The sequence below is a fragment of the Tetrao urogallus genome, assembly GCF_951394365.1.
Source record: "Tetrao urogallus genome assembly, chromosome: 1".
Taxonomy (NCBI): Eukaryota; Metazoa; Chordata; class Aves; order Galliformes; family Phasianidae; genus Tetrao; species Tetrao urogallus.
This window is the reverse complement of record NC_136813.1, coordinates 113,902,962-113,974,781: the sequence shown is the minus strand read 5'-3', so window position 1 is coordinate 113,974,781 and position 71,820 is coordinate 113,902,962. Positions and strand designations below refer to the sequence as shown.

The window sequence follows — 71,820 nt, the reverse complement described above, 5'->3', positions numbered from 1 at the left end:
GTTACACGGCAGACCAAATCCACCCCTGGTGAAACGTTACTAATTCCTGTGCACATACCTAATCTAACATTTCCAGGCAGATGGAGCAACTGCCTGATCACTCTCTCCTTCCACAGGCTGACTCTCTGACAGGAGACAGATTTAGAGAGGTCAGATCTACTCACACTTGCAATTCCAGGCTGAGTTTCTTTGAGGTAGAAACCCAGCAACATTTTTGAGAGCCTGATTTCCCAATGATATTCGGTGCATAGGCTGGAATCATTCTTCTGAATAGACAGTGATGCTTTTCCATTCTTACTGTAGGTTATGTGGAGAAGTCAAAAAAGAAATCTCAGTCTCTTTGTAACCCTCCTGTAACCCTCCAGAAGTGCTAGGTTGGGCTGCTGCTCACATCACCTGAATAAATTTGCTCTTTGCTACATTTTCTCCTAATAGAGGCAGCTCTGTCTGAGCATTCATTATTCATTTCCGAGCAGCAGAGCAGCTCCAGAAGACTCTCCTGGTTGCAGTCATAACTGGCCCCAATCAAATCTGAAGCTGAAACAGCTCAATTTCTTTAAACTTGGCCTCTTGGCAGACATCAAATTTAACAATCTGGACATCTTCTCTTGCTTCACTTTGGTCAAGTCCTTCCTGCTATTGCTTCATTAGCATGGTAAAAGCATGCATAATGACACAAGAGACCATAAGCAGAGAGATCAAAGCACGAATCTCAAAAGATGTTGCTTGTTTGGATGAACCATGACCTCTGAGCTGTTTTTCTCCCTTAACCAAACGCTGGTGCAGGACAGATGACTCCTAGCACCGAAGTGTACGGGCAGCACCCACGTGTGTTCTCTGCTGGCGGGCGGCTCTCCTCTCAGCCTGCTACGCCTGTGGAAGTGCCCCTTGGAGTTGCTAATGCAAACCCTGGGATTATACCAGGCCTTACCACTAGATGTCCAACTCCGTCCCAAATCCACCAATGCCTCCCGTGTCACTGAGGATGCCCCTGCGTGCTCTTCCAGCTGCAGCCATCTCAGCAAGTGCCAGGATGGATTTTTAGTTTACCTCAGAGGAAAGTGATTGATGTGCTTTAAGGGCGCTAGCTACTGCAGCTGCAGGGATTTCTAAGGGGGTACTTAGCCCAAAAGGAGGAGGCTCGAGGTTACTAACAGTTACTAACCATGATTTTGTTCAAAAATTAAATCTACCTACTCACACCATTAATGAAAAAAAGCAATTAATAGGTCCATGGAGAAAATGCTAACTTAACAGCAATAGAGGCCATGTTTCTTTGTTCTCCCTTGGCCAGCCTGAGCTGCTTGAAAACCCAAAGCAATAAAGAGAGAAAGCTGGGGAGCCTTTATCTTGGGACTGCAGCTCTCGCAAAGCCAAAAAATCCTGGTCAGTGTTTGGATCAAAGGTCGTTCTGCACGCAACAACACAAGAGCATCTGTTTGGCTTCTTTTGGACACGGTAGAAATGCTCCCCTTCAGATGAGCTGGGCAAATGAAGCACTGAATGAAGAGCGTTTATGAGAAGTCCTGTGTTTCCTTCTTCAGAAAAGGTCTACGGCACTGTCACTGTGGCCAGGTTCGAACTCACCACCTTTCGTGTGTTTAGTTTCTCAGATGTGTGCTTCTTTCCAACCTCGTTGTTAAGCAACAGCTCTGTTCCTGCCCAGATGGGGTTTCTTCTCAGCAGGAGATGAAGAAATTCCCTTCTAACTAAATACCTCTTCCATGAAAGCGTATTATGTAAAGGATGGGATCTTGCTTTTACCACATAGAGGAAAATATATGTTTTGTTAGGAACACGCTTCTGAAAGGATACGTCTCAGGCTCTTTTTAGCCTCACCAGCAACCTTCCTGTTTCTACCAAAAATAAACACAGCAAGGCTTTTCTCCTCCAGCACTTCAGCTGGCCCTGACTTTGTCACTAGTTCTGTGACAGGATGTCCCACATCACCACAAAGCCCCACACAAAACAGGCTGAGATCACTTCAGGCATCTCATGTGGGGGGAAGTGGCTGGGCCCTCTCTGGGCCCACAGTACCTCATCATCTCCTCCCCATGGATCAAGGGTGGCCAGGAAGGCTGGGAGGATTCTATCACATCCCTTTGGTCTTCTTGTTTAGAAATGATGCCTTACGCCTCTGAAAGTGCCAGAGCAAAATTTCTGAAACCTCCATAAGAGGACAATGTCACGGGGTCCCAGGGACTTCACTGCATCCAGGTCACTGGTCATTAGGGGGAGCAAACTATCATTCCTCTCATAAAAACACCGTAGGATTGGAAGTGCCCAGAGTGAATAAACATGTTCAGAGCCTCACTCATTTCCCTTTCTGTGTGCAGCCATAGCCATTTTGCTGTTATCCTCCACAATGCTTAGTTATGGCTCACAGCTCATCTACATTTGGTGCCTGCGCAGTCCCTCCTGTGCTCTGTCTCCAAGAGTAGCAAGCTGGTCAGAGACCCTGAGGCACAGATCTGTAAGGAGAGAGGGTCTATCAAGCATGGCATGGTGGTGGTCTGCTCCTGTACAGGGAATGGAGACTGAGGTTGCAGCTAACAGCCCAAGAGCTCAATAGGGATGAAAGGCTGTTGAAGCCCTTCATTCAGACCCATAATCTTATGTGAAAGACCAGAGCAGGTCCTCTTTGACAGTACTGTATTTGTGCACAGGGCAGGACACTCTGAGAGGAGGTTCTCCTTAGCCCAACAGGCTGTGGAATAAGCACGTTCAGAAATGCTGCTGGTTACCCATCCCTATAGCTGTCTTGTCAGTCAAAACATTTAATCTTGACATGAGCATGACCTTATTGCAAGTGTGATCCATGAAGACCAGGGAAGAAAGGTCCTTGTGCCAACCAAACCAGTCCAAAACTATGCAAGCAGAACGCCAGCATGTTTAAAAATATCTCTGGGTCCCTATACATCCCACTTCTCCTGGCTTTCTTTCTTGCCTGTTCCTCAGTGTGAAGAAGGACTCAGTTGCTAGCCTGGGCTTGGGATGTGGTGAGACGTTTCTGTGGTCAGAGGGTGGAGTTCTCTTTCTTTCTTTTTTTTTCCCCCCTGAAATGCTCTGGCTGTTGGTCAGTGCCTCTTCAAAGAAACTGACACCATTCCTCTGTGTAGCCCCTGCCTCTCTTTCCCTCACTAGAAAGGTATATTAAGGAGCTTAGGGATGACAGGAGCCTGCAGGAAACCTGTGCTTTGCACCAACCCTCTCATTATGGCAAGGTGGGGCCAGCACACAAGCCAGCCAAGCCAAACACATCCCTTCAAAGGGCTTCCTTCATACGTACAACTTTGGGACACCGATTTTGTGGTGCTTAGAGCAAGGATGGTTTTGTTTTTTCCTGTGCCACTACCTGTTCTATTTGCCTTTGGAGCTGCCTCCTGCTGCCCAATGACAAATTTGCAGGGACTGGGATGAAGATTTGGAAAACACCAGGATGTCCCAGAATAACAATGTAATGAAGTGGCTGTTGGCAGCTTGGCAGTATCATTTCTCAGTCATCATTTCTTTCTCTGAAACCAGCTGGGCTCTATTCTGTTCTGAACATAATGGAAAAATTATCTCCCTTCAATTATATGCACCCCTATACGTGAATGATTCTCCTTTCAGTGTACTCCTCACACATTCACTTTCTTTAAACTAAAAAATGCAGGTGTAAAAGTCAGTTGCAACTTAAAGTAATAATGATGACCATTTTGTAGTGTAGAATTGGCATTTGATCGTGCACTTGATTTTTCTCAGGCCATGAATTCTATTCACAACTGGTTAATGTGCCCCAAACCACAACTAGCCAGACATTCCCTTCAGTGTCCACAATCAATCCATAGATGAGAGGAAGAAACTGCAGAAGACTGGACAGATAGCATAACATAATAAAGAACCTAAGGAAATTGCAATCTTCTCTGGGACAGTCCACAAATTGAAAAAGAAGCTAGATTTGCAGAATAAGTAATTCATTGCCAAGTTATTCACTGAGCTATTGGAATCAAACAAAAGGAGGGAGAAGGGCCCAGAATATGCTAAGGTAATAGAAGTTATGATGCTATTGGCACGTGAGGAATACACTTCCTCGGAAGGATGACAAAGAGGATCTGGCTCTTTAATAGCATTTTTCAGAAGCAGAACAAGAAGGAAGAAGCTAAAAGAAAAATAGAAGCAGTTTTTATCCACAGCCCATAGATCCTGGGGCCCCAGAGCTGAGCTGTCACTTCTTATTTTTATATCCTACTCCCTATGTGTGTGTTTTACCAAGATGTTTTTTTTTTTTCTCCTATTTCATATTTTCAGCAATTGCTATTGTTCTGCAGCCTACATGCTGGCTCTGGGAACCCAAGGACGGTATGAAAAGCTGAAGTACAGGAAGCATTATGCCAGGAAAGGGCAGAGCAAGAGGGCTGATAGGGGTGACATAGACTCCAAGGTCTTCTGGAAATGCGGCGCCTAACCATGTCTGGTGCAAGTGCTGTGCTCAGATGCACTTCAAAGCTTAGGTAGCAAGTTTAAAAAAATTTTATAACCCTCAGATGTTGAGCGTCAGTTGCTTCAAAAGACTGTAATAAGTGGTGCTAGACTGTAGTGAAAAGAGTTGTTTTGTTTTTTCATTTTTTTTTTGACGGCTTCTGAGCACAAAGAGTTGACGGTTTCCACTGCTGTTCACTCCTACTCTGGCCATAAAGAGAGAGGGATATCAAGGCTGGAGCACCTCTCCTATGAAGAAAGGTTGAAGGAAATGGGATTGTTTAACTTAGAAAAGAGAAGGCTTCAGGGAGACCTCACTGTGGCCTTCCAGTATTTGAAGGAAGCTTATAAAGAGGAGGGGAAATGGCTATTTGCAATGGTGGATAGTAATAGGACGAGGGGGAATGGTTTTAAACTGAGACAGGGGAGGTTTAGGTTAGATATTAGGAGGAAGTTTTTCACACAGAGGTGGTGACGCACTGGAACCACTGGTTGCACAAGGAGGCTGTGGATGCCCCATCCCTGGAGGCATTCAAGGCCAGGCTGGATGTGGCTCTGGGCAGCCTGGTCTGCTGGTTGGCAACTCTGCACATAGCAGGGGGTTGAAACCAGATGATCATTGTGGTCCTTTTCAATCCAGGCCATTCTATGATTCTATGATCAGTAAACATAATCAACTGTGTTACCTATTGCAAAGGTTAACTGGAAAAGAGGAGATGATCAAGGTCACATTCATTTATGGATAACCCAGACAGTTTAAGAGGAAGACAACAATAACTTGGAATGAATTGGGATGTCTTGGAAAAGTGTCTGTAAAGTTTCCACAAGAATGACATGTGATAATGTCTGCTCAAGACGGTGTGATATAAAAATATCAGGTAGCAAAATAAGATGATTGGAGCAATCTATTTTAATTGTGTTTCAGATTTGCAGTTATTTCCAAAACCTGATAATAATTACCAGAAAACAAAACAAAACTAAACTAAAAAGGTTGCTTCCTGTCAGCTGGTAATTAAAGCATCCTGATTTGAAACTAAATATAACCTTTCCACTACATTTAGTAACTTTTTGCTAGTCGGAGCTCTCTGTACATGTAAATAGAACAATCTAATCACTCCCATTTATTCAGATCCATAATTTGCATTTAGTTATGTTAGAAAGTAGTGAATGGCTTTGCTTATTTATTTACATGATAATTATTTTTTTACTTTTGATTTGTGTCAGTCTATCTCTGGATGAGAATAGGAATTCAGTTAATGAGCAGAAAAGCAGCATTTAAATTCTGCTTTTCATTAGATAATGAAGCTGTACAGGAACTGTGCAGGATATGCAAGACAAGCTGATCAGAACATTAATTAATGAAAAGACATATTATTCATAGGTAGTGAATTCAGCTGTTTGTTTTTGGTCAGTAAGTTCCACAAGATTTTTGAGCTAGAATAATTTTAAGAAAGTCTTCCTTAGAACTTCCAGAAGAGTCTATCAATTATAGAGAAAGGAATCTTTTTTGACTTCAACAAACTTCTCCCAGACCCTGTACTAATGCCTCAATTCAGTGGTGAGGGATTAGGCCTTAAAAATACCAACATTTCACATTCCTTTTTCAAACAACTCCATGTTCTGAATGGAATATTCACTTTAAAGGCCACAAGCCACAACTAAAAGGAAAGTTAGGCAGCTATGGTTCGTCCCTAGCAGTCCTCCCATTGCTCCTCCTCCATTTCAGTTCCAAACTACGGCTCCTGCAAGAGGCTCCTCCTGGAACAGAGTCCACCATACAGCTTCTCAAGGCAGGGTTTTGCCAGTGGTCGCTCAGATAATTAATTTCATCTCAGCAGCCCTCTTCTTGCCACCCTTGAGCTTCTCAGAATGTCATTAATTCATCTTCTTCCCCGATCTTCCCAGCTGGTAAGTTTTTCTGCTTCCCATCCAGTTGGAGTTCAGGAGTTCCTTCACCTGGCCTTCCTGCCACAGATCACAAGAAGCAGTGTGTGATCTCCTTGATTTCAATCAATTCCTCTCTGGCTTGCTTGTAGGTAAGGGGCTGCAGCACTATCTTAGAGAAGTCAGAAGAGGGAAGTGGCTGCTGGCCAATCCCTCTCGCATCTCCTAAGCAACCACTAAAATAGATGAACGGTCTTTTCATAGTGGCATTGCGATAAAGTGATTTGGCAAAATGAGAATATAATTTCCTGTTGACTGTTGAGGCTCCACAAATGATCTTTAGTCACTGAGCACAGTGGACCTGTGTTCTGCAATAAATAGCAAGTATGAAATAAACTGCTTTATTACTGCAACATGAACTAAGAGGATCCCAGATTTCTCGACCAGACTGCGTGTACCAAATAAGGAGCTGCTATAGAGACAGGCCTTTGTTTTTTAGCTCGCTGTCCAAAATCTCCCAAGCTTTTCAAGTTTGTGTCTTCAAAATTTCCCTGTGCGCTAATTAAGGCTGTAGTTTTTTTTTTTATTTTATTATTATTCTGGTTTTAATAGGAAGTTGAAATTCTTGCAAGAAGTCCCAGGACTCCAAGAACTGGTACTTTAGCACAACTGCTATGGATGAAAATAAAATTGCCACCCAGAAAACCTGACATGTATAAAACTTCATTTCCCTCTCGAAAGGGCCATCCCCAAATGACTCCTTCAGTCTATTTTATTAGTGATGTTTGAGTTATTCAAGTGGTCTGCATTACTTTGAAGTGAAGCAGTGCCAGATCTTGTGTACTTTATCCCATAGATCCTGTCTGCTAAGGGTCAGTCTAAATGCAGCCTTTCATTGATGCACTAGTTTCTCCCTCTTACATGATTTGCCTGCTGTAATGCCTGAATTACTTTCTTTCCACTCTCAATGTCTGCCTAAAATTGCTGTCCTACAACACCTATCAACTTGTGCTGGGTGCCCATAGTGTTAAAATATTATTACCTACTTATTTTCTCCCCTAGCTTCATTTTTCCTGCCAGCATGCATTCTCCTAGGCAGTTCTTAGTGTTGGTTCCATTTTCAACTTGCAAATACTTGGCATGATTGCAAGAAAGATGCTACATGACTAGAACTCAAACCTTTGGATTTGTCCCAGTGTCTCTTAAATTTGCCAGAGAAAAGTACATACATGGTGACTGGTTGGAGTGAAAGCACAGCATTCTGGCATTGGGGACACGTGCTCCCTCTGTCCCTCTTCTCAGGCAGGAGAACCAAATGCTTGTGTGGTTTGGGCAGATACCTTTTCAGCTGATCACTCTTTTGCCCTAAATTGTGCTCCAATACTCAGCAACTTTCTTCCCCTTCTGGAAATGTTGATTCTTATTGGCATCTATTTTTTGCAAGCTTTGACCTCTCTGATGCTTTATGGGCCTAAAGGAAAACCCAAACCGCATCCAGCTGAAGGACGTTCCTGGAATTTCCCTCTGGGACACACATCCATTTCTGGTGAGAGAGGATTTGGCTTAGGAGGACAAAAGAAGCAACAAAATTGGAACCTAAGATAATGGAACAAAATCTACTTTGGATGGATATCTGCAATTTCCAAGCTCTCATCATTTAGGCTGCTGAGGATCAGGCAGACCCCTCCTCTTAAAGAAATCTCTGCTCATTCTCTTTTTTTCCTGTCTGGCGTTCTTTTTCTTTCCATTCTTCCTCACCCTCCTTTTTTTTTTTCTTTGGCTCCATTTGCTCAAAGCGAGCCGGAGGAATCTTAGCATGGCTCTTGCTCTGCTCACCAGTGGGGCTAGGGCTACTTTTTTCCTCACCACCCAGTGCTAAGGTTGCAGAAAATGGTAGCCAAGCCCCACGAAAGCACAGAAAAGAAAGACAGAGTGGTGAGTGAGAATGACATCTGACCGAACCTGTAACCCTATATGTACATGAGCAGCTTCTGCTACAATCAAGGCAGATAGCAAAGGCTTTCCAGGAACAACTTGATGCTAAACCATGCACTGGCAGGAGTACAGGATTAGGGGTGAGAGAGAACAGAGAGCAGATCTTCCATTGCCCCTCACCACCTGGCTTTGTTTTCTCTTTGCCTTCACCCTCCCAGGCCTTCTAACACCCCTCAGAGATACGCTTGGGGCTGGACCATACCACAGAGCTCATAAGCCCATGCTAGACCTTGGAGCTAGAGGGACAATCGCTTCCCATTTCCCAGTACAGTACGTTACAAAGGGCTGTTGCAAAGCTTGGCCGCCTGACAGTTTCGTTTGCAAGAGCGCTGGCCCCTTTCCAAGCAATTCTTTCAGGTCTCATTGTTTGGTAGGAAACAAACAAGGGGAACAGCACTGGGTGGGCACACTAGAAGAAGGGTCTAAAAATAGCAGGGCAGCATTATGGAGCCAGGCTTCTTAGCCAAAGCTTATTCTAGAGATAACAAAGCCCCTCTGCTCTTCTGCAGAAAAGACAGCGGTCCTGCCACAGCTGCCCCAGTTACATGGGAGATGGCTCCCCAGCTGTCCTGCCCATATTGGCCTGCTACTGTGATGTTCAACTAGCCATAAAAGTTGAAAGCAGTCAATTAAGCTGCGTAAGTAATTGCAAAGTACTCAAAGCACGCTATTGGTTCCAGCCTGAAGTCTTCTGAGCACTTTCTGCTGTAACTTACACCCAATGTAACTTCAGTGTGAGTCGGGAAATAATCTGAACCACAGATTTAGACAATGTGAGGTGTCAGAGCCACGGCAAGCCAAGTACGTTTGGCCTGTGATGGAAAGATGATAAGTGTGCCATCTTTTTCTGGAGGTGTTGAGATCCTGTAGGATTCAAGCAACACAACGCTGCTGACAGCATGGCAGCTCTGGTGACATTTCCAACAGCAGAGAAAAAGAAAAAAGGAAGTGGGCCAAAGAAGTTTAATAAAACCAGAACAGCCTGGCATGTCACCCCAGAAAAAAACACCTGCTACAGTGGCCAGGTGAAGAAATGTTATAGGAGAGGTATAGCTTCCCTAAGGGAGAATATGGGGAGCTTTAACAATGTGTACATCCTGAGAGGAGGGCACTCAAACATCAGGACTCTTCCCACATAGCTGATTTCCCTGCTCAGTAACATCAGCATCCGAGAGCAAAACAGAAGGGCAAGTTGTTTTTCCACTTAACTTAGGCACATGCCTGACCATACAGAGTGATGTGGTGCAGGAAGGGAAAGCCTGGAAGGGAGAGAGGATATGGTCAGCCTTGTGGAGAAGACAATAGGAGATGACTTGTGCAGACCCACCACTACGCTCCCTACAGGGACGTAGCCCAGCACACAGAAAGAAGAAACAATAAATGTACCAGAGCCACCACTTGCAGGAACACCTGGCCTTGCTGGCCACAGCTGCTAGCACTCTGCCCAACACAGCTGACATCCCTCTTGCAGAGTTGTTTGCAGAAGGTGCATGTGGCTTTTGCAAACTTGTATTTCCTCTCCTGCCACCAAACCCTATTTTGCCTTGCTAGAGACAGGGGGAGGGGGTGAAGTAACAGCCTGCCCTAGCTGCAGACCATCATCATAGGAGCTCTTCCCTGGTATGCTAGACATTCAAAGACAAAAGAGGAGTCATAGCTGAAAGCTTGTGCTAAAACAAGATGCAACTCTTTCATGGAAAAGAAGTTTCTTGTATGTGATCAAGAGAAGAACCCAAAATAAAAGAAATCAGATTTTAAGTGATTTCTTAAAAAAGCACATAACAGGCTAGCTTTTATCCCTGAAATAATGAGCATCTTTTGAGCAATTTTTTTTTTCCCAACAGATCATTACAAAATGGTTCTTCTCCTCTAGAGAAAGTGATCAGAACTGATTATTGCTTGAGTGAACACCTCTGTAAACCCATTCATTCCTTCCATCCTATCTCTTACAACAGGGACTATTTCTCCATCTTTAGCCTAGCATCATCATTAAAATAAAGGAACTGTAATGAATTGCTGTTTTTGTGGTTAATCCACAACTTCTTTCTCCCAGTGCAACAGGCAGACCTGTTAATAAGAGGGTGGGAATACAGGCAGTGGAGAGGATGCTGGTGCCAGTGTTCTCTGAGTGGCTGTAGCTGCGCTAACCAGAATTTCTAAGCATTGGGATCTCTGTTGTGTTGTAGCAATGCTGTTGATTGTCGGAACTGAATGTAGGAGAGACTAAATAGTTTCTCTTTCAAATGGTATAGACCTCTAGTTCTACAGATTTCTCATTTCTGCTAGAACAGAGCCTATACGTAAACACTGGTGAAATTCCTAGAACCAGCGAGATACAAATGTGAAGGAAAAGATACTGAAAGTCATCTGCTCTCTTTTAGGCTGTAGTATAGCAGTTGGACACAGTGATTAAGCAACGGATGTCTGAAGTGATAGACAGACAGGATTTTCTTTCCATGTTATGTTTTCTCAGCTCCTAGAGATGCTGGCTATGCTTGAGATCCTGGTTATCACCTGTACTCACAGGCTGGTAGCATATGAGGAGTGATGGGATTCCATTTAAAGTATTTTCCACATTCATAGATGCTGTCAATTGGCTTTTTGCTTTCCTGTAGACTCACACAGTAGCTTTAAGGAAGTTGTTCAATTAGTGTAGGCCTCTTTGCTTACTTAATTGGGGAAAATTGGTATTATACAAACTGGGGGATGATCTCCTTGAGACCAGCCCTTTGAAGAAGGACTTGGGGGTCCTGGTAGACGAGAAGCTGGACATGAGCCAGCAGTGTGCAATTGCTGCCTGGAAAGCCAACTGTGTTCTGGGCTGCATTAAAAAAGGGGTGGCCAGCAGGGAGAGGGAGGGGATTGTTCCCCTCTACTCAGCTCTTGTGAGGCCCCATCTGGAGCACTGCGTCCAGGCCTGGGGCCTCCAGTATAAGAAGGACGTGGAGCTCTTGGAGCGGGTCCAGAGGAGGGCTACTAAGATGACCAGAGGGCTGGAGCACCTCTCCTATGAGGGAACTGGGATTGTTTAGATTGGAAAAGAGATGGCTCCAGGAAGACCTCGCTGTGGCCTATTTGAAGGGAGCTTATAAACAGAAGGGGGAACGCCTGTTTACAGTGGTGGATAGTGATAGGACAGGGGGGAATGGCTTTAAACAGAGGCAGGGGACGTTTAGGTTAGAGATTAGGAAGAAGTTTTTCTCACAGAGGGTGGTGATGCAATGGAACAGGTTGCCCAAGGAGGCTGTGGATGTCCCATCCCTGGAGGCATTCAAGGCCAGGCTGGATGTGGCTCTGGGCAGCCTGGTCTGCTGGTTGGTGACCCTGCACACAGCAGGAGGGTTGAAACTAGATGATCAATGGTCCTTTTCAACCCAGGCCATTCTATGATTCTGTGATTCTATGATTCTATGAAAAAAGGCGGCCAAAAAATTCCCATGTTGGTGGGAATGCTCATTTGCATTGAGGCAATGTGTTGAGGAATCACCTCTCTCCGTGACGTGCTGCTTTGTTTGTACTCAGCACAGGGCTGCCTCTTCCATGTTATCCAAAAACTGCTGGCAAGATTCTTATGAGAGGGCATGTGTGTTTGGAATGGCTCCATGGAATGAAGTTTGTTGCCTTCCTGCCTCACTGAACTTATCTTTGGTAAGATGCTTGGAGAAGGCTCAGAGCACATTTCTGAGAAAGAAGCCTTTGCTAGCTGTGTGTCTGGCCTGGTAGAGTTTTTCTCTGAACGTTTTCTGTATAATACTATTGCATATTATTGCGCTATCAATGGAGTTTTGCACTGGGAAACATAAAGCTTTCTATAATGGTTTTCATATTGTTTAAGTAAAGAGCAATTAGAGTCCCCAGTCAAGAATTAGAGGTCCTCTGTGCTAGATGCTGTACAAACACAGAATGAAGCAACCATCACCATTCAGGCAAGTTTATGGTCTGAGCAAGGGAGTAAAAAATGCGAGTAGAACTGAGGGATTAGGAGGATTTAGGAATCAGAAGCGGTAGGTGCCCTGTGGCAAGGGGAGCCCCAGATCTGTGCTCTGATGGGCACCCAAAGAAACAAAAGCCTCCACACCAGCCTTTAGGCTTCACAATGTGATGGGAGTAGGCAGGAAACCCAGATGGAGAGGGGCAGGGGAGGAAAGAGTGTGCAGAGGGGAGGGGAGGGAGGTTGAACTGGCGTGTCAGGGTCTAACAATGACCCGTCTGTGTCAGGAAAACAGTCGTACTCAGCAAGGCTATTTTTAGGGGAATCCACCCCCTGGTCCTTCCATTCCCCCCCACCCCCAGCCGCCCTTTTGTGCCGCGCGGCGCCTGGAAGGTTGGTGAAGATTTCAAAGCCATGGGTAGGGAAGAGCTCCACACGACGGAGGAAACGCAGTGGGGAGGGGAGAGGTGGGTGACCAGAAATAGCATGCGTGAGGCCTCTGCAACAGGCTGGGCCTGGAGGAGGAGAAGCCTCATGGTCAAGGCTGCTCCCCAGGCTCTCTGGCTGCTTCTGGGATTACAAACACACCACCTGTATGGATGAGGCAGAGCACTGTCATTACCCATGCCATGTTAATCCGTACACACGTGTGGGCTTGCAGGCCAAAGGGTGAGCACACTGTTGGTAGGGAGGTGGCCCACCAACCCACCTTCATGCCATCATGCTGTCTGTAAATTCCTGTGAGAGCTCCTGCTTGGCTTGGTATTGTTTTTATTTGGCAGACTCACTTTTTTTTCCCCTTCCTTTTTTTTAAAGTGGGATAAAAATTCCCCCATTTTTTTGCCAGCTGTTTCAGCTTTGGAGTCCTTTTTATCTTTCCATGCATCTGGCCCAAGCTCTTTTCCTCTCTGGCTTTACCATGTTTTCATCTGAGAAAGCTTTTCCAGGAGGGACACTGAAATATATCTTAACCCCACTGATCACCCCAGCTATTGCAGACTTCCCTGCCTCCCAGACTGCACAAATCCAGGCATCTTATTTTTTCCTCTGTGGAGGAGAACATTGCCTCTTTCCCTCAGAAAAATCCCCTGGCTCGGCACTGATTTCAGGCTGTGATATGAAATGCTTAGTTTGTAAAGCCTCCCTTGTTTGGTTCTCACTTACCTTGCCTGACCTCCTCCTCCCAGCCTGGGCTCTCCGGGCAATCCCTTCTGTCCTCGTGCTGAACCTTGTCCTGCTGCAACACAAGCCACCCTCATGGCCCAGCCTCTTCTGATGCTCCTCACATCGTGGCATGACTCTGCTTTCACACTGCCTACCCCCACAGCATTTTGGACTTTGAAGAAGATGACATGGTGATTTCCAGTGGTGTAGCTGCTCTGGGTCTCAGCATCATGTGAGATGTCAGTGAGAGGATGTGCTTCCCACAAAAAGGGCAAGGAGATGGGTTTCTTTTCCTACAGAAGACGGCCAGGCGAGACACCCAGCTCGGAGTGTCCTGTTGTCTGTCTGACCCATTGGAAGCCTTGGCAGGCAGGCAGGATGTCCTGTGGCACGCAATGGGTTTGGCGGCATGTTGTTACAGGGAGAGATCCTGACGTGGGGTGCTGGGAGAATCCCAGGATAGATTCAAGGCATTTTGTGTGTGCTTGGGAGGGTTCCTGAGAACAGCCATCGGGCTTGTGGAAAGAACTCAGGAGCAGGAGGGTGGGAGCTGACAGGCAAGATACCTTCTCTCCGATACCCTTCTGCAAATCATCTTTCAGTCAGCCAGCTATAAAACAGGGATACTGGTGATAATTACAATGATAAGCTGCACAATAGGATTTATAATTGCTCAAGGTCCTTCACTAGGACTGGTGGAGTTTCTCCTCACATGCAATGTGATAACATTCAGCCTTTTTGAGGAATAATTTAAAAAAAAAAAAAAAGTCACCACATAAAGGGACAGAAACTGAAAGGATTTTGGCAGCAGAAGGATTGCAATGGAAATTGGTTTATCTGAGAAACATTGTCAAAAGCTTGTCAGAAGGGGTGTGGGCCTGTGGGAGGAGGCCGGATTTCTGTGCTGGTGGGAGTTGAGGCAGGAGGGATTTTGAAGGAGCCCATTGCACTGTTTCCTGGCCAAATTTCCTTAAAAAAGCAAACAAACAAAAACAAACAACAACAACCAAAACTTCTTGGACTGATTATAGCTGTTTTTTAGTGAAAAGCTGCAAGGAGCTGTTTTTATTGGTTCATTTTCCACCAAGATCCACAGAGTGTTCTATGGCATGGGGCAAGAAGGGGGCAGCGAAACTCTTGGAGAGCAAGTTTTGCCTTCCTCTATGGAGCATGCATCCCATTGGCATCCCCAGCCCTGGAAGGAGCTCTGAGTTTCTGGGAGAGAAAATACAGGGAAAGAGTAAGGGACCGCTCTCACAAAATATGTGTAACGAAGTGAGGTGTTGGATGGGTGCAGGAGCTGGTGCAGATGGAAGAGGTGCTCTTTGACACTCCTGGGTGATGCAGCTTCCTGGCTCTGGATCTCTTCTTCAGCAAAGGGCAGCTTTCTCTGAGAGCTGACTGTACAGCACAGGAACGGCATCTGTTTCTGCTTGCCGAGAGCCAGGGAGGAGGGAGGACGGTTCCCGCCTCTCCGTCTTTCGTTTCCCAACTTTCTGCTCCTGTCTCATGCTTTGCCAATCCCAGCCCATGCCTCTAGAGAGGAAGGCATACCCTGAAGGGACAGAGCCACGGTGGAGGGATGCCTCGGAATGAAGGAACTGGCCAGAGGTGGCAGGGATCTCTTGGCCGCCCCTCTCAGGCCTTTTTGGTGCTGAGCCTCGGCAGCGCAGGAAGCGCCCGACCGCGGGCCTCAGCAGTGCCGAGGGAGCTGTGATTTCCTCCCTCAGCCCGTTATCTGCCCATGGCCAGGGCAGGCTTTCCCTCTTCCTCCCCCGTCCTCCAGCCCCTCGTTGCCTTTCCTCAGCCTCTCGCTCACAAACGCACTTTACTGCCAAAAAAACGTCCTCTGCATCCCTCCACCTCCCCCTCCCGCTCCGCTCCTCCTCGGCGAACTTCCTTTCAGCATTTTTTTCAGCTGGATAATCCTAGGATTTGTCAAAGGCGGGAAAGGAGGGAGAGCGGGCGAGGGAGTCAGGACAGGAAGCTGGTTTCTCATTCCTCCCGCTGTCCGACGGCAGGAGGAGGGGAAGGGGGGGAGCCAGCGAGGAGCCTCGCACAGGCTCTTCCCCAGTCCCTTTCCATTAGCCCGCAGGAGGACCCGCTCTCCTCCAAAAGCTGGGAGAAGGAAGACCAGAGCGGGACGCTTGTGGCTGGCGGCAGCGACAGCCTGGCTGACGAAACCCAGAAGGGTGACTGCAGAGCGTCCCAGGGCTGCTCTGAGGGACAGAAGTCCACACTGCCACCACTGCCTGCCCTCATCTTCACCAGCTCGGATGCGGGCACCCGTCCACCAGCCGCTTCCCCTCGATGCGAAGCCTTCCGGGAGTGAGCTATGATCGCTGCTGGGCAGCCTCCTTGCACCCTGACCTTCCCCTGCCACCGGAGCAGCCCAACATCTGGTGGGGATTAATGTTGATTTCTCTGTCCGGACGCTGTGTGGGACCCCCGATGCTACCTCCCAGGAACGGGACGTGGGCGGTGGTCTGAGAAGAGCCAGTTTTTGTCGCCCCGCACCAGGCCAGGGGCTGGGGGGGAAGGCAGGAGGGGGGTGAACCTCTTTTGGGACTAACCTCATGAAGAACAAGGGAGCCAAGCAGAAACTCAAGAGGAAGGGAGCCGCGAGCGCATTCGGCTGTGACCTGACGGAGCATCTGGAGAGCTCTGGGCAGGATGGTAAATGCCTCTTTATTCTTACTCTGGTTGTAGATGGGTAGAATGTGCATCCACGGTTTTGGGATTTAGCTTTTATTGGCGGGACTGGAAACTGAACCTTTCCCAAAGGTGAGGGGTAAGCAACCTGGATCTGTTTTATCTGTGGGAAGTGGAGTCACTGCCCAGGCACTCACAATGAATGAACAAGTGGAAGATTGCTGTGGTGATGCGCCTGCATAGGTCTTGTTTGAGAAGCACGGTTTGTAGGGATGAGGGTGTGCCAGTGAGGACACAAATGGTCCATGCACATTGTGATGCCCTCTCCCATCCCCTTGGCCTTGGAGAAGGCAGGCATTAGGGAGCTGGACTTGCAGAGGAGTGTTGCCTCACTCAAATCCAGTATTCCTGAAGACTGTGGGACAAGAGCGCAGCAGGACCTGTAGAGGGGCTGGGGACTTCCCATCTGCCCATCCTTGGTTCCATGTCCCGTACTGTACTTTTCCTGGGGGACTGAGGCAGGACAGAAGCTGGAGGTGGTGCAGGGCTGGGTGTGAGGGGCAGCTGAGCTAACATTTTCACTGCTCTGCCTTCTCTCTTTCCCTCTTCTCCTCCTCCCCCCGACCGCTGTTTTTCCAGATATGAGATCGAAACATGGTAGTCAGATAAGAGGTAACTGCGATAAGATTAGCTGGAAGCAGTCAGTCTTGGTTGTGGGAGGATGCACGGTGATTTTTCCAGGAGAAGGTTGGAGGACAAGAGAAGCAACAGAGAGTTTGACTTATGGAATAAGGAAAGATAAATACACGCCTGTTCCCATCCCTGATGTTAGTACTTTGTGCCAGTTGGAGTCAGTTAACTTACCGATGTCAGGCTGCTCCGAGCAGGAGAGCTTCCAACAGCAATGTCGGTGCTGTGCGAGCAGGGCTGTACAATCAGGTCTTTCATTTGCTGATGAGCATGGCTGATGGAGTGAGGGGAGGAATGGCACTGGCAGCGGGATGGACTATGTAGTGGATGTCCTTTCCACGGCACTGGGAAGAGGACAGAGCATATATCACTGAGATAAACCGTTATATACATGCATTTATTCAGGTATGGGGGAAAGCCAGTCATTCAATTTCATTGAGAGCTGACAGTAACAATTACCGTATCTTTTAACTTATATAGCTCTTAATGGCCACTGAATCGAAGCAGCCAGAATAACAGACTTAATGAACTGATATTGCTTTGTCAGTGCAAGATACAGCTAGATAAACCCCACTCAGTGCTTATGTGAGCGGCAGTGGTGGAAGGACAATTTACAGCTGTTTACAGAAACACTGAGAAAGAGCATGGGGAAGGCAGGTACAGGCAGTATATTCAGCTGGAGCATCAAGGGGATTTTTAAGGCTGAGACATAATTACTGCAGCTGAAATTATGCCAGAACAGCAAACTTTATTACCAGAAACTCTGCAGTTCTTTAAAATGGTTTGTTTGGGTGCAAGAAAGAAGGGCATTGTCTCATCTGTGGGATGGTTCACAGTGCCAACCTACTTCTCCCTCAGAGTTGAGGAGAACCAGGGAGGACGTGAAGTTCCTTTCCCTTTGTACAGTGCTGCTATTTGCTGAATAGCACATCCCATGGCCCAGTGCTGTGGGATCCAGAAATGAAAGACTCGGTTGTTAGAAGTTTACTGAGAAGTAAGTTGTGTTGGATCGGTAGGAATGTGACCAAGAGTGCCAAGGTGGCCTTTTGGGAAGAAATGAACATTCAGATGTCACCAGCACGTTGTGAATTTGCAACCTGTACTTTATGAAACAAAATCAGAAGAGCAATAGAGCATGAGAGATAGCTGGTTTGGGGATAGTTATATTGTCCTGCCTGTTCTGAGAGACAAGCCAGCACTTCTGCAGGCAGAGGTTTTGTCACAGATGCAAAACACTCTCTGCTTTACGTGTGTTTAATTGGTGGAAGCAGGCTCTGTTCGTTCCCTGCTTGGAGGCAGTTCTGGTACCTGTCTGCTCACGGAAGCTGGCAGCTGAGGATGGGGAGAGCATGTCGGCTGCTCTCCAGGAAAGGGTTTGCTGTGGATCTTCGTGAAAGCAGGTTCTAGCACAGCCAATTCAATCTGGCTTTCTCCCTCGGGATTAGCTGTTACAGACAGGGGGTGCTGCATTGTGCGCTTGATGCTCTGTGGAGGAAATGCACAACTTGAGCTCCTGCATGCTTGTGGTTGTTGAAGAGCGGCTTGTGCTTTCTGCAAGGACCTTAGTCCCTGTGTCCCTGCCAAATTCCAGTGGAGAGAGTTATGTTCTGCTTAAGGTATCAGCATTTCCTCTCCTGTCGTTTAACTCTTTAATAACTAGCCGTGGTCCGCATCAGAGATGGCTGCATTTCAATGGAAGGTGGTGAGATCCCACTGTTTCCTGATCAGATGAGCTGAGCCCAGTGTAGTGAGCCTAGTAATGAGCTTTATGATAATACAGTGAAAGCTGTGTCAGACTTACAAAGTATTTAAGAGTGGTGTAGAGGTAAATTCTTCAGCAGGTTCAGTGGGGTAGTTCAGGAGATTACAGACTGTTAGCCCTACAATGACTCTTCAGACCTGACCCAGCTCAGTGATGTGGACAGATGTTGCTGTCTGGCGGCTGGTTTGAAGCTCGGCTGCCTTGAATTTACCACATTTCAAGTCAGTTCCTGTCACTGCTGCGTTTGACCCTACTTGGCCTTTTCCTGCCAGTGGTCTAGACACAGAGAGTTGTTGTGCTCCTGATGGGGGCCGGCTGTTATCAGTGCTCCCAAGCATCTGTAGTCATGAGTCAGGCCACAAAAATCATGAGATGAAAAAAAACCAGTGCTGGACTTCTTAACTGCTTTCTGAAACTTCAGTGCACATCTGAGTTATGTTTTCAGGTCTTTCTGTTGGCAAGAGGGCTAAATCTCTACTGAAACATTTCATCGTGTCAGACTTTGTTAAAGTGTTGTACTGCTGCAATGGATCTAGAGAGTTATTAGCCCTGAAGGGTTAACATTAGAGCCTTATTTTGGCCTCTTGATAACCATCTAGGTGTCCAGCGGGCAAAAGTACATAGTGCTTCTGCTGAATTCAGTGGGAGCCACATGTTGGGACCCCAGTTTCCTTAATGACAACTATTTTATAGTGATGGGTGGGCCAGTAGAGAATAGGTGACGCAAGGCTGTGCACAAACCTTAACTGAGGCGAGACATTCTGATCTGCTTAAGGAAATAGTCAGAAACAATAGTCTTGCTTTTGGGCATATCACAGAATGTTTCAAGAGAGGGCTGAAAAGCTGTTAAAATAAGAGGAACTAAGAAAAATTGAGATTAATACTACCAGTACTTCTAATGTGGAAGACTCAAACTGGGTTACGAGGTACTCAATCAGGTACAACTTCCATTCTTTTTAAACAGCAACGACTGCAGCATCTATAAAAATAGGATTGTGCTGGTAAAAGACAGTCTGTTCTTTTGCATTGGAATCACTCCTGACTCAGATCTGCCTTTGCATCATTTGTTAAGAGCCACATAGGTCTCAGAAAAAGGCTGAGTCGTTCTCTTCCATCTTAGTATGATGGGCAAGGATAGGCTATCAGGACAGCAAAAGCCAAAAGCCTCAGACTAGACACCTTATTCTCAGCCTTCAGGTCTGATTGGCACATCCTAGTCTCCCCCATCAGCCATTACTAATGGTGTCAGTGTACCCCTCTGTGTTTTGCTGCACATCTGTTTCCTGCCTGATGTTGTCTGGTTGGGAAGCAATGAGCTCAGCTTTTCCCCTTAACCCCCTCCCACACTCCCTGCAGCTCCCACAGTGGCACCCAAGCACTTTCTGTCACTCTGCCCAGCACTGGTTATTGCCTTTGTTGTTTGCTGCAGAAATAGGGCCACTTCACTGGAGGAGCTTTGAAACCACCAGCCCCCTCATACTCTCCTTGCTATGGCCAAGCTCGTGGCCAGCCAGCATCATTCCCTGGAAGGGAGCTGTGCTTTGCAAATGTAGCACAGGGAGACGTTATCAGCTTTTGCAGAGTCTGCTCCTGCCTTGTCACAGCTGCATTTGAATGAGAGTATGAAAAGTTTTCATTTAGATCTAGTGGACTCATAAAAATGTAGAGGTTCTGGCTGGCACTAGTTCCCCAAATTCTAACAGCTTTTGAGAGCCGCAGCAGGTCAAGACATTACTAGGGGGTTGGCACGGATTTCTGAGGGGAAACAGTAACAATAATTCAATGGTAATAAGTTTGTCCAAGGAAAGGTGGTCCTGGGTGCTCTCTGACTGGTTTGGGACAGCCTTGCCTGGTTCTGATGCAGTGTATTTCATGGTGAAACTGCCTCGTCTGAGCTCAGACAGATGAGAGCTGCCACTCGGGAAGAAAGTTTGCTTTGAGGACAGGCTCCCTTTGGAGCCAGCCCTCAAACCTGCAGCCCAGATGTGGAACAACTTTTCTGGGTCATAGGGCTTTCCTTCCTCATGTGTGCAGCTGCGTGTTTCTGGGATAGGAGCAGGCGGGGCTGAGCATGGGTGTGTGCAAAAACCATAGCACACATAGGTGTGTAGCAACTGGCGTGTGCTTTTGCCTAATGCTGTTGAACATCTAAGATTTACCCCATGTCACAGCGTGAATTTCTGGGCTCCAAAGTGGAATTAGATGCTGCAGAATTACTTTGCCAGAAAAGATGCATTTGTGTCTGCTTACTTTATTTCTTTTCAAGCTGCTCTTGTGTTGACATATTGAAATGAATGCATGCCCTTGCTTTTGATTAGGTGCTTTTGGTTAGTGATGCATGCAGAAAGGCCTGGGAAAACTGCTGAAGGATCATTAATGGCGATGTGGAGGAAAAAGACAAGGCCATTATTTTAAAGTCTCCTTGGTAAAATGAAAACGCCACATGCTCGTTTAATCTGCTGCAGAAGAATGAAGAGCTGCCTTCATCCCGCTCTTGAAATTAGAAACTGTGGCACTGGGGAGTTCTGTCTGAAGGACTGATCTGAAAAGAAACCTTTCTCTCTTTTTGCAGACAGGTTGCTCTCAATCCAGATCAGCTCCCTGACGCACATCGTTCTGGGCTATGCAAACACTGCTTGTCACCTGGTGTGGGAAGAAGTAGCAGGGGTTGGGAGGAGAAGGGGACAAGCAAAGCCTCTTTGGGTTGGCTGGAAAGGCATTGGATGTGCTGCTGCAGTCTGCTCTGCATTTCCCACTGCTGATGGACCAAGCAGCCTCATGACTTGTGCTCTGTGGTGTCTGCTCCAGGTTGGGAATGTGATGTCTGCATGTTAAGGCTGCATCCCCTCATCTTTGTGATGGGAGCCAGCAGGATAGCCTGGTTCTGAAATTAGAGGCAAAAGAAAAGAATGAGCACATGAATCGGAGGTGGGCTAGGGCCACCATTCCAGGGTGCAAGGCATGTGTAGAGGACAGAGAGGTGAGATGCTGTGCTGTCAAAATGGAGAGTGCAGGGGGAAAACTGTTAATAACAGAGTTTGCTTTTCTCCACCCACTCTCACAAGCGGAGCATCATGTTATGGGTCCCAGACATCAGCCTCTATGGCAACAAAGTGAGAGCAGCAAGACATTGGGAACAACGGGAGCAGGAGCCATCTGTCTGCTTCTGCTGCTCCACTGTTCCTCCTTGCTTTGGACCATGTTTGTGTTACTTCCTCAATCTGTTTCTGGTTCCTGAGAACTGGAGATTTGTGTCCCTGTGGCACGGTGTTACTGCAGTTAAGCATTCTTATCGAGCTCAGCTCCTTGCTCTGTATCGACTTTTTGTTGTTAGCTCTGTTATTAGCAGAGAACTCTTCCATGCTGCTTCCTGCTTTCCCTTTCCCTCACCGAGCACTGCGGGAGGCACACGTGTCATCTACATGCACTGAGCCCCTCTTTGACCCGGCCTTCTCCCCCATGCTTGGTGAACAGTGTGAATCATGTCTTCCCTTCAGATCCTAGATGAGAAAATGTATTTTGATTCAGCAGATGCTTTCTCTTTGTTGGTGACAGCTGATTTCATCTGGATGTGGGGCAGCAAGGATCTCTGTGCCTGTGATGTGACAGCTTGCAGTGGCTCAAGCAAATACCCATGGTGGATGAAACGCTGGAACTGCATGAGGTGAATGTGTAACACAGCTGGTGTAGGTGTGAGAACAAGCGATCTGAATGATCTCAGTGCTCAGTTCTAAAGTTTTCATCGTGGGCCTGGTTCTGCTTTGGAGAGTCTGTTGCACCCATAACTCAGATTTTGCATATATGACACCGTTTTACAGCAGCAGCATTTGCTGGCAGTCAGAGCTGTGTCAAAGACATATGATTCAGTGTTTCTCTTTTAACAGTATTAGGGGAAATGAAAACAGCCCCGTCGCCAGCAGCGTATCCATCCTGCTGGGTGTGAGGTGAGGTGGCTGTCACTTTGGCCACCCATGTCACTTCTTAGACCACATCTCTGATCTGCGTCAGATGTTGTTTCCCTACATGTGAAGCACAAATTGAGGATGACTAAAAGGAGAGAACTACCGGTGTCTGCCTCCAGTCTTGAACCACCAACAGGGGTTGTGTAAACTTGTGACTTTGACACAGCAACCTGTGTGTGGACATGGTGCTCAGGGTTGTGGTTTAGTGGTGAACTTGGTAGTGTTGGGTTGATGGCTGGACCTGATGGTCTTAAGGATCTTATCCACATTATTCTAGGTACCTAGCACAAGATCAAAGCTGCTGACTGGCTCCACTGATAGTTATTTTAAGGGCAACTTTCCATCCACTCCCAGGGCCTCAAGCCCCAGTTATCCTTTGTTAGTATGCCAGAACCTTCAGCTTCTCTGCCGATAACTTCAGTGGATGTGTTTTGCATTGTCAACAAAAAAAATCTGCAGCATGTTTACAATGGACATGGACAGAACAGAGCAACATAAATTGAATTTACTCTGGAATTAAATAATGTGGGGCAACTGTGCTGACCGTATTATTAACTTTCATATGTAATTCAATAATGTAACCCTCTGTTTTCTATATTTATCTGAAGCCACAAGCAGACTTTCTGGTATTCTGCACCAGTGTGACAGCAGATGTGCAAGTGCCTACCACGGGTTTGACACTGATCTTGCTGTCACAGTTGTAGCCTTTCCATAAAATGAAGTTCAGGACACTGATACTAAACTTCAGCCTCACTAAAGAGCAAAACCAATGCTTTGATGTATGAGAATGAGGAGTAGAGTCCCTAACCCTACAAGCCTTTTGACGTGCACCACTGATACAGATAGTGATGTCCTCTTCTGCCTCCCCTCTTGCATTAAGCATGATGACAGCTGGATTGGATTCCCAGTTCCCATCCCAGTGGAGACTTCTCTTGCTCTTAACAAAAGAGCAACAGAAAAGAAAGAGCAAAACACACACCTTTTGCATTTTGTTGCCGGTCCCCTGTTTGCAAAGAGAAGCTTAGCCTAGGTTCAAAGCAGCCTGCCTCTATCCTGGTGCCAGCAGCTGTGACAGCCTCAGTTCCCAGCAGAGCTGGGTTAGCTGGATGGATTTGGACTTAGGTAAACTTATGTGCATGTGGAAAGCAGTAAATGTGACAACGGCACTGAGTGGGACTTGCTCCATGAAGTCCTTGTCTTTCCACTATGGGGTGCCTAGAGCTGGACTCAGTGCACCAGACATAGCCTCACCAGTGCTGAGCAGAGGGCAAGGATCACCTCCCTCCACTTATTATTAGGTAATGCTTTTCATGGTTTTTCTAATGTTCCTAGTAATGTGCATGGTTTCTGTCAGAAATTGGCCTTGGCCTCCCAACATAGGCTGAAAATGCAGCTGGGGCAGTACTGAGCATCCTTTCTGCTCTGGTTAATACTAAAAATGAATTACCTTTTCAGAAAGAAGCCCTGTTCGTTAATGCTTTCTGCAGTCTTGCTGCTGGCCAGCTTGAGCAACTTAATGTATGCTTTTTGTAATAGGCTGATATGCTGTATCTTATGAAAGCTGTGCATGCCTTGGCTTAATAGAATGCCACAAACAGTGCTGCAAGGCAGCACATCATCCTCAGGTGTAGACCCATGGAGCTGGAAAGCTGGGGACTGGTGGTCTTGCTTGTTCTTCTGCCAGTGGCTGTGTTGTGTGCCCTGCTCCAGCACAGGGACTGGGCAGGGCTGGGAACGTGTGTGTCCCCATGCAGGATGCTCAGCTGTGGCTGCTGTTCTCACAAATATGCCCCGAGCAGCTGAGCTGGGTTCACGGCCATTTATCTCCTCCTCCTCTTTGCTCTCTTCTACACTCAAGGCTCAGCTAACTAAATGCCTTTGGAAATGCTATTATCTTCTGTGCTCTCTGGAGCCAGGAGCAGCTTGAAGATTTATCATCTGGAACAGGAGGCTTTGTTTAGTTCTGTAAAGCATAGAACAGTTAAAGAAAGAACAAAAACTAACCCCCAAACAAAATGGAAAACTCTCTCTGCATCTCGTGTCCTTACTCTGCTTTCTTCCACCTAGAATGGTGTGTGCATTTGCTTTTGTAATGTGATTAAATACTGTCAGGTGGCTAAATGGTTAGAGGAGACATACCTGCATCTCTAAAACAGGGAATGAGCATCCAAAAGGCCAGGGGATATTCCTGCTCTAACTCTGCTGTGTAACTGGTTTCCCACAGATGACAGACAGGAGATTGGCTCAGGATCTCTGGTACAAACTTCATGCAGAGAATATCACTGTGGTTTTCACCAGACACAGCAGCATCAGTGCTGCCTTTTTTACCTGAAAGGTGCTGACATGCTCACAAACTGTCCCTAAATGTGGGGTGCAGGGCACAGAAGGCAAGATCCAGTCTAGAGAGAGCTCTGCAATGCTCACTGCCTGTATCCCTTGATTAATCAAAAATGCAAAAATAGCAAACCCAAAACACTAGAAGGAAAAGGCCAGGTCTGCTATCCTGAATCTGAGTGTTTCAATTGAGATATTCTTGCTGCTGTAAGCGTTCTGCATTTGTCATCTCTGGCAGTGAGTGTGACTGTCTGTCCTACTGCAGACAGGTGGCTTGGAAGCAAGCAGGGCCAACCTGTGTGTAAAAAAACCCTTGCTCCATGTGCACCTCATGCTTGTTTTTCTATTCATCCCTGCACTCATCCCTTGTGAGGCTCAGTGGTGCAGTGGGAAGATGAGCTCTCCTTCTAGACCCCAAAGCTGCAGTTCAGATGAAATAAATAAGCTGTCAGCAGGGCTGAATTGCTTTCTTTCCTTGTGCAGAATGAGAGAGGGGAACAGCTTCACCATTTTGCTCTTTTTATCCTCTCTACTTGCTATAGCATTTGCCTCACCCTTGCTCTGGTCAGGTAGTCTCAGATCCACAAGACACTAAATGAGAATGAGCTCTCCCGTGAGATTTATTGCACCTTCTGCTTATAATCAAGCCAGAAAAATAGCACAACAGCCTTCCTTACATAATCCCATTCTCTTTCTTCCCATCCCATTCCAGCTGGAAACCAGAAGTGCAACAAGGTAAAGGAATGAAGCAAAGAAAAGATAAAACAAATGGCCCGGATCCTCTGAAGAGATCATGGAGTTGGCTTGAGCTGACAGCTCCAGGTCACAGAGAAGGCAAGGGGGATTCTCCCCTGTTGCTAGAAGTTTTGATTTCCCTTCCTTAACTCTTTAGTTTTCATTTTTTTCTCCTTCCATTCAAATACCTTAATTGCCAGGATGGCAGTATGTACATGTTGCCAAAGTCAATATATCAAGGAACTGTGCCTAAGGCAAGCTTAAGAGCAGTAAACGAGAAGGGATGGTTTTGATCTATTGACTCCATTATTCTTCCTTCCTGGCTCGATTGTGAGTGTCAGTCACACGCTGCTGCCCGGGGTCTGCTATGCAAAGCCACAAAAGAGCTCTAAGCCAGGAAATTCAGTTCCAGATCCCAGCAAAGCTTGGATCTGGGGTCCAACCTTGGACTTGGAGGAACCTGGAGGAGGTCCTTCTGTGGCCCTGGATCAGCCAGGCATGGGGACCTGGGCACTGCTATCAAACCTGTTTCAGAGCCGGGGAAGTGTAACAAATACAAAGCAGGGTTAGGACTTCTAATTAGTCCTTATTTCTAGCCTGCTAAAATACCCATCTGTCACTCCACTTCAGTAATGGGATTTGAGAAGATTAACTGGATACTGCTTAGGCTCCTAAACATGACAGCTAAATAAGCATGCCGCTATTCAGCCTCAAGCCTTGCTCGCAGCAATTATAGCCTGAGCAGGTTCACATCTGATTAGTGCTTGCATAGGAATTGCCCAAGAAGGTCTGCTGCAGGCAGGGGGTGATGATTCAGGAGATGGCAAGCTCATTCTCTCTCAGCATCTTCTATGGAGAAGCTGCTATTTGGGCACAGAGTAAAACAAGGGCACCAGCCCTTTGCTTTTTAAAAACTTCCAGTTTATCTTTTGTTTTTAGGGAATGGGGACCTTTTCACACACATACATACTGCACTGCCTCCTTCATTTCCCAAAAGCAATTTCATTTGGAGCCGTGGTTTGTTTGGACTCAGTGTCCCATACTGTCATGTAGTGGGGCTCTGCCCAGTTCAACAGCTGCCACCTCCCAGCCCAGAGGTGGGTGGAGTGAATCTTGTTTTCGCAGTTTGTGAAATATTTCAGGATATAAGGCACTCATTAAATTATTGATGTTAGCTGTTGGCCACTAAAGAGAGACCTGAACTGCAGCTCTGTAGCCTTTGAAGCTCAGCCCTGCCCTAACAATGGTTCATAGAATCATAGAATCACCAAGGTTGGAGAAGACCTTCAGGATCACCCAGTCCAACCATCCACCTATCACCAGTACCTCCCATTAAACCATGTCCCTCAGTACATCATCTAAATGTTTCTTGAGCACCTCCAGGGACAGTGACACCACCACCTCTCCGGGCAGCCCATTTCAATGCCTGACCACTATTTCAGAGAAATATTTCCTTATGTCCAACCTGAATCTCCACCGGTGCAACTTAAGGCCATTCTCTCTACTCCTATCACTAGTTACATGGGAGAAGAAGCCAACTCCCACCTTACCACAGCCTCCCTTCAGGTAGTTGGAGAGAGCAATAAGATCTACCCCATGCACCTCTTGTGACAGATCGGAACTCACTGCAGGATGGTGCAGTGACCTAGCAGGTGGACAATGGGTGACAGCAAGGGTTTTCTTTACAAAACTGTGTACCTGTGAAGGAAATATAAGTGAGAATAGTTAGAAAAAAAAAACAAAAACCAACACAGGGAAAAGAGTTGTCCGTGTTTGCTTCAGAAAAATGGGAAAACTAGGGAAGATGTGTGCCCATATTACTTCAAAGATATTCTAGCTTTTTAGTCTCTGTGGTGACACTTCAGTCCATCGTGGAGGTGATGGCCATCCCAGCACCCTCCTTCCTGAGGCAGGCTGCACACTAATGAGCCTGTCCGGCCTGCAGCCTGACAGAGCCATGATTCAGCAGCCAAACAATGTCCAGTTATCCAATTCCAGCAGCATGGGGACAATCCCCAGCATGTGGGCTCTGCGTAGATGAAAGCTGAGTTCCCAGATCAGAGCTGGAACTGCATTGAACGGGGAAGGAGGTGGAACTCTGTACTGGTGACGTGCCATAGGCTGTGCGCTCCTGACGGCTCTAGGCAGTGAGGATCACCATGGTGGCATCATGTGCCTGGAGATGAGGGCTGCTGGTGCTTCCTTCTGAGCTAGAGACAGGCTTCTGCCCTGATACGTGATGTTTTAGCTTGGAGCAGAGCATGACATTTACTAGCTGACTTCTGCAGTTAGGAGATGGAGAAACAATCCAGCATCTGTCCGAGCTAGCAGAAGGGATTACCTAAACTGGAATTTGGCCAGGATGCTGTCTTTATTTCTGCTAATGTTGCAAAAAAAAGTATTGCTACAAAAACTTTTTGCAAGATTGCAACCTTCATTTTATAGCCACTGATTTAGAAGGGAGTCTATGCTTATAGGGCAGCTTCCTCTGCATGTTGTGGGACATGACTCGTTACTGGCTTGTGGAAAGGACTGCCCCTACGAGTCACTGGCAGCATTTTCAATTGATTCTGATGTGGAGACCAGGCCCAGCCTTAGGCTGTTGATAGAAGGTGATAATGCATCCAAAGAAACAGCTGGGAGGGGAGGAGTGTGGCAAAGAAACGAAAAATAGACCAGAAGGAATGAATGTGGAAAGGGAATGAGGGCGAAGATGGAATGGAGAAAGCATGTGAGGAAATCTCAATATGCTTGAACTGGAGAAGAGCAAGGTTGGAAAAACCAGCCTGGCAGCAAAACTGACCATATGGATACTGCCAGTGAATGGGATAAGAGAGAGGACCGTAAGTGGGTGTAAGATACAAAATTCTGGCAGCTTTTCAATGGGGGTAGACCAGATAAACAGCTGGGAATAGTGTTCAGCACCAGCCGCAGTCGGCGAAGGAAGATGCTCACAGAACCAACGGTTCTTATCCCAAACTCCTCTTCCAGATTCTTATGCAGGACTGATCCAGCAAGAGAGGTGGAGGAATTATGTCTTGCTCCTTTCAACCCCTGAAACTAGCTTGGATTTGAAAAGCAGAGATGCCACTGAGTTACTGCATTGCTAGTGATTCGGTTTTTCATCAGCTCATTGCATTTTTTCATTCTCCCTTTGGTGCCTAATTGATTTTAAAATGAGCTTCATTCTCTGTTCCAGAGTCTATGGGCGTGAGCAACAGCAGCTTTGTCTCGCTTGAATAAGCTTGCAATACTTAATGTTTCAACATGCTCATGCTAGGGGCATGCAGTACATCAGTTCCCTTCGTTTTGGAAGCCTGTGCGATGGTGCTATGAATCAAAACTTCTCCAGTTTTACAGTCTTCAGCAAGTTCCTGCGTTTAGATTGCGCAGCCTTGTACCAGCTTCGGGTCTTGGCCTGACGCCTTGGCTGGGAGCTGCAAAGGCAGAGAACTGGCTGACTTCTACAGCAGCACTGTAGCTATTAAAATGTAAGGAAGTTTGATTAAGCATGACCTCAATGCCTTTTTCCTGCAACACCCCTTCTTGTGTTCGCAATGTGTTTTTTAGTGTCTCAAAGCCCTTAGTACAGCAAGATCCAGCAGACAGAAAGACAAAGAAACACAGCCCAGAAAAGCAACTCCTTGGCATTTGCCTTTGAAGAAACATAGAGCATGAAAGGATTTTTTCTTGCTTCCTCTTGCCTCGCTTCCCCCAATCTTTGTTATTCCCAGCAACGACTGCCTTTATTTATTTGCCTCTTCCCTGATCGCTGACAGACTGGGGCTTTGGCGGGGAGCAGTCCAGCCCTGCTGCTAGAGAGGGAGAAACAATGGGGCTTTAAGTGGGGTTTCTCCGGGTTCCCAACGCAGAACAGTTGCCTCTTTCATGAAGTGCCTGTGGGATGAGCCCGGGATTGCTACACCCAAAGCGTTTCCATGCTGCAGTGGCTCTCCGCAATGAAATGCTGCTGAGAACACTGCCTGCAGCGCCCCGAGCTACTGGGGTGTCCAGTGTGAGAGCCTCTTTCTTCCAGGCCTGGGCTGTGTTTGCTGTCCACATGCAGTCTGGGAGCAGCTCAAGTCTGGAAAGCGTTTAAGAAAGCATCTAACTTATAAAGGAGAAATGAAAGGGGGGGGAAGGGAAAGAAGAAAATGGCAGGGGTAATAAAATAGAACCCAATGACTTGATGCAGTGCGGCCAAACTGTTTGTAATAATTTCCTTCAAATTCCTTTTATATAGAAAGAATTAATTACGAAATCATGAAGCAGGAAGCAGTCATCCTGCCAGCCAGTGACACGTACAGACAGATCAGAGCAATGCGAGAGAGATGCAGAACAGCAGGAGACTTGAGAAAACCTTTTTTAGTTCTCTCTTCTTCTTCCTCTTTTTGTTTAGTATATGCATCCATGTCGTGCTAGCATTTCTTGCCCAAAAGGAGCTGTGGGAACCTCCTGCTGTTCCTTGTCTCTCCAATGGCAGCACCGAACCTTCCTGCCATGACGCGCCTCATCTGTCTGGGCTTCCTGATGGATTTTGCAGTCCCCAGATGTTTGGATACTCGATTCATCTCAAAGCAGGCTGTGAAACATGAAGTATTTTTAAATACCCAGCTTTATAATTGCTTTGTTTAACTTTACAGCATTTTGAACTCATATAAGGCAATAATAAAAATCACCGCTGTTTTCCTTCAAAGGATTTTGCCATTGCCGCTTCTGAACTTCTGTGCTCACAACGGCTTTTGCCTTTGCACTAGCAAGGTTATAACATTCCTGTTGGCCAGAATCATGTTTTTCCAATTCTCAGTTTCAAAGCTTTCAGACAGGAGTGCTCAGGCTATTGAATAAAAAAGGATTGGGGCTACCCAAGTGTTACTAGATCCAAAGTACAGGCTCCTGAGATCAATTTCCCTGAAATCTGGAGTGTTGGGCTGCAAGGTTTTTACCTGAGTGTGTCACTAGCTTGGCTCCAAAGGCAGAGTGAACACTACTGGCTAGGAGCCTACAGAAGCAAAAAATTAGAGGCTTTAAAATGTCACTAGCTGAGCACATAATGGATATTCTTTGGATTTTATGATTAGCTGTTGTGTTTAGTTGGCCAATGCTGCCTTCCTGATGCGATTTATAAAGTAGTCTCAGGTCATAGCCAGGCAAGCCAGATTCAGAAGTTGCCTGGATTCACTTGGGAAATCGCTGTCTTTTGCAACCTTTCCTTTGTGTGTTTGCTTGTTTGTTTGTGAGCAGGACAAGCTAGCTGATACATACCTGTGAGTTCCATATCCCAGCTCCCTTTCCACCCTGAGTCCATCAAGACGTCATCCACCCAAATGTTTGCCTGCATACTGTAAAACCAAGGGGACATTAATAAACCAGACTGTGCTGTTAAATCATGGCAACGCGCCCAGCATTTCATCAAGGGTAGTGTGTTATGTGATTCATACCACCATCTCATGATCTCCCCAGAGCCATCCTAAAGCCTGGGATGGTCTGAATACCATGTGTGTGTCTAACTCTGTATGGGACTGAGGGCCCTCTGTGCCTAGAGGACCAACGCATTGGTCTGTACCCCACAACACCTAAATCTGCACTGATGTCTCCATGCAGCCTCCTCCTTTCTCTGCCTGGGTGGGCTGGAGGCACAGCTGGCCTGACTGGTGTCCCCTAGGGGGTCAGCTGTCCTCTGATGTAAAGCTGTGGAGTAGAAGGAAATGTGCAAAGCTTTGTGTCAAAGCTGGATAGTACAGGGCTGTGCAAGCCAAGGGGCTCAGCTAAGAGTGTGCTTGGCTTCATGCTGTCCCATGGACCCTTCCTGACATGTGGCTCTCAATACCCAGTGTGTTTTTCTAACATTTGGAATCTCTACAATAGAACACTAGCAGTAGAAGGGATTCACGTGCTGGCAAAGAAAGTGTCTTTCATCTTGTTCCTGTGGCTCTGAAAAGTTTGTTTTTTTTTTTTTTTTTTTCTTCCACCCAGCACTTTTAACAGTGTGCCTCCATTTCAGTATGCTGTCTTTTAGCACTGAGCTCCTCTTGAAGCACAGGCTGTGTGGCACTGGGCCAGCTCCTGACCTCAGTGACACCAGTATAAATCTGGGATGCTGCAGCCAACTCGTGTGGAAGTGCTTCGAATCTGCATATATAGCAAGTGTTCCCTGTTGTACAGGAGCCATGATTTTGTTTGGCAAAACAGCAAAACCAAAGTGATGTCTACGTGACTTGGGTAGATGTGAATCTGTCCTGTGACACACTGTTTTGGTGGCACCCACATTTACCTCGCTATCACCAGAATGAGGCACAGGTTAGCTCCGAAAAGCCCAAGGGTTACACCAGAACAAACCCGGCAGGAGTGAGAAAAAAGAATTAAATTTTAGGTGGGTTTGCCAACAGCAGGTAACACTGTTGTTATTCACTGATGTTGGCATTGAAGATGGTGGTACCATCATCTCCCAAAGAAACAGATTGTGTTGGCCTGAATCTCTTGTGGGACAGAGTGGTGAGAAAGCATTGGTGAGATTGAATATATATCAGAGGAGCACTCAAGTGGAAAGCCTCAATGATAGTGAGTGGATGGGATGTTCTGGGCACCTGGAGATGAGGTATTGTCTGTTTTGAGAGTGCTTGACTACAGAATGACTTTAAATGAAGCCAAACTTCAGACAAATATTCTGAGGCTTGCTGCAAAATTCTACTTTGATCAGGGCCAGGGCCCTTCTCTACTGTAACTGGAGAAAATGAATTGGTTATAAACTGTGGGAAAAACAACATCATGTCAGAAGGTCCATTGAACCTAGGAGAGATGCAGAGTAGAAAGCATGAAGAGCCCAAACTCATTCCTAAACAAAACCACATCCATAACATAATAGATACTAACCAGGGAAGTGCAGCAAAGCTTTGAATCTTCTGCCTTCAGACGGAAGCCAAACATGTTATGTCAGAAAAACAGAGAGCTCAAAGCTGGTATTCTGCAGCAATTGGCAGGCAAAGCAGGGAGAGCAGCACAAATGTCCAGAAGTTCCATGAGGATCCACTGTGTTAGAGATACTTCACATGGGCAGGGGAATGATGCTGAGGCAGTGGAGGTTAAACATGGGTCCTATGATGGGGCAGAGAAATATGGCCTGGGTTTGGTAGCTGACTCACAGCATATCTTTGCTCTCATCTCTCTCATGAGCTGCCCTGTGCTGCTGTGACAGCAGACACATTTTGTGGGTATTCCTCATGGCTGGGCTCTTCATGGGCTGTCCCTTAGCTTTGTGCGGAATGACGTAAGCCAGCATGGCCAGCAGTGCTGTCTGCCTGTGTCCCACTCTGGAGTGGCCCCAGGGGCCTCCATGCAAAATAGGGAATATCTGGAGGAGTGAGCATCCATCCCCATACCCGAGGAGAGACACGAGCTCTCAGCATGGTATCTGGCCTCTCGGCATCGCCAGCTGCAGGCTGAGAACAAAGTCTGTGTGTCCCTTAGTGAGCCAGGGCAGCTGGAGGTGGATTTGTTTTCTGTTGATTTCATGGCAGTGTTGCTGCTTCAGGGCACTGCTGTGGTGTGAGGAACAACAACATCCCAGAGGAGGCACCCAGTGAATTGCTGACTGCTCCACGGCTACCCAATGTGCATGCCCGGCATGGGAAGCGGTCAGACCACCCTCGTGGCATCAACAGAGCCATCATGTTTGCTGACATTTCAAGGGAATGCAGAAGGGAACAAAAGCTGGGAACAGATGCCTTTGATCCAGTTTAGAGCTGCAGCTGGAAGATATGGGGCTGAATCAGAAATGACGGACCCAAATCCCTTTTTGCAGGGGAAGTGTTATAAACCTCAGTTCAGATCCCAAAAGTAGGGTTTGAGTTTTTCTCAAGTGAAAAAGTCTACACAGAAAAGTGAAACAAAGATCAGAGGTAGAGAAAGGAAACCAACGGTCAGTTAAGAGAAGAGGATGGGAAAAGCGAGAAGTTTGGGATTACTGATCTGTGAACAGACAGGACATCACATCTTCACCAGTGAATTCAACTTCTCTTACCACCCCCAACCAACCTCCATTCCCTGAAATGATCAGAAGTAACACATTTTCTCCCCAGATGGCCCCTGGGTAGCTTCTCACCATTATTGTGGTATTCACTTATGAGAGAATCATTCAAGAGGAAAAAAGAAGAGAATTGGAAAGGAGACCAAGCCGCAAGGCTTGGATCCCATTCCGACATTCCCAGCACAGGGGTTCTGCTGTCTGGTCTTTTGGTACAAGACTAACCCTTATAGCAACCAACCCAAAACACCACTTCAATAACCTGCTGGCACTCTCTGACCCAAATCTCCTGCTGTGGTTTTAGTCTGTGCCTCCAGATTTTGTCTGAAGGTTTGGGTAAGGAGGGTCCTTCTGATTCGTTAGGAGCCTGGGAAGAGTTGAGCCTCTCCCAGAAAAACACATCTGCGTGAGGTTTTCAGCTTGACCTTTGGGGTCAGTGCTTCTGATAAGCCAGTTGCAATCTGTGTGTGCTTTATCAGCTTCCGAACTTTCAGAGGTGAGTTCCTATTTACTCAGAATTTGGATGCAAGAAATCTGGCTGTGGTTTAGCTACAGTGCGGGTGTCAAAACTGCAAGCTCTACCCGTAGCTCTTCCACTAACTCACTGCATGACCTCAGGCTGCTGGCTCATTTCTGTTTCTCATTTTTTGCACCTATGGGATGAGAATGATACTTCTCCTGTGTGAATTTGCAGCTCATTGCCGAGGGGTTGGATTTTTGCTGATGGAAGCGAAGAGTGTTCTGTAAGGCCGTACTGGGGTTTTATCCTCACAATGGGGGGACGTGAGATACAAATAAGATTTCAAATGTGGGTTTGTTGTAACCTGAGGGCTGAAAAGCAAATCCTAGGACACTTGCCTTCTTTTTCTTTTCTTTGCTGACAGGAAGCACACACAATAGTCTGGACTTTGGCTTGCAAAGAATGATGCTGCCATCCTCGTAAGTGTGCAGAGAGCAGCAGACGCCAGCCAGCCCCTGTGGATATCACTTGATATCCATTAGAGCTGGCTCCTGTTTTGCACTGCGTTCCTCTTCACTATTGAGAGATTACCTTTATCCCTAAAATCAGAATAAAAACGTAGAAACTCCCCATAAATAAAAGTTATTCTAAAGGTGATAGTACATGGGAAATAATGATGTTGAAGTACTTCACCTTCTGGAAACAACATATTTGGATGGTTCTTTGGTTGAAAAATTGAACCAAATCCCTGCATTTCTGTGAAACATTTTGATTCTGTGAAATACACTCTTTCCCACTGGAAAATCATTCTGCTGGAAGATTTTCAAGTAGCTTTTCTTCCTGCGTGCTTCAGTATCCAATTCAAACTCCAGCTGCTGGCTGTGGTCGTCTCTTCTTGTAGCAAGTGCTGGCACTCTACACTTTCCTTTGCAATTACCACAGTGTGCTCTTCCAGAAGATCTTGCCGTGGCTTAGGAAGCATTACCTGATAACAACATGGGAAGGACAGTGGGATTATTCTGTCTTTGCTGCAGAGGCCTGTGCAGGACCATTCCCTTCAGAGCATCTCTTGCCTGATCCTGAGTATCCAGGCAGTGTAGCTCACGCCCCTTCCCTGGAGGAGGCAATTCTACAGCATGATTCTACGTCTCATTCCTAAGCTGTTTTTCGTACTGCTCAACCTACATTTCCCCTCATAATTTCATTCCGTCACTCCCAGTTACAGCCTCTTGATCATCTGGAATGGGCCCTTTCCCTCCACGGTGTTTATACCCTCTGCAGACTGCTATTGTGCGTTCACTTCTCTCCTAATTCAGGCCAGCTGTGCCTATTTACCACCGTCACTTTGTTCTTCCCTGCGAGTCAGTCCCTGTAGATCATTAGTTTCTGTTCCTTTTCTCTTCCTCCTCCCCATATGCAATGTGGTATCCTGTTTTCCTTGTAACTGTAGCCATGCATAGGGCTAAAAGATTCAAGGATTTTTCCATTAATAATCCCCACACCCTCTTCCTGGTCAGTACATTGCTTAAGAGCGATTGAGGTAACTCATTCACAAACAGCAAGCCGTACCGAGAGAGAACATGAAGGGAAAATATGAACTCGCTGGGATCCTGGGCTGTGCTCCTTCCTCGGAGCGAGACTTTGCTCAGGAGCAGACCTGGAAGCAGAACGCAATCCTGCGGCGTGCCTGGTGTCCTCAGTGAGGTTTATCTCTACTGGGGTTTAGCTGCATGGGGTTGGGCTCCAAGTGTCCAGCATCTGCTGCCCCGGCCAGCTTCTGCCACAAGAATGTAGGTGGGTTTTTTTGCCTTTGCATCTTGCCCTCTCACCAGCAGATTTTGCAACTGCACCTTGAGTAAGAAGCCCCACTTTGCTCTCTTGCAACTCAGCTGGCTCTGCCAGGCTTGGGGTCTGTTGCATAAAGCTGGAGTCATTTTGTCAGCCTCTGTGGCAATTTACAACCAGTGGCTGGAAGAGTAACCCTTTATTTAGAAGGTGGCCAGGCAACAAATAGGAAAGGAAGGAGAAAAAACAAGTTACAACAGTGAATTTTATTGAAATACACATCAAACATCCCCAGAGGACCATGACTTAAAGGGTCTGGTCCTGTTTTGGTTATTGCTAAGCACTGGGACCCCACAGTAAACCCTCTTCCCACTTTCCCTCTTTTGGTAGTACTTTTAGGTACAGTGTAGAAAATGCAGGGGGACCTATTTCCCTGGTTATTCCCTAGCTAAGGGAAACCTCAGTTTGCAGAGGAATGTGTCCTAATGTAAGCCAGCTCCTCGCCCAGTGCTGGAGGCTGTGGCAGCCGCGCAGCTGAAATACTCCGGAGGGCAGGAAATGCCATTGCGAGGGCTGGCTCTGCTGCGTGCCCGCGTTGCGGTAAAGCCTGCAAACAGGCGTTTCCAGGCTGCTTCTTGCACAGTGCAGAGCCTCCTATCACCCTGGGTGTGTTCATAGCCTGCGTGGGTTGCAGTTGGTGCAGTACGTGCTTCACTGCCCCAGTCCTAAGGGTGGTGTAAATACACACACGGGCTCTTCTGCGCCCCGCATTCTTCCCTGTGCGTGCCATGGTGCCCAGAAGGCAGGTTCAATGCGCTCGGGCCACTTTGTCCTCCATAACTCTTGGTGGGATGTGGGGAAAGCCCATCAGCTTCTCTTTGTGGAACAAAGGCAAGCTTTAAATGCTGTGGTCCAGGGGACATATAAAAAGGTGTTGGGTCAAGCTCTCCTTCGTCTCCTGGGGCATGCAATGGCAGTGTGCCAAGCTGAAGGGCTTCAGTCTGGTGTAAGCCATGTTCTGCATTCACCATCAGCTTCTCTGCTGTTGATGAAACAGCGCTGGCAGCAGCAGAGGTTCCTCCTTTTAAAAGAACAAAATCGAAGGCCATGATGTGGCATAAAGGTCTTGGCATTTCCTGCAGCTTATGACAGCGCTGCTGGAGCATGGAGGCTGTGGCTATAGCTTTTTCTTTTGTGAACCTGCGCTCCTTAGCAGTGGGAAATTGGCAGTTGTAATTAGTCTCTAATGTTCTCTGCTAATAAGTGATTTCTCCGGTACTCACAAATACCGGCATTGCTGAGACACAGCTCTATTGCTTTGACCTCTTCTCCCCTTCCTCCTCATGGAGATGAGCTCCAGATATGTCCTGATGTCAAACATCCCCCCTCTCCTCCTCTTTACATCCCTACTTTTGTTTTTATTCTCAGCCTCAGTAGAGGAAAATGGCTCCTGCTGGTCCTGGTGGAAAAGGATACATGTGCGGGCAGGAAGGCCATTTGCTCTGGGAGGAAGAGGGGCCTGACATCAACAGGAAGCGCGTCCAGGCGAGAGAGGCCTTGAAAACAATGTCAGCCTGGGGTCCAGGGCTCAGTGGCAGGAAATGAAGGCACGCTGGTGTTTTCAGTGCAGAGGAAATGATAAGCACTACCTGGTCTGACTTGGAGCAGAGATAGCGTGGTGAAAAAAAAAAAAAAAAGAGAGAGGAAAAAAAAAAAGAAAAAAGAAGAAAAAGATTGTTTTTCTTTACACTGGTTCAGAGCCTATCCTTTGCCAAATGGAAAACAAAATAAAGAGCAAAATATGGAATGTATCAGGAATCCGTTGGGGGGCTTGGGAACTGAGGAGAGCAGTTGTGAAGTGACGAGATTTACTGCTTTGGTAACAGCTGGATATTGCCTTTTTTTTTTTCTTCCCCATTGTTAGCACAGAAAATGACCCTCAGCTCGATAACTGTTGCCATGCCTATTTATTGAGAGATGGAGGGAGGGGGAGGCTATATCCCAAGTCGTTTTTTGTGCAGGAGGAAAGTCATGGGGACAGTTCTTCCCACAGAAGAGCCCATAGCACCCTATAGACAGATACTTCTCCTGACTTGTCCCTGCCAGATGAGGGAATAGAAAGCCTTTTTTGGGGAACGAGAAGGCAGCTTTATGCTGGAAGAGTTAATTCAGCTTGATTTCTTTTCCCTTCTTGTTAGGAGCTGTAAAAGCCATACCATGCCTCCTTTCATCAGTTTTCCTCTGACAGCACCAGTTTCTGGTTCTGAAACACCCCTCTGCCCTGCAGCTCAGCTTTGGAGAAACCAGGCCTTGTGGTTGGGCTGTGTCTCATCAGTGCTGAGTCCTGGAGTGGAGGCAGCCACAAGGAGCATGGTAGAAATACTTTTCTTCTAAACCATACTGCCTAGCATCAGCCTCTGGAAGGCTTGAAGGCTGTGTGACACCATCTGCAAATGATGCTCTGCCTCCTGTGCTGCCCTTGATGAATCTTGTTAAGGTCAAAGAGCCTTCTTGCAACACAAGATCTGCCTCAAGACTGGCAGATGGTGCAGTGCTGTTTTCCCTGTTGCCTCTGCAAGAAGCCCAAAGGTGCAAGCACCAGATCCAGAAGTTGGGGCCAGGCTGCTTAGCAGTCTCCTTTAGGGCTCTTTACGCTTCATGACGGATGGAATGGAAAATATGATCCCTGAGATTAAGGCTGTAAGACATACCTTGGAGGGCTGCAGCTTCCAGAGGTGGAAAGGTACAGCCAAAACGCCTTCTTTCTCATGGGCTACTCTTCTTAACTAAGCTGCTGAGTGAAACCAAGACACTGAGACATCCCAATGCAGAAATACATGCATGCATGAGGAATTAATCCCCAAACAAACCGCTTTCCTTGTCTAAGAGCAAGTACTTAATTCAGAAAATTCTTCAGTGCACAGTAACAATATGCAAGGCAAGGAACTAGCTAAATGAACTTTGTCTGGAATGAGAGAGCACAGAAAATGTCTGTGGCAGTGGCTTACTCCCTGGCTAGCTGAGCAAACTGCAACAAATGAGGGAACCAGCCCATAGTGAGGCATGTCCCAGACCTATGACATCAGCCTAGCAAGGCTTTTGTGGCTTTTTACTTGGTAAACACCATCTGTAGGCCTTTGGATTTCAATCGAGAACTTATTTAAGTTCTTTAAGAAGAATTTCCTGGCAATATATAGGAAATCTCTCACATACATGTACATGCATGCATACAAGCATCTATTTGTATGTATACACAAAATATACATATATATATGTGTGTATGTATGTACACACCCATACATTTACACCTACATGTTGATATACATGTAGATAGACAAGTATTTATATATATGGGTACGTGTGTCTGACCAATAACTGCTTCTGGCAGAATTTTATATGTTCCTCTTGAACACAGCTACCAAGTCTACTGACTGCAGCAATCATACGCCTTGGGCAGCATTACTTAGGATGGATAGAACAGCAGGTCATTTCATCAGACAAACATCAGTGATCCAAATCACTCACAGCTTGATCCTCTTGGAATGAGGACTAACTTGTCTTCATTCTCATCTGAGCAGGACTGGGAGGAACATTTAGAGATGACCTCCCAATGCCAGCAGCAATCTCTACTCTCCATTCTGTGTTGAACGTCACACCATCATACCATCATTTTATGTTTGTGAAAAGCTGCTAAAAATGCTCCTAACAGTCCTATGCTTAGTCTTCTAGGATTTGAATGCCATGGTAAAAAGTAAGAGTTGGATGTAGAGTTTTTCTCCTCTTGTGGAAAATGCAGCTGAATTCAATGGGATTTTTTTCTATGAGTGAGGTTCCTTGGGTCAGGCCCAGCCAGCCTTGCAGTGAAAACACTCAGTCTAAATATATGCTTCTGCAACTGTGCAAAGATGGAATGAATTTCATAATGCTTGGCTTTAAACTGTAATGTCTGATTATTGCTAGTGTCTTCACACGTTTGTTTTCAATCACACTGACATCATAAAGCTTTATTTACTTTTTTGGAAAGTCTGTTTTAATTTGCCTTTCACTTCTCATTGGCAGCCTTTAAGGGTTTGTTATTTAGGCTCCTCATCTGTCTGTCTGTAATATATAATGATTCTCAACAATTTCTCCTGCTCTTTGCCCTAAGTTGTTGACTCTCTGTAAAACAGCCCATTTGGAGTAACCACTAGAAATTGCTGTATCCAGTCTTCACCAGGAGAGACCTAGAGGCAAGATCAGTGAGTAGCCTGAGTGAAAGAGAATTGCTGCATGCTCTAGTGTCAGTCTGCATCAGCCCGTCAGTGTAACAGAGGGCAAAATGAGAAGGAAAGAAAAACATAGCATTATATATAAATACATGCGGTGAGATTCAGCCAAGCAGGTTTTCATTCAGATGAAAGCTTCACCCAGGACCTGCTTCTCAGTGACTTTGCATTTTGCAAAAAACAGTGACCTGGGCTCTCAGAGGGGTGACTGATCCCAGGTCTTCTTTTAAAATACCTGAGCTCACTGGCAGTGCCATTTTGCATTAGCTGACATCCCTGGATGTGTACTTTAAGGCTGGTGAATGGCTGTCATGTACACACGTGACCAACTCACTGTGCAGAAAGCTTGGAAAGGGAACCACAAGTACTGATGGACCTCCAGCCTACCCCTGAGTGCTCAAAGTGACAGTAGTGATTTGCTGGGAATGAACAGCAGGGAGAACTGCAGATTGCCTGGCACAATAAAATCTAACTCAGAAAGGATTAAGGAGTAAGCTAACACTGAGAGCCAGGCATGGAATATATGAACTGATCACCTTGGATTCTCCAGGTTTTGGGTCCTAAGTATCTTTTGTAAGAATTCCCAAGCATCAGTTGCATTGTTTCTATGCTCTTTACAGCCAAGAAATAGTTACAATAGTATAGAATTGCTCCTAGCATCGTTTTTGTGCTGCAAGATGAGCAAGCCAGCATCAGCTTGCAGACTCAAGTAGAATATGGATACTGTGGAATATTTGTATACCTGACTTGCTGCTGAAGCCCTTCTAAATGGAAGCATTCAGGTTAAATGAAAGCAGGAAAAGCTGCTGAGAGCAGGAAAAAACTTATGAAATCCATTTTTTTTTCTTTGTTTTGTTACCAGCGGCAAAGTAGATTAGCATGGCTTACATAGGTGTCTGTGCTTGAGAGTGGAGAAAGGAAGAAAAATAGGATACATTGTGACAGCTGCAGTCCATAAACTTGTTGATTGATTTGAATGAAAGGTAGTCAGTGAGCACTCAAGAGACTAGTGCCTTGAGTACTGTCCATCCATTCTTTTTGGCATTCTTTTCTTGCAAGCTGCTACTCCTGGATCCCCTGAGCTGCAGCACCGATGCTGTTCCACTCGCTCCTGCCACAGAGTTATAAAAGTTAGGAGTGGAGATATCCTGTTTGGTTATCTGGTCTGTTTTTTTGTTGGTGTTTTTTTTTTTTTTTTCAGGAAACCCACAGCAGGATGTTTCCCTAACAAAACTATTCTTGTATTTAGTACAATCTCTTCTCAAAAGTGCCTGCACGACAGAATTTGCTGGCCATGTCAAGATATGAGCTGCATTTCAGAGAGCTAGGGTGACTGCTGGAGTTGAGAGTCAGGATTGAATTTTTGCTTATGCAGTGCTTTCTCTGAGGTTTTCCTTGGTGTACTGGTTAGGTCTGCTGTGGGCTTTTTCATTTCTTCCTAGAGCATCCTGGTTGTCAGGTCTGCTTTGGAAAATCAGGTGTTCCCACGTATCTTATCCTTATAAATTGTTTAGAAATGTGACATGTAAGCTGAGTGTAAGACCAGTGGGAAAAAACCTTGCCAGTGCTGCCACTGATTTCATTCAAAATCACACAGCTTAAAGGCTATGCTGAAGTGCATTTGTTTGAAATCCACCTGCCCCAGTCCAAGCAGCACTTAGTGTTCCCATGTCCCACACCAGCCATGGAGGTGGCTGGCTCACAGCATCTGTGTTTGAGCCCATTCAGGATGGTGCTGTCACTGCAAGGAGTTGTGCTGACCTTCATGACGTTGCAGAGATGTTTCCCACAGAAACAGAGGGGAAAAAAATACAAAGAGTGTGACTTACACAGTGATTTAGTAGTGCTGTCCATGCAGACAGGGTCACTTTGGCACCAGCTATTCATCCCTTTTCAAACTGTGTTTATGGCAGTGAGTGGGGAAGAGAGAAGGAAAGCTCCATCAAGATGATTTGGTTTTTAAGCTTGTTTCAGGTTGTTTAGCGACCTCACAGTGTTCAAACATAGGTGTGCATGTGTGTGTTCAGGGTGGTTCTAGTAGCTTGGTGCTTGCAGCCAAAGTAAACACTAGCAGTTAATGATGAGACCATTTTATTATCTCTTCATATGTAAAACGAATTTATTGCTGGGAAAAAGTATGCGCAAACAACCCAGAGAATTAAGTCTTCTGTTTGTCCTGGTAGGCAGAGCACAGTTTCCCCATTCCCAGTTCTGCACCTTACCTCTGGGCAGAGGAGGTCCTCTGCAGGGGTTCCAGGCACTGCAGCCCCTTCCGTCCCTGACTGCTGCTGACCAGGGCACTGTGGAATGCAGAGGAGGTGATGCCTGCAGGCAAGGCAGGATCCATTCCTAGCTTTCATGGGTTGGGACTGGGAACTGGGAAGCAATCTGGAATCCTGGCTGCTTTGGTGAACCAGGGCTTGAGTGAGCCGTGGAGAGAAGAGCACGGTTTGATCTTTGGAATCTGCTTCTCAGCCAACCTTGTGCCTAGTAGAAGTCAGAGGAAATCAGCCAAGCAGAAATAATAATAAAAAAAATAATCCAGTGAATCAGCATTTAGGCTCGTGATTTAAAAAAGGAATCATCAGGAAATGAAGAAAAATGTCACACTTTATATACTAACTCTCAAGCTCGTTGCTACTTATACAGTGCTGTTCCTTTCCTATGATTAAGTGGCCAAGTTAATGTATTGGTGTGTTCTAAAACGTATACTGTTTTGTTATGTTTGTGTGCACAAAGAAACATCTCTTGCTTCTTATAGACTGAAACACTTCCTTTCTAGAGGGAAACACCTCCTAGTTCAGTAATGTAAGAAGTTGAAACAACAGACTGTTTAGATCTTTATTATTTCACAAACTGACATGATGTGATAGGAAACGTGCATTATTGTTAAGAGCAATGGAAGAAAACCTTAACAAAAAATGAAAAATACCTAAATACTTAAAAAAGTAAGAAACTGAAATGATGAAATACAAATGCCAACAACTTTTTTATGGCACAGGATTCATTCTTTGGGGAAGTTTTTGAAAAAGAAAACTACAGTTTCTTGCAACTCAAACACCAAAGTGTTTCAAGTGAAGTGAAATGCCTGTATTTATTCCTCTAGTTCCTTGAACTAAAATTAAAATAAAATTAAACTCCTTCCATGTAGCATAAACAAAGCACTAAGGAGAATCTGAATAGCTGTCATTAGTTTTTATCCATGGCAGGAGATTTTGGAAAGAATAACAGAAGGAGAAAATCAAAAAGGAAGCCTGCTGCTATTCAGAGTTCAGTTTTGTACAGTGTGCTCTGGACAAGATGACCCAGTCCAGGTTAGCTAAGTATAAGCACAACCTCATTGGATGGCATCCACACTGACAAGTTTGTGTGGCTAACTTAGCAACCTTCTCCCTAGGGTCCTTCTATGCTGCATGGACACCAAGAGTTTATTCCAGAAGGCATCACTGAAGAACACAGGCAGTTGTTTGCATCTCCTCCTGGATTAGTATCTTCCTTGCTTTTTGCTGTCTTTGTAAGATGGGGTAACTCCCTCTCTCCTTGTGATCCTCTTAGGGCGGATAGGTGATTTAACTGAGTACCAGCTGAAAGGTCGTTTTGGTTTTGATCCTTAAAGATCGGCCCAAAGACAGATGAAGTCCTTGCCGGATAGAAAGAGACCTCCTTGCTCACTGGTGGGAACCTTTGCTACACCATGGCTTGGAAAGGTCAGGAGAAGGAAGAGAGCTCTCGTTCCACACTAAGATGTGAGAGGTTTAGTGCACATCACTTGTGCTGGAAGCTTATGGGAACAGAAGACTGAGAAGTAACACCAGGCTTGGTGGGAGTGGCAGACAAGTAATGAAGCTGGCATGAGCTGTGGTCGTGGAAAAGACCCTGCTGATGATAAGCGTCTGTCTGCTAAGCTTGGAGGTGATATCTAGTGAGAGTTGAATGAGTTACTGTGACTGCTTTTCTGGTTTATTTTTGTCTAGGGGAAGAGAAGTATTGTCTTTTGTGTGCAGTATGTTTATAACTCAATTTCCCTTCTGACTGATGCTTTGCTCCACACTCTCCTCTCCTCTTCCATCTGTTTTCTATTGTAGTTTTAAATGAGGACAGTTCGGCTGTCTGGCAGAACAAGCGGGGTCTGTGTGACACCAGCTGCCTCTTCCAACTTCTAAGCTTCCAGCACAGTTTTAATTATAGAAGCGTCAAGAATTGGAGACCATCCCCCCTCCCATTCAGTGCCTGCACGCACACACAGCTTCTGCTACAAATCCCCATCCCCATCTGATCTTCCTGCAGGAGACACCCACAGCTCTGGGACTGTTTCGTTCTGCACCTATGGTTGGTAGCCAGATCCAAAATGATCCAAATATTTCAAAGATGGCTGGAAGTGGGAGGGACGGCCACTCAGATCCCATATCCCTCAAGTGCACTGAAGACCAAGCTTTATAGGAGATCAGAGCTGCTTAGGAATTTCAGAGCTGCAGGTTGTGCTCAAAGAAAACACTTACTGTGCTCCAGTTTCATACAAGTGCTGCATTTAGGGACTTGCTTTGCAGGAATCTGATGCAGTCCTTTCACCTCCAAGGATCTGAGGTCAAAGTCTGTAATTTCTGGTTGCAGGTGAAATATGTCCTATGTGGGATTTTATTGACATCACGAAACTGCCACACATTTTGGCATAACTAGCTGTTTCTCTTCACAAGAGTCAAAGACCTGGTATGGCAGAAAGTCATGTATATAATGAATGAAGGGCACTGCCAGAAATACAGGAGAAGCCCAGGGCTGGAAAAGAAGGGCGGGTTACAGGGCGAGAGATATTGACAGAGGTTGGTGCACACTGTCCACTTGGAGTCTCTAAGGTCATCTCTATTGTGGAGTCTTCACTCACTTTCAAAAATGAGTTGAGTTTTATATCTTTGCTGCAGATTATTCTCCTTAGATCTGTTTTTATCTTACCTCAACAGATGGAGCTGGCCTTCTCTGGTCTATGTATAAGAGGTTTGCTTATGTGCCTGAGGCCTTCTGACCTAATTTATCCCAAAGAAACTTAAACCTCAGCAAAAAAAAAAGATTATTTAATAGGTCTCACTTGTGAGAGGTCAAATTAGATGCAACAAACATCAGTGTATGCATTTTTATTTGGCTCACTCGTTCTTAACACTGGGGTTTTAAAAAGTATCTAACAAAGGGTGCTGTTGGTATGGACTGTAGTCATGTGGCTACATGAAAGTCTGTTTAATTTTCTAACAGACTTTGTCACATAGCTTTCCAGCTCAAATAGGATTTCTGTTCAACTAGTCTTTTTCCAGATAGCATGGAGTGGTTCACCTCTTGTTCCACCCCAGTGGATCTGAAGGGAATAGGATCAGCCTAGCTTTCATTTGACTGCTTACTTCACATTAGTCCCCCTAAAGAGACCTCAGCCAAGAAGGCAGTCTTAATGCGCCACATACACATAACTTCTGCCACAAAGACAGTGCAGACTAACCAGACAAAAATGAAGAGGAGGCCTGATGTCATTTGCCTTTCCTTCTCTTTATTTCTAGCATGCTCATCATCATATGATATAAGTTCTCTGTTACAGTTACAGATAACCAAGACTTATTTTGGGATAGGAAGGTCCTCTTTTTTGATGTGTCACTTGGGCTTTTCTCAGCAAGACATTTAGGAAATTGTATGCTTTTGGTTTGCTCTGTATCCTTCCACATCACCCAGTTCCCTTAGGAGTTGGGTGCTGGAGGCACTGCAAAGAATGTTTTCCATGTTCCTCAGGGAAGTCACTGGTGTAAAAAAGTCCACAACTGCTTGGTGAAAAGCTTTTGCCCTGTAACTTCACCAGTTTCCCATGACTGTTGTTGTTGCAGTAGGGTAAGGTCCCTGCCAGAGGCTCAGCTGCTAGTTAGTCTGAACCCAGCAGTGTGAAGCTCTTAAAAATCAGCATGAGGACTTTAAGTGTGATCCAACGTGGCTATTGGGCCGGCATAATGAAACCATGCTAAAAAAACAAAAACAAAAAACAAACAAAAAACCCACCCAGTCAATATTCTCTGTTACTCTGAACAGACTTCTTTGGCCTCCATTTGGGTTGGCCACGCTAAGGGACACACAAGAAGGACCTCTTCATCTCCCTCAGTACGAGCTGAGAGGCAGAAGAGTAGCGCTTCCCTGACTCTGGGCTCAGCAATAGCGTGTCACCGAGGCAGGCCCCAGCCTGGGAGCCCTCCTCAGCCAGGCCTGCAGCCTGGTCTGTGTGGTAGTGCAAGCCCACGCTTCTGAGAAACCACGAGCTGCCTCCGGCCTCAGTGGCACCTTGGAGAAAAACAACAATATGCCAGCCTTTTGTTTTTCAGGCTGTCCTTGTGGTGCTGCCTTTGGATCCTGTGTGATGAAGCATGTGCTAATATGTCATTATAGCCCTGAACTTGAGCAAGAAAGATCAGGGAAGGTCCAGCCAGAGGCATTATCTCTGTGGTGTCACAAAGATGCAGTAATTGCTATGCCTGGTTTTCCAGTAAAACGTGTGGCTTAGCCTGTTTTCTTCTGTGCAGCTTTCCGAATGCGCAGTGCAGCAGAGTCAGCATTACAGCAAGGAACTTCAACTTTTGCATTTACTGGCTTCTGTGCTTATGGCTGTGTGAAGCACTGCGTTAAATACACAGTAGTTTCTAGCACCTAATAAGGAAGGACTCTCTTACTGTTATTGTTATAGCTGGGGTTGTTATAGAACTGGGGACAGGGAGGCTTGGTCTGACCAAGAGAATGGGGGGGGGTTCCTGTGCCTATATAATGGGAAAAAATAAACACAAGCTTTGGATCCAGGTCTGGATGTAAATGTTGTGCCTCAGATTCCTCTCAGCTTGAAAGCTGTTAAGTCCTTGGCTGGTTATGTTGATGGAGTACTTTTGAAGCCAATGTCAGATTTTGCCAGTGTGCAGATCTAGTCAATATTTGAACTTTATACCCCCTCTGTGGGAGTTTATGAGCAGTAAACCATGGGTATGTAGGCTTATATGGAAGTGTGAATGCTTCTCTGAGTTTTATCCAAGTCCATCAGTCCTTTTGGCTTGATTCAGCGAGGCTGGAGCTCTATCCTGGGGAGAGGGGATGTTCCTGGGCCCTCACGCTTTACCTCATGCTTTCAATTAGAGTGAAATTGCCTCTTTTTCTGGAAAGGAAAAAGAAAGAAGATAGAGAAAAAGAGAAGCCCTACCTTTCTTCCCACAGTGTTTCTATGGCTTCAGGCTCAATAATTATCTCATGTCAGCATGATATGGCAGAAGCACCGCATATCCTCAATCCACAAATTAGCCATGGATATTTTGTGGGGTTTATTTTTCATTTGCCCTCTATTTCTTCTGTTATTGGACCCTTCTCTGAGTCTGCTGAGAGCCTCTGCTAAGTGTTTGATGGAATTGTCTCCTCTGCGGTGACTTATGGAAGCTCTCAGTACGTATTCACTAGGGATCACAAAATAATAGGGGCTGGAAGGGACCTCTGAAGATCATCTGGTCCAACCCCCTTCTAAAGCAGGTTGCCTACAACAGAAAAGCATCCAGGCAGCTTTTTAATATCTCCAAAGAAGGTTCCATAATCTTTCTGGGTTCCAGTGCTCCGTTACCCTCAAATTAAAGAAGTTCTTTTCCAAGTTCAGATGGAACTTCCTGTGTTCCAGTTTGTGGCTGTTTTGCCCCTCATCTGGTTGCTGGGCACCACTGAGAAGCGCCTGGCTTCATCCTCTTTTTTAGATATTTGTAAGTATTGATAAGATCTGCTCTCAGTCTCTTGCTTGCTTTTTCTCTCCTAGTCCCCTATGTGCTGAAGAGCTGTGCGGAGTTCATTGAGACTCATGGCATCGTGGATGGGATCTATCGCCTCTCAGGAGTGACATCCAACATTCAAAAGCTGAGGTAAGGTTTGAATGCTGGAGGGATTCAGTGACATTGCTCTGCATCTTTGTGTTGTTAGTCCCTCAGGCACATACTGGGGTCGACAGAGCTCTGCACTGATGCAGAAGGGAAATGGTGTCCAAAGCTGGTAACAGGGAAATGCAGCATTTCAGGGATATAATACATGACTAAGAAAAAAGCCTCCCTTTTACATCTGTTAATGGGAAAGGCCCGGAGGGTCTCAGCACAAATGCTGAGTTGTTCTCTCTCACTTTAAAACAAAGCAATCTCTTTATATCAGTTTAGAGGCCCCTTGTGGAACTCTGCTAGGGAAACCAGAGACTAGTCAAAGTCTTGAGGCCTGGTCCCAGAAGCCAATCTGGCCCAGGCAGTGGATAATAGAGACATCTTCGCTTTTCAGTTTGTTTCATCCTCTAGCTGTGAAGAAATTATGCAGAGTGGAGTTTTGACATGATACAGCTCTTACTCATCTACACTGCTGCCTCCATGTTGTTTCAGACAAGAGTTTGTTTCTGACCAATGCCCAGACCTGACACGGGAAGTTTACCTCCAGGACATCCACTGTGTGGGGTCACTCTGCAAGCTGTACTTCAGGGAGCTGCCCAACCCTCTGCTCACTTATGAGCTCTACAAGAAATTCACGGTGAGACCCCTTTCTGCCCTCATTCCTAACCAGCAGCATGGACATGCCACAGGTTCCCCTGTGACAGCTGTTTGGGTTTCAACTCCAATGTCCTGGTTTCTGGTGCGTGCATCTGTATAAACACTTCTCAGTGCTTTTCCCTTCTCATATTGTGCTGTCTCTCTTTCTCTGTCCTTGCTTCTTCCCTGCACTGCATGTTTATTTTTCTCATTTTCTCTGTAGTTTCCTTCCTTTTGTTCATTTTTTCCCCACTGCATTTCTTCCCTGGTGTTACTCTTTCTTCCCACTGTGCATCTCCTCCCAGAACTCCTAATTCTTTTTCTTTTCCTCATTACTGTCCATCACTGGAAGCCTCTTGGGTCACCTGGGGCTTGTGATCATAATTAGTAGGAAGTGATTTCCTCTTCCCTGTCCCTCCCACAGTCCTTGACACCTGAACAAACGGATTGCTCAACCCACTTGTAATGTACCAACTTTTCTGCACTGTAGCATTTCCTCAGAGGTTGTCAGAGAGCAAATGACAGCACAGATTATGCCAGCTATGACATATCAAATCCATCATGCTCATGTTGTAAATACAAACAGCAGAGGGAAGTGGCAGCTGGCCAAACAGAAATCTCCAACCTTGTTTAAAGGGATTGTAATTCAAAGAGTAGTAAGTCAAACAGACGTAGATTATACATGGATACAGCAGGAGACTGCAGGGAGCTGAGAAATTAGACCACGAAACCTGAATTTTTAAGAGAGTTGGCTAATTTTGGTGACAGACAATATTTTATTAAAAGGTGGCACAGCAGGCTACACTTGTCATTAAGGTTGCCTGGTTCTTACCCTTCTAAATCCATTTTCAGTTGTTTGTGACACCAACAAATATAAATCCAGTCATTCAGGCTGAAATCGTCCGCACTAAAGGTGTGAATTTTCAGCTACAAACGTTCACCATCTTCTTCAAACAACTGCTACGGGGGGATGGGAAGGAATGTTTTTTCAGAGTTAGAAACATCCGTCCTTTGTTAAGAATTTCTATCATCCTACTCTTCCTATTTTCTGGGCGGTGGAAGGGACAAACACTGCCAAAAATGTTGGATGTTGCAGAGAAGACATTTTGTTGACAAAATCATGTTTAAGCAACTTTAGCTTCAAGTGCTACTATCTGCATTTTCTCTACCCTCTGTCAAGCACTTGCAAACAGCACTTCACAGCAGGCACCGGGAGAGACCCACAGGGTCCACACAAGAAGACATTCTTTAAACACTCCTTGTGCAAAAGGTCAGGGAAGTCAGGTAGATGCCAGGGACTATAACTGAGCTGAGGAACACCAATTTACTAGTCTTCTATGCTGCTTGAGACAACAGTGCTAGGTGTCCTGCTATTTTGACGCCAATTTTTAAGTAAGAGTTGGCTGTGTTTTGAGGTGGTGGATAGTGAAACCTAAGTCAAAGCAGATCTGAAAAAATGTTCTATACTCTCAGGATATGGAGATCCTTAGTATGTAAGACAGGCTCTCCAAAATGGAGACAGTAAGAATGAATAGGACCTTGAAAATACAGAGTATTACTCATTCATAGTAACTGATGAGCCTCATTCTTGCTGGAGATATTTGGCTAGTGTCTTTCTGGCTATCACTGCTGATTTATGAAAGAAAAGCGCTATAAAGGAAACGTGAAGATTCAGATGGAAACCTTTTTTAGGAAAGAATGTTTGCTGAAAAACACAGTTTTGAGCTGATGACTTGCAGATTTTGGTTAGATACATTTGGTAAATAGTTTTACTCAAAAACAAAAGGGAAAACACTTCTGTAACTATCCAAATGTTTTTTTTACGAATACTTTCTAAAGGAAATGTTTCAACATTAAATCAACACACCCAACTCTCAAATAAAGCATATTTCAAAAAAGGGGTTAAACAGCCTCAAATTTGAATGAAGTTTTCTTTCACTTTTAGTTGAGTATGATGCTTGGTCAGCATTGAACAACTGCCTGTTAAAATCTCGTGCCAGCTCCCCAAAACGTTATCACTTTGAATTGACCTAAAAGTGATGTTTTTAAACTCTGGCTTCTTAAGTTTGTCCTCTCCACCACAAGATCCATTATTCACATAATTCTACTCAGTACGGATTTATAATGGGTAACCCAGCTGACAGGAAACACAGTCAGATACAGGGAGGAAAGAAATCAAAAAGGCCAAATCCCCAAGGAGCAGAAAAACTGCTAGTGGAGCGTGCATGTGCGTGGGATGTCTGAACAGGGAATGGTGGCAGCTGTGCCTAAGCAGAAGAACGCTAGTAGGAGTAAAGGATGCATGCTAATCCCAGCCTGTCTGACTCACTTGGAGCTGCCTCTGAGATGGGATAAGCTCCACTTTGAGTCACCGGAGTGATTCAGACATTTTCAGCTAAGGAAAGTCAAATTCTTAATGACTAGAGAGGGTTTGGCCTTTTGGTCATCAGTCATAGATGTAGCATCACAGTCACGACCTCAGTGGCTACCGACCTTTGCAGAACAGTGCCCTCCCACACTCATTAGTTTGCCATCTGGTATTCTGGTGATATGTACTTGTATTGTGGGATAGATAAGTTGACTTTGCTTGGCTTGTTCCAACCTGAGCATAGAGGCTGATGATCCCTCATGACAAATCAACTAGGTAGGAAGCCAAACCTACCTTTTCTCACTGATTGCTATTCCACTTACTAATCAGGACTTGTGAACTGTGTATTCTAGAAAAACCATTGGAGTAACAAAAAATCCAAGATTTTTAGTTGCTTCATATACCTTCTGCCACCCTCAGAGTGCTTTTATACTGCTTGAAAGATGAAAATATAGACGACATTAATTAATGACACGATTCATGGGAATATAATAAATGGAGTTATTGGTTCTTCCTTGAATTCTGTTCCACTGTTCTAATCCTGAGCTTGGAGAGGGCCTTGGATTTCAAAGGCACAACAACAAATATGGGTCAGAAATGTGGCTTGGAATCTAAATGGGTTACAAACTCAGGAAGTCTGATATTCATATGCTAAGCATTAGGTCTTTGAGACCTGGAAGTTAAATGTAGAGATGAAAATCAGCATAGGGGGAAAAAATACTATGTACGGTCCAGTTGAAATACAATGTTTAAGATGCACCAGTTAAAGTTTATATTCCTTGAAGCCTTGTGCAAAGATCACGAAGAGTGCTTACAGTTAGGTTTTCCAGGGTTATAGTAATAAGTTTTCTTTTTCTTCTTTCTTTTCTTACTTTTTGAAGTGGAAAGTCTGCCCCTAAACATCCTGATGAGTCTTATGCCTCGGAGAGGATCTCTGACTTGGCCCTTCCTCCATTCCAAGGCATCGTATCATCAAAATAATCAGAAAAACAGGAGGAAAATTAGCACCACTTTCTCAAATTTCAGAATAGTCTTGTTTCCTGCTCGTAGTTGGAAATGAAGCTTATAGCCAGATCTTTTCAGTTCAGAAGGGCTTGTCCTTTGCAGTTCAGATATTTTGCAATTGCAGGTGACCTGGCACACTGCTACTATGGATCACTCTCCTAGGCAGAGATCCAGTTCATGCCACGTACATGTGCAGCTGCCTGTGGGGACATGGCAGGTCATGGAAGAGTTGTAGTAGTGATGGCAGCATGGTGACACAGCCCATCTGTGACACTGAAAGGCTTGATTTCCAGCCTCCTAGAGATGTTGACATTTGGACATTTGTGTGAGTGTGGGCTTGTGACTAGGATAAGTATTTGGCACTCTGCTGTAGAAAGAGGTATATTCTACCACAAAGAGTTAAACTATCTTTAATTTAGGTAAAAGAAGGGCATCCACATCTCATGTATACCAAGCTTGTGAGTACACGCATTTTTCTTTGCCGTGATACCAGTGAGAAAACTAAAGCTATAGGGCATAGATCTGAATTCCAAGTCTTAGGGAGTAAAACAAATTCCTGCTCATCTCTGACCTTGAATCTAGCAAGATTTGACTTGGTTGCACATAAAGAGGTGGTCTGCAGGGAAACAGACGGTGACCTGAATAGGAATAGCAGTATGGTTACCATGGATGTTGTTGTGGCAAGGACGAGAAGATATTTCTGCAGTTGTGCCTAATAATTTCAGGTTCACGATGTTAAGGCAAAACTTCTGCTGGCAGCATAGTTCCCTACATCTTTCTCTGAATTCAATCCAAACCCCAGTGGCAGCAGTGTAGGCAAGGGGTTCCCAGTCACGCACTGTTTGAAGTTGCTGCTGATTTGTCCTCCCCCAACAGAAAAATTGAAAAATAGTAGCTGAACAGACGAATACCAATGCAGTACACTCCTAGAAATGCAGACAAAAATTATCATGTCTCTTCTGGCTCTTGCTCAGTAGACACTTGATCAAGACCAACTTGAATAACCTTCATTCTAACTAATCTAGTCTAACCTTGAGTATAAGAATACATTAACCTACCTGTACTGTGATTTTACTTTTCTCATCATAAAAGATGCAAACTCACACATACTCCTTCTAGCTATCTTTAAATGTCAGATAAAAAATTGCTTATTTTTATGAATATAAAACATGCACATCCAAGCTGTTTTCATAACACAGGACCTGAAAGACCTATTATTTTTCAACACGGTTTTGGGTAAGAGGGATTTACTATTTTTCATTTTTCATTATTTTCACTTCTCTTTTTCCCTTCATTTCTATTTCACCCATTAATACACAAATTTTAAAAAGGAAAAAAAAAAAAAAAGAGAAAAAGAGACAACAAACATAATTCTTAATTGAAGCTCTCAGTTTTCAAACTCCAGCTCTCCTCTAAACATTGACCATCCTGTCCCAGGGTTTGGGGAAAGCATGCCAAAATTTCTGCAGCAGATTTCTGCTGTGCTGGGAACACAAAGCAATGTCTTCTACCAATAGCTTTGCAAGGTAACAAGAGAGCATTCCCTCGGAGACAGGCTGTCTCATGGAACGCTCCTTATCCCTCTTCCTTTTCCCCTGAGCACACTGACAGGGTGGACTATTTCCTTTTGTCTCCACAGGAAGCAGTATCACGCTTCCCCGAGGATGAGCAGTTGGCACGGATACAAAATGTCATCCAGGAGCTACCACCATCACATTACAGGTAGGAACATATCCACCAAAGCTCTGTGGAACAAGATGGTGGCCTTCAGCATTAGGAAATATTGATTGAAACTGCAACAGAGTTAATTTCCAAAAGTTAATTCCCAAAAGCTGACTCACTGTTTCCAAATCTGACAACAATTAATCTGGCATTTAAATGCCATCCAGGAAATTGTTGTTAAATAGACTCTCCCTGTCTCAGTCTATCCTCCTCTTTCTTGGGTACAAACACCATGGCATTCTTGGACAGTGTCCTGGGTGTGGTGAGAAGCAGATAATCTGCTGTAGGTACTTGAGTTACGCCATCAGCCTTTTCAGGACCTTCCCTTTCTCCCATCCGGATGCCATTTTCCTTGCCCTCATTATGCTGAGGATTGTTTAGTTCGTGTTTAATTCTTGGCCACCTCAGAGCAAGGTTGATCAGGCATTCACACCACCCCATGCAAACCCTGGTTCTGTAAATCCTCTTCTATAGGACCTGTTGGGCCATTGCAAACACTGTCCTCCTTGAGGAAGGGACAATCCTGAGATCACAGCTGATTCTGAGGCCTGCTGTCCCAGTAGACAAGTATTGGTCATCTGAGTTGAAGGGAGAAGGCATAGTAGGCTGTACTAACAGCTTAGAGGTGACATTACCATGTGCACGCTGAGTGATCTGACAATTTTTTCTCTATTTGTGTGAAACTACTGTAGAACACTGGAATACCTGATCAAGCACCTGACTCACCTGGCCTCCTTCAGCAGCATGACCAACATGCACACCAGAAACCTGGCCTTGGTGTGGGCTCCCAATCTCCTCAGGTATGGTAGAATCCTCTCAGCCAGAGCACTGTGTTAAGCAGCAGTGTGAGTGCCTGGAAACCCCATCCACTGAGAGAAATGAAAAAGCAGGAAAGAAACAGAACAACTAAAGGGAACATCAGAGCAAAACAAGTAGCTTTTAAAAAGAGAAAGAGTTCTTTCAGGTTGAATAATCTGAGGTTTTACTGCCAGCATCCAAGGAAAGTTGTGGTTTTGCTTTTTGCAAAAATAAAGCTGTTATTTGTAAGTTGAGTACACTGATTTAAAAATGAGGAGTTAGCTCATCACTGTGGAACGGAAATGACATTTCCGATGGTGCCAGTACTTCTGCAGTGCTGTGGTGTGAGACATCAGTGCTTGGAAGACAGGGAGACAGAGCAACAATATCACAGTCCTGTGTCCAGCACTGCTTGAGTATAAGTGAAATAAGGCTGGTAGACATAATTGGAAGCTAGCAGTGCATTGCAAGACCACCAGATAGATTTTGTTTGCCTTGCCTGGCACTCTGGAAAGAGGCCCAGATGAGATGCAGGCAGATGTTTGGCTGATATGCTGTAGAGCTGAGAAAAACAAGAAAATGTATTACCTGAAAAATTGATATTGAAATATTTTGTATCTTGGTGAAGTTGCCCTCTCCATTCATCCCAAACCCATGTGTTCAGAGGATGGAGCTATGCAGGATGAGTTCAGGACTGCTGCAGGGCAAGTAGAAGGGACACTGCAAGAGTTACAGGCAAATCACAAAAAAGACAGAGCAGCTTCTGAAAAGGAATCAGATGTTGACTCTACTGAACATCAAAAAGTGAGAACATCACAACTGAGATGTTTTCATTCCAGCATCTGTCCTTGTCAAAAATCTGGTCTGTTTCCTTCTGCAATCTATTTTAAGTGCAAATCTTAAGGAGGATAAGAAAGGGGAAAGCAATGCAACTGCAGTTTCCTTACATGGTTATCCTATTGGCAATGCCCCAAGCTATTATCTAACACACCACTCATTAACTTTACAAAGGATCCATTGCCCAGTGATTATTTCTTCAGCAGCACTTTGGCATGTCAAGATAAGGAATGTTTCTTTGCTGAGAGCAAGAATGAGAGTGTGAGAGTGCAGGGGGCAGTGAAGAGCCTATTGGGACACGTAGCAGAGTATTGTCAAAACTTACATGGGCTTGACATGAGCAAGCTTCTGAGAGATTTCACTCAAGTCTTCCTTGGAGAGATGATTGAAGCATTGCATAAGGGGTCAGGAAGTAGTGCTTGAAGGTTCCTGTGTTATTTTTCAGACTCATCTTTGAATGTGGTAAAAGAGATCCAAAGTTGGGAGAAAGAGAGCAGTTTGAAAATCAGTTTTATCTTCTATTGAAAGACAAAAAGGAAAAATAGCATGGGGCGGAAAGAAAATAACAGAAATGAGAGGAAAAATGGAAAAGGATTTTGAACAGAGTGAAAAGGCAGAGAGAAGAGCCTGGTGAGGAAAGGAAGGATGCAGCAAGAGCAAGGAAAACATCCTTGTTCCAAGTCTTCCAGGCAGAAAGCCAGTCTCTCCTTCTCAGAGGTCACATGTGGTAATGCTGGCTACTAGTATACCTCTTTGTCTATGCAGGTCAAAGGAGATAGAGGCTGTTGGCTGCAATGGGGATGCAGCTTTCCTGGAAGTGCGAGTCCAGCAGTTGGTGATAGAGTTCATTCTGAACCACGTGGATCAGATCTTCAGCAACAACAGAAAAGCCAGCTCTGCTGAGAGCATTGGTAACCACTTCCTTGCACCATCTGACCTATCACTTGCCCTGTTTTCCAGCTCTAACTGTATCTACTGTACACTAGTATTTCAAAATCATCAAGGTTACCATGCTCATACACTCTCCTGAACAAACCTTGATCCCAGTTCCTCACTAATCTAGTCATTCTCACCCCATTTCTAGCTTTTCATTTTTAGAACTAGCTTCTTTCAGTGTGCTCCTTGATTGCCCCACAACTCATATTTTGCATGATCCCACCTGGTTTAACCCTTTCTGCAAAAGGAAGACTGACTAGCTTCTTAATCTGGGCCCAGATTTTCTCTCTAAGACCATCAGCCATACTTTCAATAACATAGAAGGCAAGGAATGAGGGACTGTGTCCTTACTGAGGCCAGCACTACAGCAAAACACCATTTAGCGAATTCTAAGGCTTCTGGTTGTACTGCAGGTTCTCTTCATAGCCATGAAATGCATTATATCAGGGGGAAGTTCTTTACAGAGAGAGTGGTGAGGTGCTGGAACAGGCTGCCCAGAGAGGCTGTGGATGCCCCGTCCCTGGAGGTGTTCAAGGCCAGGTTGGATGGGGCCCTGGGCAGCCTGGTCTAGTATTAAATGGGGACGTTGGTGGCCCTGCATGTGGCAGGGGGGTTGGAGATTCATGATCTTTGAGGCCCCTTCCAACCCTGGCCATTCTGTGATTCTGCAATTCTGCATCAGAAAGGTATGGTAATGCTGGGTTTTAGAACAGCCCCCTTTCCTAGAACAAGACAAGGAGGAAGATGTGGAAGTGAGGAAGAATTAGTCACCAGGCATGGACTGGAGACTCAACTGCTCCAAAATCTTGGGAAGGAGAGAGGGGAACATGTATAACCTCGTGCTTCTCAGGGACGCTTCTTTCTCACCAAAATATCTACAGCATATGTGTAACACAGCCTTTGACTGACAAGTGTGGCCCTGCTGTAATGCACTCGGATGAATAAGGTTGCTAGGGAGATAGAAGGCTTATCTGACAAAAGCCTCTCTCTCTGCACGTGCCTCTGCTTTCCCCTCTCCAGAGGAGCTGTGCCAGTGAAATAAAGACATGGAGCTCTTGCTCTCATCTCTTCTCACCCCACAGCTGGAATGTACTTTTTTTCTTTACAGAGAATGCACCGGTTGTGAAAAATCTGACTCACCCATCCACCTCCCTGCCAATGAAGCTGGTGAGCCTGGAAGAAGCACAGGCTCGGAGTTTGTCAGCTTCCCACCCTGCCCGGAAGGAGAGGAGAGAGAACAGCTTGCCTGAGATTGTCCCTGTAACAGGGTCTTTCTTCCACACAGTTGTTGACCTCCCTGACAGCAAGTAAGTGCTAAGAGGGATGTAAAGTGTGAACAAAAAGAGCAGGTTCCCAAGCATGATTAGGAATGAAACTTCTCTTAGAGTGACAGCCCCACACCTGCACACATGAATGGAGAGGAAATTGCATACCCTTCTCAAGTGGCAGAGTTGACAAGCATTTCAACTGCTGGGTTCGTAGCTTCACTAGTCCACCTCCCTCCACAAGGGCAGAGCCTCCTGGAGGAGGAATTAATTTCTATGCATCCTCACGTGAGCACAAGGTTTGGCTAAAAGTGGGCTGGGCATGAAGCAGTCCAGGACACTGCTCTGCCACGAGTTCCACCTGCTGGTGGCTGGTTCGTAGCACTCTAGGTGGCACTGACCTGTGTAGCTTCATTCTTCTCTGCATTCCTCTGCACTCATGGCCAAGCAACAAGAAAAAATTTCTCTTCTAGCCCTAGGAGATATTTACACAGTGGCATAAATACTGAGAAGAGTCCCATTTCAGCTGATGTTGCTGCAGTTGTTGGTACTGCTGCCCAACCTAATTATTTATCTATTGGTCTATCTATCAGTTGATATATGGCTACTCAGCTGCCTCATTCTGAGAGATTATAGCCCCTGCAGCAGGAGACTCATTAATCTACTGACCCATAAAGCACTGTAGCAAAAATATTTCTTCACACTTGATATATTACAGGAAAAATGAGCTATCTAAGAGAATACAGGCTAAGAGGATAACCAATTTAAGACAAAAGGGTGTATTGGCCCTTTACAGCATGTTTTCTTTTCTCACTTAAAGAGAACAGTCCTATCACTAAGATATTAATTGTCTTTGTAGGACTGATTTGTGCTCTTCTGAGTATTGTAGTGAAAGAAAAGCAGAACTGTGAAGGTAGAAAACCCGTTTTGGGGAGCAAGACAGGTAAAATGATTCTTGCTCTTGAAGATTGAAAGGATAGGAATCAGGATAGGAAAAGAGGAATCAGGATAGGTTTGTGAAGGAACTAACAGCTGAACTAAACAATATTCACAGCAGAAAACTGGCTTCGGGAACAGCAGCTTCTTTCGTTTTAAAACTGGGATTTCCAAGGAGACACAGGGAACTGGCATTCCACTTCATCTGACATTTACAAGAAATTGATTTAATTCCCTTAAGCTTTCTCATTTCAGTTATTACATTATACCAGCATATGATCAACACTTACGATTAAATTCAGATTGACTTGACAAGCATTAATAGCCACTTGTATTATGGGATCCTTTTATTTTTGCAAATCCATAAAAGCTATAACTCACAAGGACTTTAAAGGATAGCTCTGTGCACCACAGAATAGTACATGTTCTATCAGTTCTAGCTGGAATTTATCTTGCATTCTGTCATTAAAACCTGTCTAAAAGACAATTTTTCTTTACTGTGTTTCAAGACACTTTTAGCCTTGGAAACCTCTCTTTTCTGGAGACAGGCATGGTTCATCACTCAGTCAATCACAGTTGCTGTAGAATGATGCCAGAGCCACCTCTGTGAAGACTTGGCTTAGGTATCTTTCCATCCATGACACAGTTAAATCAGCAATACAGAGAAATCATATGCAGAAAAGGGAGAATTATTTATGCAGCTATCTATGCTTTGCATGCACTAGAATTAAAAGAGGTGAGAGGAAAAGAGGGTCAGCATTGAGTAGAGCGAGCTCAGAGGCTTTTATGGGATACTAAAAAGATAAAAGACTCTGAGGTTAGGTAATTTCCTGAGCAGGTTTTTTTTTTTTTCTTTTTCCAGGAGAAAATTATCTACCAAGTCCAAGAAATGGAAGTCGATATTTAACTTGGGCCGTTCTGGCTCAGAATCCAAGTCTAAGCTGAGTCGAAATGGGAGTGTCTTTGTAAGGGCACAGAAGTTATCTGGTAAGAACACAATATTCAGTTCACTCTTTCTCTCCACAGCTTCTCTCTTGGCACTGATAGCAAGGGGAAACCTGTACCCACATGACACTAATGCCATTTGGCTTCAGTCTAGTGGAGTCATGTTTTTCTCCTTGTTTCATGGACGTCTTATTTTTGCGTGATGGCAAGAAGCACCCTAAAGGATGATATGCCTGGCAGCTACAGCAAATATTCCATCTTGGTATGTGATAAACAGGCTCCCATTGCCCAGCTGTCAAGCCGAGGGGCTAAGAAGTGCTATGCGGTATATTGGGTTGGAATTAGCCCACTCCAACCCAGCCAAACCCTTACATTCCTTACACAGCACAGATGAATATGAAAATGTTGTCCTTCCAGACTGTCCATCCACCAAAAGGCACTAAATAACCAACTGTCTTCAGTGCCTTCATGAAAAATAAAGGAGTTTCTATGCGTCCTGTATCTCTGTACTTTGAGTGAATGGATTACTTCTGTAGCATTGACAAGGGAGAAGATGTCTTTCCTCCTGGCTGCAGTCCCAAGTTCTAACCCCTCCTGAGCTTCAGTAGCTTAAGTGCTGTGCTTCCTAGAAAATTACCTGGGAGTGTAAATTCTAAGCATTCAGAAATGATGACTCAAGTTCTAAAAAACATGAAGATAACTTTAAAATAATTATTATTTTTGAAAGAAATCATAGCTTATTTCTACCTAATTTTATAAAGAAGTGTTTTGGGCACATATCTCCTAGTTTTTGTGTTGGTTCTTTTTTTTAACTATCCTCAAAATTGGGAATTTACTTATTATAAGGAAGATGAAGGTGTGAATTTTTGCATAATCTCATGAATCCAGGAGCTGGTGTTTAGAGGAATGCTACCAAACACTGCAAGACTTACAATAGTTAATGTTGACAACGTTACCTACCATGATATATAAGTGAGGCAGTCCTCAGATCAAATACAAGTGTGAAGCCAAATTCTGGATCCAGTCTTTTTTGGATCCCTGCCTTCTCTCTGTTTTGCATGTACAGATGGCCTCACATAGGGTGCCCACTGCAGACCTTGAAATAGCTCTCCATCCTATTTTGATCATGGGATCACTTTTTCACTTTGATAAGGAATACTCTGTCCCAAAATAGCGCTAGCTCAAGGATGCCCAGGAATGTTTGGAGCCCAGTGATTTTGGGGGCTGAGCCTTTTTTCAAGCACAATACTGAATGACAGGAGGCTGTATATTTTCACCAGCAGTTGCACAGAAATGCTGAAGCATGTAGAGATTTAGGCACAGCAGTAGTGCAATAAAGCAACGCTTTAGTGCTGCCATGTTGTATTTTTATGCACTCTCTGCTTACAGCATAATGTGGGGGAAACACATGAACTTGCTGTTGAAACTCAGCACATGCTTTCCCACACTTTGTGTCTATACACAAGTCACATAAAATGTGAGCTCTGCTGTTTGAATTCTGTTCCTCTGGGAATGCAGCGCCAATGCTCAAGACATCGTGCCATATGAATGAGAAAGGTAGCCAGGATTCCATACAAACGGGAAAGGTAGCTGGAGTTTCTCCTCTGCTCATGTGAAAGTCAGTCCCAGAAGCCTTAATTAAATAAACAAATGAAGTCCAATAAGCCCTCTCACTTTCTCCCTTTCCTACTTTGTGCACTATTGTAAATAGCAAAGTTTGCTCCCAGATGTTTTCCAGAGCTCCATACATCCTTTTTGGGTTGCCAGAAACTTGCTGTTCTTGCCAGCTACTTTCCCCTCCATCTCCTCTTTCAGAGCAGTAGTAATCACACGTCTCTGAAACCTCTCAGGAACAGATGTGTAGAGCGTTTGGTGACAAATGGCAGATCATTTCTGGCTAAGTAAGTCCAGTGAGAATGACCAAGGAATAAGTTTCTTAAGGCTCTCATGAATTTCCTTCAGTGCCTACCGAAGGCTGGGTATGCTCATGCCAACAAGAGTCGGAGTGGAACACAAAAATAACTGAACATGTACTATGAGGAATGAGAGGTGGGAAGGCATTTATGCCAGTTGAGTTAAAAAGTCCCCACAGGCAATAGTGTGGTGTGACTGGGGAGGGCAATGGTGCATGATGGCTTTGGGGACGTCAAACTGCTACACAGTGGAGATGATGTTGACTGGCTGGGTTAAGCACAGCTCTCCATATGCCTGGCAGGTGCAAGGCTGTTGTTAGCACTAGCAGATCCCCAGCTGTGTGGACAAGTGTTGCGGGTAGTAAACCGCATGGTGTACATACAGAGGGGGAATGCTTGGAAATAGAAAATAACTTTGATGTCTGTCTGGCATGCCCGTCTATATGCAGCCTTTGTTCTTTATGGGCTGAAGCCTGCAAAGCCGTGGGATCTGAAGCCTGTTTCTAAAACTCATTTTCCACAGAAAAAGCAACTATTCGTCCTGCGAAGAGCATGGACTCACTTTGTTCCCTGCCTGTGGAAGGTGAGACATCCACAGTCTATGCTGTAAGGGTGAAGGGTGGCACCTCTGCACTCAGCTCTCTCTCCATGCCTGCATGTGGTCTGTCTTTCCTTATTTCACTGTGCTGTGTATCTTTATGTGCTCATGCTGCTGACATGTCCTCACCCTTCTGTGCATGCATTTTTAACCTTCAACTGTGCACCTGACAGTTATCACTGCACCTAACTATGTCTCTACTAGAACTGAGATTGCCTTGATTTTGTTGTTGGTTGTTTTGGTGGACACAAAGTTCCCATTTATAAGGAAAAATAAATATATAGGAATTTAAAATGCTTGTGACAAACCAATGGAGCTCTGAGCTGTGATCTCTGTGGGCAATGCATGCTAGCTGTAGAGTTGGATGCATTTTATTGAAAGGTGCCTCTAATAAAAATCCTAGAAGATTTCCAGAGGCGGGCATCCTATTCAGTCCTACCTGCTCAGTGTGAAGGAGGCCACATGTCTGGAGCCTGGAAGTTGTTTGGTGTCTTTGATCCCTCATCCCTCTCGTCTCTCTAGGGATATGTGGATGCTCATGATTCATAGAATCATAGAATCGTAGAATCATAGAATCACAGAATCATAGAAACATAGAATCATAGAATCATAGAATCATAGAATCATAGAACAGCTCAGGTTGGAAAAGACCTGAAAGATCATCAAGTCCAACTGCAACCCAACCATTCTACCCTACCTCTAGCAACCCTCCACTAAATCATGTCCCTGAGCAACACGTGAAGGGCAGAACCCATTCCTGGAGGGTTGAAGGGGGGCTCCTCTCAGAGAAAGACTGATGCTAGTTGTTTGTTTCCCACTGACTGCCTCATATCCTCCTCTAGGGGAGGATGACAAGAGCAGATTCAAACGGACAGTGACTACTGGAGGGTTTTTTGTCCCGGTGATGAAAATTCGGACGGGAGGCACAGGCAGCTCATATGATCTCAGCAAGGAGAACGAGTGGGAGCGGGAAGGATCTGCCACAGGAGCCAAGGGAAACTCAGAGCTGAGTGGGGTAAAAGCTCCCTGCCGGACATCGCAGGCCAAGTGCCCCCCCGAGCAGCTGAAAGTCTTCCGGGCAGCAGAAGATGCTGAAAACGAGCAGACTTCCCCCAAAGGTGGCCGCATGTTCTACACTTCTGAAACAGCTGCCAAATCTGGGTTTCCCAGCAGTCTCTTTCCCTTGGAGGCCTCCCCTCGGCACCAGAGGAAAGCGCTGAACATCTCAGAGCCCTTCGCTGTCTCTGTCCCACTTCGGGTGTCTGCAGTTATCAGCACCAACAGCACCCCATGCCGCCTACCCACCCGGGACAAGCCTTCCCTCTCCAGCCTTGAAGAGCTGACTTCCCTGGTGCCCGAGAGCCCCAGCCCCTCTACACTGGAAGGGGGAGTCCACATGAAGATGGAGCAGGCCGCAGAGAGGAAGGAAAAGTCACCTGGGCCTCTTCTGCCAATGGCAGCATCCAGAGGTAAAAGTGTGTGGGGTAGTGGAGCTAAAGCTTGGCTGTGGTGACACTCACCCTGCTCTCATGGCAGGGAAGAAACTAAGCTGTGCCAGGGCAGGCATAAGTAGTCATGGATTGACTTGGCCCCCGCTGAAGTACTGGGGCTGGGTAGGTGGTTGTCCTCACAGCACCACCCTGTTCTGCCTGGAGGGATCTCTTCAGTTCTGTTTGTTCTTCTTGGGTCACAAGAGCAGCGCTTTGTTTCAGGGAGCGCTGCCAGGTGCATGCTTTTTGCCACAAGTAGTAACAAAGTTCATTTGTGTTTCTGATCCAGGTTCTCTCTCTGAGGAACCGGTAGTCGCCAGAAGACCTGAGACCTTAGAAACTGTACAGCCAGCAGCAGAAAATCAGGAGATGTTACATGGGCAGAGCAGCAGCACAAACAGCCTCCAGCAATCCTCAGAGCATTGTCCTACTGTGGAGCAAGCACCAGCCTCAGACGCTCATACGGGACCGCTCCCTGCAGTTAAGACAGAGCAAGAGAGGCTCGAGATGAAGACCATCTCCCCAGAAGGCAGCTGCACCCAGCAGGAAATCCAGAAGGCTAAGCAAGAGGAAGGGTCACGCGTAAAGGATGTGGTAAGGAAGAAGTCATAAGAAAAAAGTTGGGGAAAAATGTCATGGTGGTGACTGGGAGGCTGTTCATAGTTTCACTGTGTGCCCGTAGTCGTGAAAACTTGGTCTGTGATCTAGGCTAAGCAGAGTCAAGAATTGACCTTGCATTGATTTCACTTCTGTCCATTTAAGCACTTGGTGATTTATCTTTGCAGCTACCTACTGTCTGCTCTTTATTTTCCCTTCCTGTAACTATGACTGCATTCAGTACAATCTGTCAGCTGTGAGACTCTCCAGATGTGAGACTGTCCAGGTGTCTGATACTTTTGACCCAAGGTCTCTGAACTCTTCTTCTATTTTTGCTGTTCTATTTTACTGTCCCGTACAGCTTGAAAATTTCTTTTTTTATTTCATTTTCTGGACACACTTTTTTCCCCCCCACTTCCTCTGTATTTCTACCGGACCTTTTTCATCAGATTTCTTACAGTGGTACTCATCGCAGGACATCTATTTAAAGATCTGTTGGCATATATTCTTAAACAGATTATACATTCCAGTGTGATTTGGGAACGTAGAACCCCTGGCAAGGCTAAGTGAGCACTGAATGGGAAGAGCTGAGAAATAGGCTGAGATATTCCAGTTCCTCATTCACCTCACTTTTTCAGTTCATCTTCTCAGGCCTCATTCTGGCCTCATCTCAGATCTTCTCCATAAACCTACTTGTTTATAAATGTATTTCCTTCACTGGGTTGATTACTGTATGTGTAACCATGAACATGCTTATCCAGGAGCCTGTCTTTTCTAAGAGACTGTATGAGGAAAATTGAGGAGTATTTGCAGTAAGTTGTGAACTGCCAGGTCATGGCATTTCTTCTGTTTTTCAGACTGAGGAGGATCCTGCAAATGCCCTTCTAGAACCACTGTGGCCAGAGATACAACATGAATTGAAAATAATCGAACCTGAAGAAGAACTCTTGCTTTTTCCAGCAGCTGACCCCAAGACAGTTCCAGTTTCTGAACCCTCTTCTTCAGTACAACCAAATAATTTTTCCTCTGGTCCAGAGCAATGTTCTACCCTGTCTGAGCAGAAATCTGCAGGCAGAACCCCACAGACCACAACTCGGGTGCCTTTATTTGGTACCACCAACACAGAACAACCAGACAGCCACCAAAACTGCCAGTCTGAGGTGGCTGCACAGCAGAGCTGTGCTTCAGCCCTACCCAAACTGGGAACTCCCCTGACTGGCATTGCTGCTCCAAAGAACCACCACCCAGTAGTGGAAGACAGTATGAGTGAATGTGTCACTCCTCCCTTGAAATGGAATTTTCGTAGTCAACCAGAAGCTAATGAGCTTACTCCAGGAGATGAATTTTCTCTTTCCAAAGGAGCAAATTCAGAATCAGAGAAAGGAAAAGACAGCACTTGCCAGCTGCAGAAGGAAAGTGATGATCATACCAGAGTGCAGACTCAGAGTGAGATGCCTGAGATAGTGACTGCTGATGGAAGGGACACATTTTCCTCCAAGGCACTGAATGGAGCTGGAATCCAGGAGCTGAAGGAGGGCAATGCTGTCAGCAGAACTCATGATGCTGGTGACCAGGATGACGAGGATAACTGGGCAGATAATGTGCAGAGCTTAGAGCTCGTGGAGCCGTGGGAGGATCACCAATGGGTCACAAGCCCACTCCATTCTCCAACCTTTAAGGACATTCAGAAGACAATACCAGAGTTTCAGCCACAAGATCAGAGATCAGAGGCAGGCCTTTCTCTTAGACCACGATTCAGTCGCAGCCTCTCTCTGGATAGTAAAGATACAGTGATGAGTTTGTGGACTATCCCATTCTCTTTCATAGATGCCCCTGGACAGCAGCAGCCTTGCAGTGACATTTTGCCACTGGCTCACGAACTGCCCAAAAAGTCCAGCTCTCCAACTAGCATGGGCAAAGCTAAGCAAGATGAGAGTAGTATGTGTTTTCCAGAAGAACCTCTGAAAACTGATGAACTGAGGTATCCCATCAGCAGGGAGGAAACACCAGCTAAGCAAGAAGAACCCTCCAGACTCCCTCTTCCAGAGCCAGAGAGAAAAAAAATGGATGTAAGCAAGGAAAACCCTTGGAGGTCAAAGTTTGAGCCATCTTTACCATACCAAAATGCCCCCGACAGTTCTTTACAGGCAAAGATCACAAAGGAGGAGTCATCCATGTCTCGGGACATTGCCCTGGCAGAAGACAGTGTTACCAAAGTGTGCTCTGCCACTGAGTCACTTCAGAGTAATAAAGATGAAGAAACACCTCGTAAAGTGAAAACTAGGCCGTCATCCCTCAACTTGGATTCACTCGTTCCAGCTCCAGACTTCTTAACATTTGAGAGCCTGGCCATGCCTTCTGCCACTGGGAGCTTCCTGTATGGGCAGAAGGAAGTGAAAAGCAGTGATTCAGTCCCATCTCTGTCAACCACCTGCCCTGCTGGCAGTAAAGGCATTTCCTGGCGCTCCCCGTTCAGTGCCCATGTAGATCTAGATTTAGATTACCTGGCAGTGGCCCACGCCACCACTGGCCGTCGTAACTCTGCCCCTGTCAGTGTGTCAGCAGTCAGGACCTCCTTCATGATTAAGATGTGCCAGGCAAGAGCTGTGCCTGTGATACCACCCAAGATTCAGTACACCCAGATCCCCCAGCCCCTGCAGGCTCAAAATTCTGCTCCACAAGTGGAGAAGAAAGAAACAGAAGCCAAGCAGGCTGGCAGGCAGACTCAACGAGTGGCATGGGGCCATCTGGAGCCCCCCAAGAGCCCACTGACAGAGAAGAAAGCCAAAGTGGAAAAAGAAAACAGTGACCCAGCTCAAAAAGACTCAGTGTGCCCTTGGCACAGCAGCCTTGGCTCTTCACTGGAGTCGTCTCAGCCCAGCCATAACCCTAGCCTGGATGCCCCTGTTCTGCGCCGAAAGCGTACTTCTGAGGGCGAGACAGGTGGAGATAACCCCCAGTCTTCAAAGATGGAGAGGCCATCAGGGTTCTCCAAGCCTTCCTATAGATCTAGGCCTGGGAGGCCCCAGAGTTTGATTCTCTTCAGTCCCCCTTTCCCCATTATGGACCACCCCTCCTCTTCAGCAGACTCCAGGGTGTTGTTATCACCCATAAGAAGCCCTACTCAGACCTCCTCTTCGAGTTCCATTTGTGGTGATCTGTCTGAAACTTCGCGGACCACACCTGAGGGAGTGATGCTGCGGAACAAAATGACCATCCCCAAGAATGGCCAGAGACTGGAGACTTCAACCAGCTGCTTTTACCAGCCACAGAGGCGCTCTGTGATTCTGGATGGACGAAGTGGGAGGCAGATTGAATAGTAACTGCTTCCCTAGCTCCTTTTCCATGGTGGATGGGATGGGAGTGTCCACACCAACACCAACTCTGTTTCCATTTTGCTGTTGTTATTACTGTGTTGTGCAAGAAGAACCCAATCTTTACCATTTCCTGCAAAGTGTCTTGTTATGGAGGGTCAGTCTTTTTGTCTTGCTTTTCCTTCCCTTACTTATCCCTTTCTGGTCCCTCACCGTCTACTTTTTTTTGTAAGCAATTCCGAAGATATATTCTTGTTGTCTAACAAGCCCTGTGGAAGCTTTATCCTCTCTACAGAAAACAAAGGAAAAATAAATGTTGGAATAACTACAGAATGGGGCTAGGGAGGGACACTGTTCTAAAGCATTGCATCTCTGGATGTAGATAAGGTGAGGAGGTAAGTTCAAATGTTTGGAACCTCCTGCTGTCTTTTCCTCACAGCCAGTGAATGGCCATGTCTATCTATCTCTGCTGTATTCTTTGGACAGTGTAAGTCAATATTGTAGGAAGCAGAAGGTGAAGCTGGCTGAGCAAGACACGAAAGGTGTAAGACACCCAGGGATGTTCCAGTAGCAAACATGCAACCCAAAGGTGCTGTCTCCAATGCTTCTGTTGCATTAAAAATGTGCTCTTTCTAGCATGTGCAAGGCGTGAAATGAAAGCTGAACAGGAAACGCCTAGTTGTTCTTTGAATTTTCCAAGTCATGGTTGTGAGATTTGTTGTACTCACCCACACCTTCCTTTGATAGGCTGAGGAGTGAGTGTCCAGCGAATGAGACTTCTCAGACTGGTATCAATGGAAGTGAAAATATGGTCATAATGTAGGCCAGTATCAATTATTTTTGTCATTGCTTAGAGCCAGATGACTGCTCGGCAAATATATCCAGCTATGCTCCACACAGCAGAGGAAAGCAAGAGGATCTTCTGAACTACGTGTCCTTGGGCTATTGCCCTCTTGTGTCCTGACTGACATAATCCTTGACCCTTGGTCTTTCATTGCCACTGTGTGGCATGTCCCCAGGTGCTTCTTCCTCATTCAGACTGCTTGTCCTTACCATTTTACACTGTTTCTACGAGAGCAAGGCTGGTTTTCACCTCCCTGCTCCTCAGTGCTTTCAAATTGATTGAGGGTATGATAAAGATGATGATTTGTGGGGCTGCAGAACAGATCACGAGCAATATTCTGAGGGATGCATTTGAAGTGAATTAAGCTCTCTCCTAAAGGCCCGTTATCATTACAGGCAAATACATGTTCATATAAGCAATAGCTGCCATGGGAATAGAATTAAAGCTTCCTTTATAAAGCCTGTAACTCTAAGTTTACTGAAGGCTCATCTGTTGCCTGGTACGTGATAATGGGCAATTGCAAAGCTGGGTACAGTCTGTACTGTCTCTGCAATTTAAATGCCACTGGTGGCTATGGAGGAGATGGGAACACAGGTATTGCTGCCAGCACTGAGATTGTCCTTGTAATGGTACTTACAGGGACCATCATTCATGGAGATATCTGAGTTTGTACATCCTCCATTGTGTATTATGGGCTATTGTCTGAAAGGTATCTGAGCAGCTGGTAGGAAATACTATTAGCCACCACAGTGAGTTTCAGTCAGAATTTCCCAGTGGATGTATATTTAGGGCTTTTTCCCTAAAATACTGACATTTAAAAATTGTTAGCAAACTCAGCCCATGAGATCTTGGTCTGTCCTGAATGTGTCACTTAATTAGTGTCATTGTGGCTAAAGGGCCCAAAGTCTGTATCATGCTTTGTCTGCACACTTTGATTGCTAAAGGAGAGAGATGCCAGGGTGCTTTTGAGAAGCTTTGGCATACAGATGCAGGGAATACATCTTCAGCAGGATTTTATCTTGCCAGATACAGAGGGAGCGTGAAAAAACAAGAGGGCTTTTCCCTGTCACAAGTTGCTGTATTTGATCCTCCCCATTGCACTCCTCACTTATGTGTTATGCAATACGAAAAGAAACAGAGGAGAGAGCTAAGCCTGTGCTGTCAGTTTTGTTGAGGAAGAATATTAATTCAGAAAAGAACCTGGAGTTCTTTGGGTCCATGTTGTCTCACAGATGCCAGCCTATGCTTTACCTGGGCAAGCCGTGGATGGCAGATCCAGCACATGCAGCTTCATAATGATCATATTATCTTCCTCCCAGACCATAAAATGCCTGTGCTGCCTGCCATTAAAACCAGGGACTGCCAATCCTCCATGTTGCTCATAGTACTGCTCTGTGCTGCATTTACATGCACCCAAGTGCCTTTCTTGTTGCCTTATGGGAAAACTTTTAGGCACCATGTGAATGTTAAATGTGAATGACTTGGGAAGGTGTGATACGATGTATTGTGGTAAGGTTTTCCAGAAAGAAAAAGTAACGGAAATGGTGCCCAGATTTTTTGGCGTCAACAAAATAGTTTACTTTAGGCAGGGATTTATATTCTCTCAGTTCCTAGAAGTTTTGACTGCCAAGGCATCTGGAATGGAGCCAGCCAAACTCATAAAATAATGTGTCAAAAGAAAAAGAAAATATGATGAAACCTTGGCACCTTAAAACCATTCTTTCTTTTCCTTCTTGATCTCATATAAGCTGATCTATGAACAAGAAGTGAGGTCTGGCAATTTGTATATAGTATGCTCTTAACAGCATTCCAGTAAGTAATAGTATTTTTGGCATAATTGGGGAAGTTTCTGCAAGAGAAAATTACTGGAAAATTATATGTAATATTAAAGATCAGCTGCAAATGAGATCTGTATCCAGACTGTACTTTTAAAAGGTGTTTCAGAATTTGAGCTCAGATTCAGGTCCTGGGTTTTCATTAAGCATGGATTCTGTAAGAGATTTTCATTATGTAGCTATGTACAGTTTACTCTGTTAACAACTTCAACTCCAGTCTTCAGCTGATATATCAGACTTTCAAGATCCTAGCCAAGGGGGGTGTAATGCAGGCACATCACGATAGCTTTATGGCCACAAGTAGGCTTGTATCAAGGGCTGAAATAAAGCCCTTGCAGACACTATGGAGTTGGGAGCACTTGTTTTGTTGCACAGGTGTCACCATCCACAGCTGTAGACTCAACTTCTGCAGATTTTCCAACACTTGGAAGTGGATCTGTATTGATACTACATCTGAAGTCAGCTTCAAGAACCAGGGCTTTGTATTTGGACAGAGCCAAAAACCTGAAGCTATCGACCAATGAGTAATACTGACTGTGGTTGGATCTTCACAAGAGCCCGCTTTAGTGAGCCACTCCTGAGATCATCCCCAGGGTCAGACCTGATGTCATCTTCACATTAGGGCCACTAGGTTGTCCTCTGCAACCCTGCAGTATCAGATTGAACCTGAGACTGGAAGCTCTTCAGAAGTTCAGGGTTTCGCAGTTGTACATTGCGGGCACCAAATTCCCGTCCTCCATCACGACTCTTTAAATACAAGGTTTTTAGGAAAGATTTTATTATTACTTTTTAATCGATCCTTGGTTTTGTTTGCTTGATTTTCTGTGAAGCGTTGAGAGGGATAGAGCTGTATAATGGGATACGGGCCTCGCCCCATAGTTGAAGTTTTGTGTCAGAGCTAAGTTGATTGTTCTTGGCACTGTGGAAACAACCTTCCTAGGAAGATGGTCACATCATCTGCAGATTTGCAAGGATTATTTCAGAAGCCCAGGAACATTTAATTTCCTGTGAAGAGTTTGAAGACTCACTAAGTCTGCAGATGGACTGATTTGAATCATGGTGTGATATCACAAGCTTTTGTGGACTTGTACTAGTGGGAGATGAGAAGTGACTAAATTTCCCTTATTCTTCCCATGTTTTGTGCAGCTTCTGTTAAGTTCAAGCGTGAAATGGTTGGGTGAGCAAAGCTTGGAATTGCCTAATGGAAAAGAGGGTCATGGATGGTGTTAGTCCTTGTGGGAGCTGCCTTATTCAGGCGAGGGTAAACAGAAATGAGGTTTATCTTATAAACCATATTGCTCTGGGGCTGCCCATCCTATGCTATCACTTCTGAAGGACCGAGGCACTTCTTTTTTCACCTTTAGAGCTTCAGAGGAACTTAGATCTGCAGTAGAGGGCATTTACAAAGCCCTGCAACATTTTCCCTCACCCAGAGTCCAAAAGGTGCAATCAAAGTCTTTTTTCTTTATGAATTCTGAAATGCCTGTAATGGTGAATATTGTGTTAAATTTATATATATATATAAGAATATTATATATAAATATATTAAAAAGGAAATGTAATTAAAATGAAGGAATTGTCTAAAAAGAATCCTACACATCTGTGAAACTTGGGCTGATGCATGAAACTATTTTGTTTTGCAACTTTTCTAGCACTGAAAGCGTGAGACCAACTGGCTTTCTGCCTTTAGAGAAGCTAATTAATTCTGTCTAGTCTGTGGTGGGTAGAAGGTCTGAATCTGCCTTCCTCAGTGGGATCATATCCTGGGAGAGGA

At 45.4% G+C, this 71,820-nt stretch overlaps 1 protein-coding gene across 1 annotated transcript; it reads left to right on the top strand.

Annotated features, from left to right (window-relative positions):
- Positions 1–16,011: 16,011 nt before the first annotated feature.
- On the top strand, positions 16,012–67,373 carry ARHGAP31 (Rho GTPase activating protein 31; the record flags this gene model as incomplete). The annotated part of the gene is made up of 12 exons (XM_079540398.1): positions 16,012–16,111; positions 47,899–48,001; positions 48,500–48,644; positions 53,656–53,738; positions 54,431–54,538; positions 56,139–56,284; positions 57,418–57,616; positions 59,373–59,497; positions 61,892–61,951; positions 62,809–63,435; positions 63,746–64,050; positions 64,911–67,373. The coding sequence occupies 12 exons, from the start codon at positions 16,012–16,014 to the stop codon at positions 67,371–67,373; spliced, it is 4,464 nt and encodes a 1,487-aa protein (XP_079396524.1).
- Positions 67,374–71,820: the final 4,447 nt, after the last annotated feature.